Source organism: Dipodomys merriami, unplaced genomic scaffold, assembly GCF_024711535.1.
Source record: "Dipodomys merriami isolate MVZ:Mamm:240054 unplaced genomic scaffold, mDipMer1.0.p SCAF_12, whole genome shotgun sequence".
Classification (NCBI taxonomy): domain Eukaryota; kingdom Metazoa; phylum Chordata; class Mammalia; order Rodentia; family Heteromyidae; genus Dipodomys; species Dipodomys merriami.
Window position 1 is genome coordinate 27,961,963 of NW_027202493.1, and position 72,089 is coordinate 28,034,051.

The following is a 72,089-nucleotide window of genomic DNA, read 5'->3' on the forward strand; positions in this document are numbered from 1 at the left end:
AGATCTACATCTTCCTTTTATGACATTAGGATTATTACTTAATGACTTGGTTTCAGGAATATTGTCTATGAAATAAGAAAAATCGTATGAGTCTACATATTGAGACTATGTGTGATATATGAGCAAAAATACATATGATATATATGGAGATATATGAGCAAAAATGTGTATTTTCTTCCTATTTTAGAGGAGAAATTCTTATATTTTTGGGAAAGGCCCATCCTGGGGCTTAAACTCAGAGCCTTTTGCTCAAAGCTAGTGCTCTACCACTTGTCCAGGTTGACTTTGAACTTTCATCGTCTGATCTCAGCCTCCTGAGTAGGCCTGAGATTACAGGCCTGAACCACAGGAACTGGCTGAGAAATTTTTCTTAAAAGAGGAAAATTTAAGAGGGACAAATCTATAGCATGATATGTATCATCTTTCTTGAACAATTTGAGTGACTACAATGAGAAAGATAAATATGAGACATTCAAAATGGACAGGCCAATTGGATAATTAAAGGTCAATCATGACTTTTCAGTAGAATATATAGACAATGTTAATCTGAAAAACCTAATAGTGACCTAATTGAAGAAATAAAAAAAATGACCTAAATAAACCCAAGAGGGAGAAAGAAATTTTAGGGTCATTTACAAAAGAGATATAAAGCAAACAGAAAAAGTCAACAAAAGACTGCTGTACTAGCTATAGTAGTATTTGGTTACATCTTCCTTCTAATCAATACTATAGGGAACAATAGAGGTGCAAAACGTAACAAAAAGAGAAGTAAATAAAACTAGAAAGTTCATGGGAGAAAATAGACAGGTGATTTATCAGGCAATTTAGGGCTCTTGGTGAAAATTCAGGGAAACATAAGTTAAATTCTTGGATGAAGAAAATACATTGGCAGATTTGTGAGATGTGGAAAATAGAACTCAGCTGATAAAGTGTTTATGAACTGAAAATATTTCTCCTCAATAAATTACTACCACAAAATAATATAAGAAAAAATGCTTTAAGCTTTACTTAGCACTAACTAGACCCACTTTTCAATCAACATTCAAAATCTTTATCTCAAGCAAAGTATGAAATTAATTATTTAGGGTTGTTAAGATACATTATAAGAACCTGGTGTGGTGGCTCATACCTCCTAACCTAGCTACTCAGAAGGCTGAGATACAGATCACATTTTGGAGCTTACGTGGGGTAAAAATTTAGAGTCTCAACTTCCAAAATAAATAGAAAAGGCAGGGTTGGAAATATAGTTCAAGCCCCAGAAAGAGCAGCAGTGAAAGCAAGGTGAGTACAAGGTTTTGAGCTACAATCCTTGTTGTGACTCAAAAAGGTGCTATCTAAGGACATAAACTCCTAAGCACAGAGAATATAAATCTTGTATTTCTTATATAACAGAGTAGTGGTAAATTGTGAAATTTTATAAGCCAAAATAATTTAATTGACAAATTTCATTACTCTCAAAAAAGTTGTATATTTTATAAGGACTGAATTTCAAAAGCTATAAATAAACTTGTATACACAATACAGAGATTTGTGAGTAAGACTTGGGCCTTAAAATTAAGGCCCAAACACAGACATTTCTTGGACTGACGCTACTGGTTCCAATGCAGGTATGGTGATACTTGTCAAAATGTTTGAGTCTGTGTATATAGAACCTTGATCCCATTTATCATTTCTCCATTATCCATGTCAACTATTTCAAATAAAGGAAAGTTTGAATGATAGCATATTTTTCTCTTCTAAGTGAAAGGAAGTTCCTTGGTCATCTTGACAAACTTAAGGTGTAGAGTTCATCTTACAATTACTAGTATGGTCTGATTGTAAAATACTCAGTAACTATTTGTATGTATCTAAAAGTAAACTCTCAAGAGCATGTTAACTTTTGTTGCCATGGAAAGTATTTTTCCTTTGTTAGTAATGCCTGTTAGTCAATTTCTGACATTTTTATGCAGTAATGAATAGAAAAACTTGGATGCAATATTAGATGAAACAGGAACTCCAAATTCTTGGGATATACAGTGCTTATATATATCTGAAAATCACTATGTGTGTTAAAATAAAATTATCTGTCCACTATCAACAGACTAGTGTGACCTTTTCATTAGAGGCTGTGTCTGTCTCTAAAATGTTCCAGACTGTGTAAAATCCTGTGGATTCTTTCATAGTTTCATGGCTTCAGCTTCACAGCCTATAACTTAGAGCCAGGTCCAAAATTGAAGTTTAGCTGGTTAGTAGGTAGAGCTCAAAAAAAAAAAAGACACCTTCTGACTAATGTAAATAAAGAAATGTAGAACTGTAAAATTTTAAATCCTTAATAGTAGAGAGAACTGTTGACTTTTCCTTCCGGTAGGTGTCTGAATTTTCTGCTTCATTGAAAAAATGATTTAAGATGATAGCAGCAGCATATGAAGTACTTAAAAAAATTTAAAATATTAAAAACGTGTTACAAATTATATAGTTTATTTCAGGAGTTGAAAGAAAACCATGTGACTCACTGCTCACACTGTTGACTAGAGACAATATGTTGAAGGAGATAATTATTAATATTTCTTCCTTTGTTTCTCTCTCAGCTCTTGTTCTTAGAACATTATGGAGTATGTACCCTAGATTTTGCCTAAATCAAAACAGACTAGCAAACAACTCTTGTTTGTTTATTTTGCCAAGTTAAAAAAAATCACCTCCAAGGTGGCTTAGTGGTATAGCGCTTGCCTTGCATGCATGAGGCCCTGGGTTCGATTCCTCAGCACCACATAAGCAAAAAGAAAACAGCCGGAAGTGGTGCTGTAGCTCAAGTGGTAGAGAGATAGCCTTGAAATGAAGAACTGAGGGACAACACCCAGACCCAGAGTTCAGGCCCCACGACCAGACCCCCTCCCCAAACAAAAAAATCACCTCCTGAAATTCATGCTTTCCATGGATCCTGGGCACATAACCACTGTATCCGATTAAAAATGAGAATTTGAGGGCTGGGAAGATAGCTCAGTGGTAGAGTGCTTGCCTTGCATGTATGAGGTCCTGGGTTCAGTTCCTCACCACCACATAAGCAGAAAAAGCTGGAAGTGGTGCTGTGGCTCAAGTGGTAGAATGCTAGCCTTGAGCTGAAGAGCTGAGGGACAGGGCCCAGTTCCAGAGGTCAGGCCCATGACCCACAAAATAAAAATAATAATAATAGTAATAATGAGAATTTGATTCATTAATCAATTGAATGGGAAGCAGGAGTGGTAGATAGAGTGACACCTCAGATTTTAAAGCTTTTGGAGAAAGGATTGGCTTACTGCTCTAATAATGAGGACCAGACATCCCCAAAGGACAAGAGTAGATGAGTAAGGATAAATCTTTTCAACTGCTCTCTTAGCATGGCAAGAGCAATCAAGTTTGTATTGAAGCTCGTCTCTTCCATTGGCACATTACATGTTCATCCCTTATGAAGCAGGTTTGGTCTTTTCTAATAACAATTTAATGTTAGTTTAATTTTCCGTGTCCATATAGAACCTCCATTTTAGTCTTTATAATGACACCTTAAGACATACATATTATTAAGTTACTTTCATCAATGAAGAAACTGAACTAAAGTGGGGCACTAGTGGTTCTCTTCTGTCATGCTTGTTATCCAGAAGGCTGAGACTTCAGGATCATGGTTCAAAGCTAGCCCAAGCAAGAAAGTCTATGAGACTCTTATGTCCACTTAACTACCAGAAGAAGAAGAAGAAGAAGGAGGAGGAGGAGGAGGAGGAGGAGGAGGAGGAGGAGGAGGAGGAGGAGGAGGAGGAGGAGGAGAAAGAGAGGGAGAAGGAGGAGGGGGAAGAAGAGGAAGAGTGCAACTGTAGCAAAAGTGATAGAGCACTAGTCTTGAGCAAAAAGCTCAGAGACAGTGCTCATGCTGTGAATTCAAGCTTCCATCCCCCAAACAAAAGAAAAAAAAACAAACTAAAATAGTTCTTAGAGAAAGCCAGTAGTGACCATAAACTTTATATATATATATATATATATATATATATATATATATACTCTCATATATATACTCTCATATATTAATATGAAATTAATATATAATAAAATTAATAAAGATTATATGGAGAATGTTTTTCATATATATGAAAGAATGTATATATACACATTGTCTTATAAATCAACATTCATTTGTTTATTACTTATTTCTTATTGTTTGTACTAGGGTTTGATTTCAGGACCACATACTTGCTAGGAAGGATCGCTTGGACCGCACTTGCAACCCTAATTTTGAATTTTTCACATAAGCAGTCAGTCAAATTGGCTGTGTATGCAGAGTGGAGGTGCTTAGTCATATTTTTTCAGGAGCTTTATTTCATAAGCCATAATGTTATTTTTTTTCCTTATTATTGGCCAATACTTACTACTAAGTTAATGCTGTATGTTTTTATTACCTGTTTCCAAAAAGAGAAATTCATAAAATAACAAGATTTTGAAAATAAAAACCAGAAGCAATAGTATAGGTCTTATAGTCTTCACAGGAAGCAATTCTCTTGGTTTTTTCAAATAGTTACAATGAAAGACAAACTTAGAATAGGAGATCTTTGGTATCAGGGGGCAAAGGGAAAGAGAAGAAGAGGCAAGGCTATTAGGTAGCAATCTGAGAGGTTAGACGCCAGGGCTCTGGAGTCAGGATTAGCTGTCACTCATGCCAGAGAGTGCTAGAGGAAGCAGAACCCTAATACACCCCTTTCAATTGTTATCACTTGCTCTAGACAGTTCATTAATGTTTCCATTTAGATATATGTTTCTCTGTATCTATGAAGAACTAGCGGTCTTTTTCACACATTTCAAACAAAACTGTTTATAGAGACTTAGGACACAGGGCATCTGTTGTGTTCTTACAAAAAATAAAAACCTTAGGAAAAAGATAGTGGAAGAAAGTAAAAGTCTCACCTTTGATGGAGGAATGTCAAGTGAATGTCCACATTTAGAGTCTACATTTCAAAACATTATAACATATTCTACAATCATCTCTTCTCTAAGTTATTGCTAACGTTTCCAGTTTTATTCCTCATTCCCAGAGACTGTACCAGCCCATGAATGTGTCTCTCAGCTCAGATTTTCTGATATAACCCATACCCTATAGTATCCAACAGCTTGGCTCTGCCATATTCCAGAAGACTTTAATTGATAAGCTACAAAGTTCTTGTGAGTTTTATGGATTTATCTCTAGAAACATACTCAAGAGGCATTTCCTACTTGAATGCTAACAGAAATTCAATTAATCCTGGAAAGATTAGTTAAAACCTTGATGCTTCCATTTTTGTGGCTCAACTACTACAAATGCAAAGTATAAATAAAACTAGATAAAGAATATGCAATTAAAAATATAAAGTGGGGCTGGAAAGGTGGCCTTACATGCCTGAGGCTCTGGGTTCGATTCCTCAGCACCACATAAGCAAAAAGAAAAAAGCTGGAAAGTGGCGCTGTGGCTCAAGTGGTAGAGTGCTAGCCTTAAGCTGAAGAGCTGAGGGACAGCGCCCAGGCCCAGAGTTCAGGCCCCATGACTGGACCCAAAAATAAATAAATAAATAAATAAATAAAAATACAAAGTCATGCATAAAGTTAGATAAAGAAGATAGCATGCCTGGTTTCTTGCAAACCACAGTGGAGTTATACTTATGATGGTAATAACAGGCCATTCTGTACATGTTTCATCCAAAATGTGCATATGGAGCAAAGGTTCTAACATATCATAAAGTGGCTAGATTAGTACATCAGTGTAATTATAAACATTAAGGTCATTGTGATTCAAATATTCTAAGTAATATAATTCTTTATTCTCATGGAAATAATGTCAATTCATTATCAAATGTAAGTTGTTTTAAGACGCATTCTAAATTTTAAAAAACTACAAAAAAGGAGCAAAACACTTAGTAAAGCTCATTAATCTTTGTAATTATGTAATGCGATGCATTTGTAAGGATACCTATATGCAACACAACCAAGAACTTGTATTGTATTCACTGCTGGATATGTACTCTTAAGATTGAAAACAATAGATTTGTATAGAACAAATGATCATTAATCATTGATTTCAACTGATAGCAGGAATGATTTTTTTTTTGGGGTCAGTCGTGGGGCCTGAACTCTGGGCCTGGGCTCTGTCTCTCAGCTCTTCAGCTCAAGGCAAGCACTCTAAATATAGAACTTCCCATGACCCAGGCATCTACTCTGAGCAACAAGAACCAGGATACAAGGACACATGAACACCCATGTTCATTGCAGCACTGTTCACAATAGCCAAGATATGGAAACAACCCAGATGCCCCACTACTGATGAATGGATCCAAAAATTGTGGTACCTACATACAGTGGAATATTATGCATCCATTAGAAAGGACAAAATAATGACATTCACAGGGAAATGGATGGAACTAGAAAATATCATTTTGAGCAAGATAAGCCAAGAGCAGAGAGACAAATGGCACATGGTCTCACTGATCTGTGGATGTTGAATCCAAAATGCAAGGAGATCTGACAAAGTAAACAGGACTAGAAATAAAGGATCTCCACTCAATTCATCATATCATTTCTAAATGACTCCATGTTCTTGACCACATAGATGGTATATATATATATATATATATATATATATATATATATATATGTGTGTGTGTGTGTGTGTGTGTGTGTGTGTGTATGTATATGTGTGTGTGTGTGTATATATATGTGTGTGTGTATGTATATGTGTGTGTATGTATATGTGTGTGTGTGTGTGTGTGTGTGTGTGTGTGTGCACATCTGAGGAAAGCTAGGAAGAGGGCACAGAATCAGAGGAAAACTGGGGGAAAAGGACAACAGAGGATCCCATTGGACATTGATGAAAATGAACTCAGCAACTTAAGGGCAGTGATGGGAGGGAGGGAATGAGAGGGAAAGAGGGAATAGTTAACATTAAGCAAAAAGACAGAAATGTACGTATCACCCCATGTGGAAGAAATCATTGTAAAATCAACGCTCATAAAATTCACAAACATTATAGACCATGATAATGACAATTTGCCTTGTAAAGGTTAAAATGTGTTTGTGACTTTAGGTATCATTATCTCACAATATTGTGAAATTTGTGAAAGTTATGTAATTACTTAATCTCAATAAAATATTTTAAAAGTAAATAATTGGTTTATAATATAATAAAATAATAATTAATAATTAAATAATTAATATTTTAAAATAAAAAATTTATAATATTTTTCCTCAGGAATATATTTCTGAGATTCTCATTTTTGTAACTAATTAACTCTTTTAAAGCAGCTAGTATAGCTCATAAACAGGACTTTTATTAAGACATCTTTTCTTGCCCTAAACCTTTGTTTTAATTACAATAGAAACATTCATTGTTGAGCTGGGCGCTGGTGGCTCATGCCTGTAATCCTAGCTACTCAGGAGGCTGAGATCTGAGGATCACAGTTCAAAGCCAGCCCAGGCAGGGAAGTCCATGAGACTCTTATCTCCAATAAACCACTAGAAAACCAGAAGTGGTGCTGTGGCTCAAGTGGTAGAGCACTTGCCTTGAGCTGAAGAGCGCAGGGACAGCACTCAGGCCCAGAGTTCAAGCCCCACGGCCGACAAAAAAAAAAAAAAAAGAAAAGAAATATTCATTGTTTGCTAAGTTGTGCACTTCTTATAAATATTTAAATTCAAGTTGGATATAAGTAACCTTTGTGAAAAGGTTTTGAGTTTAGAAATTTTACTATCAGTGCTGGGTAAAATAAAACTTTGTTCATTGATCTTTACTTTTTAACATTTTACACTTATAGAATGCAAGTCAATCTGAAAATTACTTTCAGTACATTTTTGCTACTAGATAATAAAGTGAAGTCATTAGGAATCTACAAGATAGGTAAGAGAATAATTAAGAACCCAATTTTCTTTTGCTGAGATGGACTGAAATAATATCTTCGCTTAATCTTTGGAAGAGTAGGTTTTTGCTATTAATTAAATTTAGGATTTTTTGTTGTTGAAATCACCACACTAGTTTAGGTTTTATTTTTGCAAGACTATGAGAAATGTTATTGCTGTTTCAACACATATACTGCAATACATAACACATAAAAATGAATCTCATGCTTTGTGAACAGAAACAAAAAAATCTCAAGCATTAACAATTATATCAGTGGGAGTTTTTGCATTAAATTAAGCTTGGAGGAAGGAAGAAATGTAGGCCATAAACAAGAAAAATATTTCTCTTAAGACAGTTAAATGTTAACGAGGTGCATTAATCAAATTGTGATGTAGTGCTCTGCAAGTCAGCTATAAAAAGTGTTTTCCATTACTTTTCTACTTTCACATTAATTTTTTTTGCAGTAAAACTAACTGCCATATATAGCAAGAGGAAAAGCACCTAACTTGACATGCAATTTCCTTTGAACCAAAGAACCTATAAAATTTGTGTGGAAGAGAAATTAATTGTAACTTTACCTTTTATGGAAGAAGACCTTAGGACTTTAGATAACTGCTTGCTCTTTTTTAGGACTAAATATTTCTTGTTCCCTCCTTTTATTCTTTTGGTTAATTACTAGTGACAAATGAAGTACTTGAAATACTTTCACAGTTCATTTGTGGAAGAAAAAAAGGAAAGAAGAAAATAAAAACACAGAAAAAGAAAGATAAAAAGGAAAGGAAAGAATGAATTTGTGCCAATATAGCCAATTAGCAAATGGTACGGAAGCCAGTGAGAGAGAGAGAGAGAGAGAGAGAGAGAGAGAGAGAGAGAGAGAGAGAGAGAGAGAGAGAGAGAGAGAGAGAGAGGAAGAAGGGAGGGAGGGAGAGAGAAAGGCAGGCTCAGAGACAGATAGATCTTTCTGAGTACACACACACACACATGCATATTATATATTTGGAAATTTTCAGTAAATGAACTTTGAAATTCATAATATTCATTTATTTATCTATGAATTTCTGGTACTGGAGCTAAAACTCAAGAGCTAGGAATTGTCTGTTAGCTTTTCTGGGATCAAGGCCGGTGCTCCACACGTGATCCAAAGTTCTATTTCCATTTTTATTGCTTAATTGGAAATAAGACTCTCACAGACTTTCCTGCCCAGGCTGGCTTCGAACCATGATCCTCAGATCTCAACCTCCTGAAAAGCTAGGATTAGAGATGTGAGGCACTGGCAACAGGCTTGGCATTAACAATATTTAAAAATTAGAAGAAACAAATCATGAGGTGAAAAAAAAATATATATCAAGTTGCATTTTTTTACTAATTTGATAAATGCATTTTACCCAGTAGATGTCATTTCTAGTTTTAATCTTGGAAAAAAATACAAACTTGCCAGGCACAAGTGGCTCATGCCTGTAAGCCTAGCTACACAGGAGGCTGAGATCTGAGGATCTTTGTTCAAAGCCAGCCCAAGTGGGAAAGTCCATGAGACTCTTACCCCTACTAAACCACCAGAAAACCGGAAGTGGCGCTGTGGCACTAGCCTTGAGCTGCAGAGCTTAAGGGATAGTGCCCAGGACCAGAGTTCAAGCCCCATGAATGACACAAAAGAAAAAAAATATACAATCTCCACTCATTTAATTTTCCTAATTTGAAACAAGATGAAATGCATACTCTATATTTTAATATCACCCAAAATTATAATGTTCTTTGTAAAAGAGTCACAGAGATTTGTATTGAAATGACCATTGGTTTCTCCATGTTTTTATTGTTTGTGTCTTTGTTTCATTGAAATATGCACATAAATGAGCAGCAACAAAACAAAAATTCTCACAATGTCTTCCTCCTAATTCTTCCCTAGCCAGGAACTAGGTAGAGACAGCAGGACTGAACCTGGGCATGAAAAGTTCGCTCCCCACATCTAAAGGATGCTCCAGAAATGGGACTTCTATTTATAATGTTTAAAAGCACATTCTTTTTTGTATTTTATTTTTCTGTGAAGATGCTGTACACAGGGGTTACAGTTACATGAGGAAGGTAATGATTACATTTCTTTTCGAGCATTGTTACCTGCTCCTTTGTTTTTCTCCTACCATCCCTTCCCTCCCTTATCCCCTCCCCCTCCTCCACCAAGTTGTAAAGCTCATTTCCAACATAGTGTCTTGTGAGTATCATTGGTGCAATGGGTCATCCTGTGTCCCTGTTTCAACATTTTGTTATTTCTCTTCCCCTCCCCAAATTAGATAAATATATATACAAGATGCAAGATACCAAAATCAAATACAGTGACAACAGGGGATATACCATAGGGGGAAGAATATAGAAAAGAAACAAAAAAATCACATAGTACATTAAAAACAACAACAAAAAAGAAAAATCTCTTGTGTCCATATCTTTGGGATTCATTTTGCTTAGCATCATCTTATATGGTCATATGTCCATAGCTTTTGAGCTTTTCTGTTCATCTGATAAGATTATGCTAGATGTACACTAATTATTGTAACTAAGGTAAACAATGGGACCTATATTTCTTTGTGTCTTGCATACTTCACTTAATATGATTTTTCCAAGGTTTTCCATTTCCTAACAAATGGGGTGGTGTCATTCTTTCTGATGGAAGCATAGAATTTCATTTCATATATATGGAATGGAATTCTAAGCTTCCATATATATATAGATAGATAGATAGATATAGATATATCACATTTTCTTGATACATTCATCTACTGAGGGGCATCTGTTTTGGTTTTTAGAATTCAAAAAAATTAAATCCCCAAAACAAATCTTCAAAGACACAACCACCCCATTAATAAGTGGGCTAACAACTTAAAGAGAGACTTCTCTGAAGAGGAAATAAAAATGGCCAATAGATACATGAAGAAATGCACAACTTCTCTGGCCATAAAAGAAATGCAAATTAAAATAACATTGAGATTCCACTTCATTCTAGTTAGAATGGCTATAACCAAGAAATCTAATAACAACAGATGCTGGAGGGGATGTGGCCAAATGGGAATCCTAGTGTTAGTGGGAGGTAGAACTTTTTCAACCACTCTTGGAAGCAGTATGGAAGTTCCTCAAAAAACTACACATCTCTAGAGCTCCCCTATTACCCAGCAATCCCACTTCTGTGCATTTACTTAAATGATCACAAACAAGGCCGTAGTAAAGCTACAAGCACAACTAGGTTTATCGCAGCATTATTAATAAGTTCTTTTTAAGCAATGTGTAAAAAGTGTGAAACAAATTATTTTCTTTTAATGTAATCATATAACTTCTTAGGGGAAACCATTCATTCCTGGTTAATGTAAAGTAAGAGAGATTTTTGTTTAATTGACTTTTTCATTGGGGAAATAATGTATAAACACACCAGGACAGGAAAATTTTTTCAGAAGACATCAAGAAGAAGTTGCAGATAGGAGGAAATAAAGTTCAATTTTGCAGAAGTTCAATGTTAGTTCGTTATATGTAAGAGTTTAGAAGATGAAAAGAAATCCAAATTATTCTGAACTTCACTTTAAGATTTCTTGTGCTTGTACTCAGGGCTAAACATGTTCTTTATAATTGAAACTTACACTTGGCCTCATATCGCAGGGTCTTAGAAAATACAAATTAGCACACAGAAAACATCATAAAATTATTATACTGTATTTAATCTTAAAATGTAATTAAGTAAAAGTTTGGGTTTGTAATTCAGCTAGATATGAATTAAATGAAGTTCCAAAATTATGTTAAGGAACAATTTATTTGACTAATATTACAAATTGGATTAGTTTTCTGAAGACATCCCTCTTTTAGCACATAATTTATATTCAAAATAATCCTTTTAAAAGGGTTGATCTGCCAAAACACTAATAGAGGAAGCACATAGGAGGATATACTCTTGAGCTAAGATCCTTGAAGGAAGATTACATATATTCAAACTTTACATATGATGCACTAGTTCATCGGGTTCAGCAATATTCTCTAGGTTTGATTTGTGTAGGAACCTTTATATATGCTTTTCAATGATTGCTGTTGATGCAAACTTATCCTACCAACTTTCAAGCCAAAAATGAATTCCTAAACTGACATTTGGAAATGTCTAAATATCTTTAAAATGATCTTTTTTTGGAGAAAATTTGTCAAGTTATTTTCAGCTTGTTTCTGGACCATCTCATATGGAAGTAGGGTAACTCTTGAGAACAATAATTTGTCAAGTGCCCCAATCTGTACAATCAATGTAATTCCATCTTCTGACAGCCTGATATTGAAAGCATATGGTTTTCATGTCAGAATATTCAAACCCAAGTTGAATATACACCGGAACTTCCTGAAATTCTATTTGAGATACATGATATTGTAAAGAAATAAGCCAGGATCTGTCAGCTCTTTCCTTAGGGTTTTCTAATCTTAATCATCAGAATTCAATATACCTTTAATATTTTCCATAGTTTTACTTAACTTTGTTAAGTTAGCCATCCTGCAAAAATTAGCTAAGGGTTTTATAAAACATTTTATCTTGGGGAACATATTAATTCTTACATAAATTTCCCAAATTCCCTATTACATTTTTTACAGATCTAAGTAAAAGATAATGAGTTCTTTAACATCACAAATGTTATAACTAGCCAAATTCTAGTAAAAGATAAAATTGGAGATTAGCTATGAGTTGTCAGTGATGGTCTCTCCACTGATGAAATGAATCATTTTCTGTGTTGCATAGTCCCTTGGATATGCATTTTAGAAAATCAGACTTTCTATTGATCTTGCTAGCTATGTCCTTTGCCATGCAGAAGCTCTGCAATTTCATGCAATCCCATTTGTCCAGCCTTTCTTTGATTTGTTGTGTTTCTGGGTCTCTATTAAGAAAATTTCGGCCTGAGCCAAGGAGACCTCGGGTTTCTCCTATTCCATCCTGTAATGTTTTCAGAGTGTCTGCTTTGACTCCGAGGTCTTTGATCCATTTGGAGTTGATTCTGGTGCAGGGTGATATATAAGGATCTAACTTTAGTTTTCTACAAGTGATTAACCAATTTTGCCAGCACCATTTACTGAAGAGGCTGTCTTTCTTCCATTCTGTTTTTTTTAGCTCCCTTATCGAAGATTAGATGGCTATAGGTCTGTGGTTCATTTCTGGGTTTTCAATTCTATTCCATTGGTCCTAAGGTTTGTTCTTGTGCAATTACCAAGCTGTTTTGATTACTATGGCTTTGTAGTAGAGTTTGAAATATGGTATTGGTATTCCTCCAGCACTGTTCTTTCTGTTAAGGATTGCTTTTGCTATTTGGGTCTTTTAATGTTTCATATGAATTTTGGGATTGCGTCTTCTATTTCCTTGAAGAATGAGGTTGGAATATTAAACTGGCCAATAAATAAGTGGGCTAAAGACTTACAGAGAAACTTCTCTGAAGAGGAAAGAAAGATGGCCAATAGACACATGAAGAAATGCTAAACCTCCCTAGCCATAAAAGAAATGCAAATCAAAACAACATTGAGATACCACCTCACCCAAGTTAGAATGGCTAAAATCAAGAACTCTTAACAACAACAGATGCTGGAGGGGATGTGGACAGAAGGGAATCCTACTGCATTGTTGGTGGGAGTGTAAATTTGTTCAACTACTTTGGAAAGCAGTATGGAGGTTCCTCAAACGATTCCACATAGAGCTCCCCTATGACCCAGCAATCCCACTTTTGGGCATTTACCTGAAATATCACAAACAAGACCATACTAAAGCTACCAGCACAGCTATGTTTATTGCAGCATTATTTACCATAGCTAAGATATGGAACCAACCCAGATGCCCCTCAGTAGGTGAATGGATCAAGAAACTGTGGTATATATACACAATGGAATTCTATGCCTCCATCAGAAAGAATGACATTGCCCCATTTATTAGGAAATGGAAAGACTTGGAAAAAATAATAATAAGTGATGTAAGCCAGGCCTAAAGAAAGATAGGTCCCATGGTTTCCTTTATTTACAATAACTAGTATATGTCTGAGACAAGCAGAAAAGTTCAGATAAGTTGATGTTAGGCAAAATGAACCCCAAGTTAAGGACTCAAATGTTTTTTCTTTCTTGCTATTGTTTCTAATATTTATAAGATCTTTCTTTGTTGCTTTGTATGTCCCTACCCCATGGTATAACCCCTGTTTTCACTGTATTTGATGTTGTTATAATTTGTGGAGGGGAAGGTAGATCCATTGCAATGAGATGTACAAGATGTTCGAAAAACGAACTTTACAACTTTGGCCTGGCACGGGGGGGGGGGGGTGGGCAAGAAGAGGGGAGAAAGCTGGGAAGGGATGGTAGGGGAAACAAAGGAAGAGGTAACAATGCTTGATAAGAAATGTACTCATTACCTTGCTCATGTAATTGTAACCCCTCTGTACAGTATTTTCACAATAAAAAAAGAATATCAGGAAATCATACAAGGTAAAAAAAAAAAAGAAAATCAGACTGCTGGGGCTAACAATACTAGACTTTTCTCTTGATGGTTGTGGATCAATGAAGACCACGAGCCTTATAGGTTGACCAATGGTATATGATGGCCTTAGGAGACAAATGGAGAATAACTCCCTGCCCATTAGAGACAAAGATAATTGTTTTCCTTAACTGGGATTCTAACTTTGAAGCATAAATCACTGAAAATTAGTCTTTATTTTTTTTTTACCAGACATTGTACTAGCCTTAGCTAGTATCATTCTAGTTAAATAGAAAAGAATTTAAGTCGTTGTTTAGAAACATTTTCTGCTAAAACCTTGATTGAGGAATTTAACTAGAAAATGCACACTTATACAAAAGATAACTGCAAAGTGATCATCAAAACAAGAAGCAAAACATAAAGATCAGTGCCTGGCACTGATCTAACCCCACTATGCATAATGACTAAAAAAAAAAAAAACCTGTGATATGGCTGTATTATTTTCCAGATTTCCAGTCAGTCCTGTAGTCCTGGCTACTCTGAAAGCTGAGATCAGGAGACCAGTGATGTGAATGCAGCCCAAGCAGACAAGTCTGCAAGAGTATGACTCCCCAATAATCAACAAAACAGGCTGGGATTCTATATTACAGCCCAAGTGGCAGAGGAACAGCAAAATAAGCAAGAAAGAGATCCCGAATTCAAACCCCAGTACTGGCAAAAAAAGAAAAAGAAAAAGAAAAAGCACAAAGTTATTACCTTGCCTTATATTACACAATAATTAAATGGTGAAACTGGGATTCACACTTGGGTAGTGTGGGCTCTGAGCCTCATCAAAGTAGGATCTGAAGTATAATTGAGTCCTATAAACCACAGGACTGAGACTACTCATAGTGTTGAGAGAGGCAATGGTCTATAGTTCTGTGGGTCTCTCAATTTGCTCTTCAAGTTACAAGAAATAAAAGGCTCAGAGGATTGTCTATCTAGGATATCTTTCAGAGTTGAAATGGTAGTTAATAAATGACAAATAGAGCATTATGTATTTACTATAAACACTTATTCCACAACGCATTTCAAACCATGTTCCATAAGTGCTTGTGCATTATCCTTGTCTAAAATGGACACAGCTGGGATTTGGTATTGTGAGGTAAGAAACCAGAAGACCCTGACATGTAGTTCTGACTTTTTGCTATAGAGTCAGGAATTCAACCTTCTACTGAAGATTATGAAATAATAACTGCCTATTTTGTTTATTTACAAGCAGAGACAGAATCCCAGACCAAACAGTAGAGTCGAAAAGCATAGAGAGCTGGGCACTGGTGGTTCAGGCCTGCAATCCTAGCTACTCAGGAGGCTGAGATCTGAGGATCATGGTTCAAAGCCAACCCTGGACAGGAAAGGCTATGAGACTCTTATCTCCAATAAACCACTCAGAAAGCCGGAAGTGGTGCTGTGGCCCAAGCACTAGAGAGCTAACCTTGAGCTGAAGATCAGAGGGACAATGCCCAGGCCCAGAGTTCAAGATCCATGAATACCAAAAAAAAAAAAAGAGAGAGAGAGAAAGGAAGAAAGAAAGAAAGAAAGAAAGAAAGAAAGAAAGAAAGGAAGAAAGAAAGAAAGAAAGAAAGAAAGAAAGAAAGAAAGAAAGAAAGAAAGAAAGAAAGAAAGAAAGAAAGGCATAGAGAGAGGAAGATTGTTAAGCTCTCCTTCCCTATTCTCAATTTAATAGCTGGAGTGCGCATGTTCACATTTTTTAAGAATATTTTCAAAAGTTCAGAAGGTATGCACAGAAAACAACAAATGCAACTAAGTTGCTCTGAAAGGGCTCCATAGTTTATAAAGAAAAGAAAACAGATGAAAATGGTGACATTTATCAAGATGTATTGTATTCACGAACTGATACAATGAATTGGAACCACCTTGTACAATTTAAAGGTAATGTCAAGTATTTTGAAAAAAAGGAAAATAAGAACATGAGACATTTGTCTCCTTTTCTAGCAAAAGTCAATTTTATCTTGGTAATTTTCCTATTCTCTCCTGTGCTTTTATCTTTATTCTTTATCTATACCAATATTCTATAGCTATACCTTTGGTGCCAGTTCTGAGGATGTGGGTGCTGTCCCTGAGCATTTATTTTGCTCAAGGCTAGCATCTAACTCTTGAGCTACATCTCTATATCCTGCTTCTTCACGTTAATTAGAAATGAGTCTCATGAAAGAACTACCTGACTGGTTTCAAGCCTTAATCCTCAGATTTCTGTTTCCAGAGTAGCTAGGATTAGAGGTGTGAGCCACCAGTGCCCAGTTACACATAAGTTTCATCAGAAAATTCATGAAAGTACAATGATAAATTTCCTCTTGTCTTACACTATACAGAAACCTGGATAGCCTGGAATAAAATTAGATTTTCTAAATAAATTTATTTTTAATGTCAATATAGTTAAATAATATAGGTCAGATAATGTACTAACAGTTTGCCAATCCTCTTAAGTTGCAAATGCTGAGACATCTTTAATTTTTCTGTAACATCATTGGCATGAAGAACAGTCAAATCAAATAACCTCAGAATTCGTTTACTATATCCTTACTCTTTGCCATTCATGAAGTATCTACTTGTTATTTTCACTCTTTGGGTTGACTGGAAATATTTTCAAATGTTTTTGGACTTTACTCAAGCCACCAAGACTGGCAAAAATGTTACAAATGTCAACATTTTTTCTTTTAATAATATTTCATAAACACTTGAGTGAAGTTGATAAGCTTTCCAGGAAAAGGTACTTGGAGGCTATAAATTTTAATCTAGTAAAAACCATTGAAGTTAATTTTGTCCATAGATCATTATAATACATAGTTTTATTAACACAAGTTGAGATTATGCAAAGGGTAGAACTTTATTCTTGAAGGAATTATTCTAGTATAGTTGGAACTGGGCTTCTGTCATTTGTGTAATGAGTATTTTCTAAAGCCATTTACATTTTATCAGCTAAAATTTATCAGCTTTAGAAATATAGTTTAAGCAAGTTTAATTGGCCATACTTCATACTTCATTTGCCATACTTCCATATTACAGATAGAACATTTAAGTCAAAGTAATTTCTCATTCTAGAATCACAGATACATACAACCCAGGTTCAGTGATTGCCAAATCTACTTTTCTACAAATAGGGACACGTTAAAATTTTTAGTTACATTCAAAATGCCAAGTTACTCGATACTTATATTTATGCATATATTTCATATCTATCTACCTACAAAGGAATATAACTATACCTAGATATATGTAAATATAATATATATCACATTTTCTTACCAGTAGGAGAATCTATTCTTAGATTTAAAAATATTATGGTGTATTCAAATGACCTCAGATTGCATTAGCATCCTACTTCAGTTTGACATTATTCTTTGTTTTACTTACTGATTGATTGATGAGATATACATAGTTTACAGATTCAAAAACAAATCTTTGTATAAAGTTATATTGCATGGCAATATAACTTTTCTAGCTTATTGTCAAAGTTGCTGAAGCCTATATTTTATGATTCTGTAATTGTCTTTGTGTACATTTTTGTTTTGTTAGTAAAATAAATTAGTTGTTCAAGGATGTTTCAATTTGACATACCCATTAATAGATACAATGCATCTTGCTCAGAATCACCCTACCATCTGCCTCTCTTCTCCTCCTCCCCAAACTAGTCTCAACTTTTTTCATTCCATTTGTACACAGATTAATATGATTTTATTTGCTTTTCTTCTCCTTCTCTACTTGCCTTATCCCACTACTACCCATATTCCAGTCCAGACATGCTTCAACTTCCTAATATGTTGTTTGCTTTATTACCTATTGACTGTGTAAATGGATTTCACTATGGTGTATCCCACTGGCAAATATTATGCTGTAGTCAGGTTGATCATATATATATATATATATATATATATATATATATATATATATATACATATATATATATATACAGGATTCTGTGTATATTTACATATATTTGTATTTGTATCTACATCCACCTATGAGAAAAAGAAAAACGTGACATTATCCTTCTGACTCTGGCTTACTTCCCTCAATATGATGTTGTATAGATCCATCTATTCCCTTGCAAACAACATCATTTCATTCTTCTTTTTGCTGGAAATTATTGCATTGTATGTGTATACTATATAATTTCTTGATCCATTTTTCAGTTGTAGAGCATCTGGGTTGTTTCAATAATTTGGCTATTGTGAATAGGTCTGTAGTGAACACGACTGCTCAATTTCCTCTATTATATCTGGATTTACATCTCAAGGATGTAAATCCAAGATATCTAAGAATGGCATTGCTTGAACATAAGGTAAGTTCTGCATTTATAGTTTTGACAAAGCTGCAAACTGATGTCTGTAGTTGCACAAGTTTACATTCCCATTTTGTTTTTGAAAGATTAAAAAAACAATCCATTCATTGTATTTGTATCTATCAATCCATCCATTCTCTCATCATCCACTCATTGATTTATTGAAGGCTTTTTAGGTCATAGATATGTTTGCCAATAGCAAGAATAACTATAACTAGAATGAGGAACTCAGTCTCCCAGATTTCACACTACAGTAGTGAGACAGGTGTTACTAAAGTGATCACATCAATGAGTATAGAATTATGAATTGAAATAATTGTTCTGGAAGGTTCCTATTCCTCTTGAGGTTTAATAAAGCACATGATTTTAATTGAGTCAATTCAAAGGCAGGCAGAACACATATGGTCTTTCATATAATCTGAAAGATTTTGGTCTTTGCTCAACAAGCAATGGAAAAGAATGCAAAGAATTCCAGTTTCAGGGCAACATCATCAGATTTTAGTTGTAAAAAGATAGAGAAAACAGAGAAAAAATTGGAATAGGCCCAGGTGGAAAGAGATTTCTTGTTAGGCTTGTAAATATAATCACTATGGGGATATTGTTGAAAAAATTATTTACTACATTATGCAGCTCTCTGTGTATGAGGACTTAAGGGAAATGTGTCCCTTCTGACTTAGTGGTAGGAATAGTTTGCTTAATGCAAGTTACTGTTTATTTTTACTCTATAAACACTAGAAATAATGAAACTGATTATATTCTCATATTTTCATTGGATTCCAGAAAGACTGAAGCCAAGGTTTTGGCCTTTCTCTTATCTTTTTTGAGTATAGGACTCTACAGTATTTTATGTTGTACCTCCTTCATTCTTAGTTTCATTTTATTTCAATTCATTTTCCTTTGTTATCATTCTACAGAATTAAATGTTTAGGCATCATGAAAGTGATTAATACTGCTATATTAAAATATTAATATTTTCCTATTATGCTATAATTAAGTGTAACATTACCTTGTTGAAATATCAGAAAGATAAGAATATGTGCGGCCAGTAGGCCCAACATATAGAAGAAAGACAGGACCTTAACGACTGAATAGTCACTTAAGAAAACATTTCTTTGCATACTTAATTACCACTTGAAGAGTGGGACAGCTAATCTCATATGCTGTTATGAACCATATTGCTTCAAGATGTGTAAAACTGGCAGGGTTCTAAATTCCAGTCATCATTACCACTTGGCTTTTGAGCTTGCTCAAGATATCTAGTGTTGTGCAATGTTCCGTGGTATTCATGGAGGAATTTGAATGCTTCTAATGCAAGATATGCTTTAAAAAGTCATTATATTTAGCACAGTGATAGCACTGTGTTTCAGATAGAACCCAATTTGTTTGAGACACAATACTTTATTAAGTTGTACCATGGTGCCTTACAAATTGGAATTTGATACCATGGAAAATCAATGAGAAATAGATACTTAGAATCAGATTTCTAAACTTAAGAGTTCCTTCTCAGTAGGATATTTTTGCATTCCTATTCTTATTAATGAACCTCCTAAGGCCTAAAATCTTCTAACCATTCTTTTAGATGACCTATGATTAGGGAGAAAATAGTACCTATTCATTAAAGACTTAAAAATCAAAACATGATCTTAAAATTCCCAGCCTAGTTTCTCCAACGGGTTCTCCTCTTAATACTGGAGGATGTGTTACAGAAAGTCATTCAACAGGGGAAAGGGTACACATAGGCTCATCAAAGGCACCATTCTTTACCTCTACCAACAGCCCTCATATTTCACTGATTCTGGCCTTAATTGGCTCCATGTGGTCCACATTTATGACTTCTCCACCAGTAATCCAGGAAGGGTATTGAAAAGTAAGGCAGATGGAACTGCTCTGTTTCTTGTACAGATCTCTTGCAATACTAGTTTCCTCTGTACATTCTTCTCAATTTATTTTCCCCACACCTACTTACATTCTGAAGAAGGAATTTTATAATTTTGCCTCTGAATCCATGAACATGCTTTCCAGCTGTGGGTACACTTTAATAGCTGCAACCATCATTCTGTTTTTCAACTTGATAATGTCCAATGCCAAATGTAAATATCTAAAACAATCTGTTGAAATAAAGAGGAGAGTGGCAGATTGAAAGTTTTCCAAAGGAGATCCCAAATAAGAAAAATGAGATAGACCAACTCTTTATATGTCCTTGAACAACAAATTTTATATAGCTAGAAAAAAATTTATAATTATGTATATTGTACAACATCTGATAGATTTGCTATACATAAAACTACCCATCCCATATCATTGTCCATTATATGCAGAAGTAGAAGACTCAGGGGAGGTTCCGGTCCTGGGGCCTGAACTCTTGGCCTGGGTGCTATCCCAGCTCTTCAGCTCAAGGCTAGCGCTCTACCACTTGAGCCACAGTGCCACTTCCGGCTTTTTTTCTTTTTGCTGATGTGGTGCTGAGGAATCGAACCCAGGGCCTCAGGCATGCAAAGCAAGCACCACTGAGCCACCTTCCCAGCCCCAGACTCAGGGGTTTTTGCAGAGACTTCTCAGTTATCATGAGACATTCAATTGGAAGAATTAGAATACAAATCACAAAGTCCTATCTTTTCTTTGTACCCAGGTTAATTCAAAAGTCTCATTGCCAAAATGTCTGATAATATCTAATTCATGCTGATATCTTTAAAAACATATATAATTATTCTAGTATCCATTGGTTGCTCCAAGGATTCTTGACTAGTTTTGACTCTTCTTTTATGATATTGGCAACAATATATATTTCATTTTTTAACATCTTGATATTTATCCTTCATTTTTTATCTAATGAATTGCTTCTTTAATGAGATCTTCCCTTTGTTTCATATGATAGCCTAATAGTAGTACTAAGGGGAACATTATACAGTAGGCAATATATTTGTTGAGTGATTGAGTAAAAATTTTATGTTTCATAATTATTTGTCTGTTTTTCTATGAGAGCTCTCTCATGTGAGTCAATGTCCTCAGCTCGATGGATAGAGTGTAAACAAATAACAACTGAAATTTCTGTCCTTAGAAAATTTATCTTCTTGTGTTGAGAAACCAGTAGCTAATAACAAAATGATTAATTAATCTGATAGTGTTCATTGTGGAGGTTTTTTGTTTTGCTTTTTTTTTTTGTCGGGGGTGGGAGGGGGCTTGAACTCTAGGCCTGGGTGCTGTCCCTTAGCTCTTCAGCTCAAAGTGAGGGCTCTACCACTTGAGCCACAGCCGCCACTTTTGGTTTTCTGGTGGTTTATAGAAGATAAGAGTCTCACATCACAGATAATGTGATGTCAGGAAAACGAACCTTTAGATGTGTATTTTAATGTTTTTTTCTTTCATGCATGTGTTTCTAACGCATTTATATTATCTCTTTGTTGCTTTGTATGTCCCTCCCCCACAGTATAACCCCTGCTTTCACTATATTTGATGTCAGTATAACTTGTGGAGGAGATGGGGAAAAACCAGTTGTTTAAGGATACAGGTGGACCTGTTGCAACAATGAGAAGTACAAGTTGTCATGTCCAAAATGAGCTTTACAACGTCGGTGGGGGGGGGGGGCGGGGGAGAGGGGGGGAAGGAGAAGGATTGGGATTGGGGGGGGGGAGGGGGGAGGCTGGGAAGGGATGTGAAGGGTAAACAAAGGAGGAGGCTGCAATGCTTGGTAAGAAATGTACGCATTATCCTGCCCACGTAATTGTAACTCCTCTGTACAGTATGTTCACAAATAAAATAAAATTAAATTTAAAAAAAAAAGAGTCTCACATCATTCCTGCCTGGGCTGGCTTTGAACTGCAATTCTCAGATCTCAGCCTCCTGAGTAGCTAGGATTAAAGGCATGAGCCACTGGCACCAAGTTATAATAGAGTTTTAAAAGAAGTTAAATGGTTTAAAAAATTAAAAAAATAAAAGCAAAAACAAAAACCAAATCAGTGATGGAATTGAAGAGAACCAGAGGAATGTGATTTATATTTTTAAACAAATTATTAGCTGAGCCTTCATTGAATGATTTGGGGAAAGATTTGAAACAAAAAATAGTCTTATTTATCTAGGATATCTAGAGAAGGATTTCTCAGGCAAAAGATGTAAGGAGAACAAAAGTTGAAAGTGGGAAGTAAGCTTTGTGAAGTGTCTGAAAAACAATGAAGAATGGAGGTATATGGTCAACAAGAGGAGATAGGTAGAAGAGTCAGTCAAGGAGATGAAGGACAAATGGACAATGAAGGACTAATAGATCACTGTAGTTACTTTGGCTTTTACAGTGAGTTAGGGATTGCTTTCAGTAAAGCTCTACATGGATTAAGATGATCAGTCAAAATAAATTAAAGTTCTGTAATAGGACATAGATAGAAACAGGAAGACCCCATTGATGCATATTGATTTCAAGTTAAAGAAGATGGTGACTTTGAACATTATATACCAGTAGAGGTAGTGAAAAAATTTGAATTTTTGATATATTTTGAAGATAGAGCCAAAAGATCTTTGCTGATGTACTGGATGAAGGTTTATTAGAAATTAAGGATAAAAAGGTGATCCTGATTAACTGGAAGTATAGAAGTGCAATGAAATAGACAGGGAAGAGTTCAGATGAACCCATTTTGGTGGAGATGATGAGACCATATTAAATGGGATTGACCAGTGAAGAAGCAAAGTGAACAGTTGGATGTAGTCTGGAGAGTTACATTATGGGAAAGATGACTGTTGCTCCATAGGTGGTCTTAAAGCCATGAGGACAGGTGAGTTAGACAGAAAAAAAAGAACAAAGGTCTAGGATATTGGGCATTTCAGTGTTTAAAGGCCTGAAAAAAAACATTTTTCTTCTAGATCTAAATGCCCTGAATGGTTTTAGAGATGGTAGTTTTTCATTTTAATCATAGTCAGATTATTCTGAAGGGGTAATTTAAATTCCATAGAAAATTTCCACAGAAGTCTGCAAAAACCATATTTCATTGAGTTTATAAGTAACACAGGTCTATACTCCTTTGTCCAAAAATTGCTATTGTTTTTCACGGAATATGACTTTATCCATAATAGATTTCAAAAATTTCTTTAGGGAGATAATCATAGAATTATTATGATTTTGTATTTAGAGTACAGCCATGAATCAGGGGGGAAAACACATTATGTATCTCTTAGTCTTCTGAATGGGTAACATTGTGTTAGACATTAAAAGAGAAGAAATTGCAGAAAGGTTGTGTTTATTTTCAGATTCACGTTTGTTCCAAATAATTTTGAAGGTCAAACTTTGTTCTAGATAATTCATGGATTTGAAGGAATTGCAAGAAGCTGGGGAGGTTTCAGGGTTAACAAAGGAATTTAGTCCTTTGGGTTTAGTTCAGTTCATGACCCCAAAAAGCCACCACTAAATAACTCTGAATCCCTGGAGGTTGGTGAGATGGTCCAACTTTCAGTGCAGGTTCATCGAAGTTCAGAGCAATGCCTTGGAACCAAGTAAGTACCTGTGACATGGAAATCAATCAACTACTTTCTGCTCCTCTGTGGAAAACCTCAATGGGCTACTTAGGGAATGGTTTTCCCTCGGGACCTCTGGGGGTTTGCCATTTGTACTACACCACTTTTTTTTTTTCATACTGTGTACTTTTCCTGTGATTGTGTCAGATGAGATGTGGAACAAATGTTTAGCAAGGGATTCCAAACTCTTTGCAATACTTAAGCAATACTGAAAATATGTGGAATATAACCTCAATTTCTCAATTGCACACTTATTTCTAAATATAAAATCCTTCTAAGATATTTTTTTCTGGATGGTTTTATTCTGGTTCCTAAGAAATGGAATCAAAAATTGGAATAAAATTTAACAGAGTTGTCTAGAGCCAGGATTAGAATCATTGGACCAGATACTTAGTTGAGTGTAATAAAATACATGTTGTCTAGGAATATGGTAACATATTTGCTTCTTCATCTGTACACTATGGCTTATAATAATATCTCCTGGGTCAAGTTAAAAGCCTAAATATTTCTAACTTAGCAAAATGCGTAGTAAGTGCCTAAGAGCTCAGTGAATTCTAGTCATTTTTATATCTTAAGTACCAATAATTCTTAGTCTCCAGGTCTTTAATAAAATTTAGTAATTTCATCAGCTGTATAATCTGTCATCCTTGGGCAATGTACTTTTTCCTAAATCAAATATATTAATATATTGGTATCTTATTATATTTATATTATTATAATACATTATTATTTATATACCATAAAATGTGAGTGCCTTAATTTAGACTTCTATACAAAATGCCATAGAATAAGAGATGCATAAGATCTGTGAGAAACTTATATATCACAGACTACAGACTATATAGACATCTCATATCCTCATAAAGTGAGAAAAAGATGAGAGACTTTTTTCAGGTTTCTCTCTGGGCACGAATTGCACATGATCTCATGACTTCATTTACTTCTAATTGTTCTCTTAACCTTAATTCATAAGGGGTCACAATTTCAATACATGTATTTTCAAGTAAGTTATAAGCATTCAGTCCATAGCAGTGACTTACAACAAATTCATTCTGGTAGGTAACAACTACAGTAATCAAGATTTAAAACATTTGAGACTGTAAGGAAATTATCTGAGACTTTCAAATCATTTCCCCACTTTAAGCCTTTATTATTTCTATTTTGTTGAGTGAATATTTTAATTTTTCAGGTCACCTAGTGGCTAATTCTATATTTGTTGCTTGTACTTCTTTCCTGGTTTTACTGTTCCAGGTTTTTCTGCATTTGCTTGAGGTCCATTTTTTTTAAAATTAATCCTTATTCTCTATCTCATAGAAGTTCTGCTTTTGTAATTAAACTCAGACAAGTTTTATACAGAAATGAACATTAAGAAAACTTGCTTGATTCTTGAAAATAATTGAAGCTCTGTAAAATATAAAAACAACAATTTTGATGTATTTTAGAGAGAGAGAGAGAGAGAGAGAGAGAGAGAGAGAGAGAGAGTGTGTGTGTGTGTGTGTGTGTGTGTGTGTGTGTGTGTGTGTGTGTGTGTGTGTTGGTACAGACTTAAACTCAGATCTGCATGCTGTCATACATGGCTGACACTTGAGCCATGCTTCAAGTCCAACATTTCACTTGTTTATTAGAGATAGAGTCTCACAGATTTTTCTGCTCACTCTGGCTTTGAACCATAATCCTCCATATCTCAGCTTCACAGTAGCTAGAATTGCAGACATGAGCCACTGTCCCTAGCTTGATCCCACTTAAATTTTTGCTGCAGATTTTGTTTAATTATTGAGAGAAAGATTACTGTTGAATTCATTTAAAATTACTTCCAATTAAATACATTTTTACACATTTGTTATACACATGACAGAACTGTATATAAAACAGTGTGATGCTATCTTTAAAATACACACCTTTCAGGCAATTGAAGCTCTATATTTTTCTGGAGAGGTACAATTGCAATGTCTCCCACAATGTTAACATTGACTCTATAAAAGAGGTATACAGCATATATTTTTCTTCAGAGTCTTTTTTTTTTTTTTCAATGAAGTATGTCCATGCTTGGTCTATATCTTCAGAGTCTTTTATGCATCAGTTTGCTTCCATTTTGTTGATGTTGACAAAAGGAAGTAATTGTATTCAAATTTTCCTTTAATGTACCAATTTTTAAGAGGCAAACGTGCAGACTGCTGACAAAGCTTTTATAAAGACCTTCTCTGCAGGCCTCAAAAAATACATCATATCACACATTCCTTGGCTTTCTTGCAGTGTAGATATGCTGGTTCATAAAAACTTTTCTAGATTAAAGAAATTCACCCTATCACAAAAATGACAACTAACAAAGGAACCAATGTATCTTTAAAATTTGTCATTAAAATAATTAGCTTACCAACTTTCCCTCCACTTTCAGGTATAACAAGGTTCAGCATTATTTTCTTAGCTACAAGAATTTCTTAAAACTCTAAGACCACACTTAGTGTCCTGGAACCCACAATCCTTGATTCTAGAGAAATAATTTCCTATCATTGAATCCATTCAGTATTTTATTGTAGCAGCTCTAGTTGACTAATATAATTATGTATCCCCTTTCCTTAAATTTATTCTGAATTTAATATTGCCATATTTTGTTTATGTCAAATTGTACTTTAAAATGCATTTGATAAAGATATGAAATATAATTAAAATAATCTTAACTATAAAATAGGCTAACTTGTTTTCTCACAGGGAGATTTTGAAAGCTTTTTAAAAACATAGTTAAAACACAAATCATGTTAGTTTGTAGCACTGAGTATACACTTTGAAATAAATCTAAGAAGTAGATTGTTAGGCTTAATTAACTTTCTTCTGTTTACAACAATCCTTGATAAATTGCTGTCTCTTTAGACAGCAAACACATGTCATGTGATTAATATGTCTGGGAAAATTTAAGTGATAGTTTATTAATTGTGACTTGGAGGGTATTAAGTAAAACTTATTCAGGCAAAGTAAAGCCAATGCCTACGATATTGCTCAAGCCGGAAATAGTCATCTGTCTTCAATTAATTTATAATTTGATCAGTCAGGCAAATTATGTAGGAAATGAGGTATTTCTTATATCAGGCAGTAATAAAAAAGACTGGTGGAGATTTTTTTCAAGGAATCCGCTTAAATTTACATTTTAATTAATGTGTTCAATTTAAAAACCAACCTCAGTGTTTTTCAGAAAGCTTCTTGAAGCCTGGAGCCTGGTTTACGTCTGGTTTATGCCTGTAATCCTAGCTTCTCAGGAGGCTGACATCTAAGGATTGAGGTTCAAAGCCAGCCCAGGCCGAAAGGTCCCTGTGAGACTCTCCAATTAACCTCTCAAAAACTGGAAATAGAGCTGTGGCTGAAAGTAGCAGAGTGCTAGCCTTGAGCAAGAGCTCAGGGACAGCAGACAGCACCTAGGCCCTGAATTTACACTCTAGGAACCATCCCCCCCCCAATAAATAAAAAGAAACAGAAAAAGCTTCTTGTTTTCTGATAGCTAATTTATACAGTAGATATACTGACTAAATCTCAAGCAACAGCTTGTGAAATTTAGAAAGATAAAAGATGCCCAGTTGAAGATCATAGTGGTGAAAATGTGATTTTTCAATAATTTCTTTATACTATTCAAAGTTGTTTTTCTAAAAAAAAAAATCAAAATGTAGCCTTATGCTAGTGGCTTACCTCTGTAATCCTAGCAACTCAGGAGGCTGAGATCTGAGGATATCTGGCCAACCTGGGCCAGAAAACCCATGAGATTCTTATCTCCACTTAATGTCCAAAAGTCTGGAAGTGGAGCTGCAGCCCAAGTGGTAGGGTTTTAATTACTGAGATGTAACTAATTAATCCACTCATTTACCAAGAAATGTCTTTTGTTTCCAGGTTTTGACAACTCTATTGCTTCTATGAACATCAATATTTAGGTTTTGTGTAGACATTTCATTTTAATATCTCTAAGATTACAGCGATGCCCTTTCACCATTCCTGATGTAAATTTTATTTCTCTTCTTAAAAAAATTTTGCAAGAAATTTGCAATTTTTTTTTTTTTTTTTTTTTTTTTGTCAGTTGTGGGGCTTGAACTCTGGGCCTGGGCGCTGTCCCTCAGCTCTTACAACTCAAGGCGAGCGCTCTACCACTTGAGCTACAGCGCCACTTCCAGTTTTCTGGTGGTTTATTGGAGATAGGAGTCTCATGGTCTTTCCTGCCCGGGCTGGCTTTGAACAGCGATCCTCAGATCTCAGCCTCCTGAGTAGCTAGGATTACAGGCATGAGCCACCAGCGCCCGGCGGAATTTGCAAATTTTAATGGTCTTTACAAAAGAGCAGCTATTGACTTTGTCTCAATGGTACATCTGCTTTTTATTTCACCCTTTCATTCTTTGCAATACTTCCTCTCTTAGATATTCTTTAAGCTCAACTTGTGATTGTCTAGCTTCTCAACAAACATGCCTGGATCATTAACTTTCAGTCTTACTATTTTATTTGTTTTCATTATGGCATGTTACAAATACAATAAATTTGATAAATCTTCTATCCTAACCATTTTGTTAAACATGAATTTCAGTAGTATTACCATTCATGTGCAACACTGTGTATATTGACAAAACTTTTTCATTACATAAGGGAAACTAAGCCCACTACACTCTTGTTTTTTTCCCCTTCTCCCAAACCTTAGTCAAGCATCTTGCTATATTCTGGATTTTTAAAAATAACTTTGATTACTTTATGTATTTCCTATAAATACAATCACATAGGATTTTTCTTTGGGGAACTGCTTTATTTCATTTAGCATAAGAATCTTTCAAATATGTGGTATATCACAAAACTTTTTTTTCTTTTTTAAAGTTGATGATATTCAATTGTATGTTCATACCACATATTCTTTAATCATTTATCTGTTGATGGAATTTGAGATTCATCTAACTTTTTATTTTCTAGTTTTATTTTCAACTTCAGTTGTAAGGTAAGGGTGTTCATTGACAACTTTCTTGTTTTCAAGTGTTTTTGCTGTTATAATAGCTCTGTGAGTACTGGCTTCAATATATCCCATAGTTTGTGCATGTGTGTTCGTTTTCATTTGTTTCAAACTCTCTTATGATAGTTTTGTGTGTATTGTTTACTTTTTACATATTTTTGGATTTTTCTCTTCTTTCCCTTTGATTTCTAGCCTTATTCCACTATAGTCAAAAAGATACTTGATATGATTTATATCTTTTTAAACTTTGTTGAGATCAGTAGAAGGTGAATCTTGGAGAAATTACCATGTGTAATTGAGAAGAATGTTTATTGCTTACTGATTTGTTGTCTAACTGACTCATCATCCAGAGTAGAATGCTAGATTTTTAGTAGAACGCTAGATTTTTCTTCTTTTATTGTATTATTATGTATTGATCCTTTCAGAATTGTTAAGGTTTGCTTTAGGTGCTTTGATGTTAAGTATTTACATATTTACATTATACTTCATTTGAATTGATGATTTTATCATTATATAATTACCTCTCTGTTTCTTTTTAGTAGTTTTTAAAATAACAGTGTGGCTACCCTGTCTCTCTTTTGGTTATCATTTGCATGGAATGTCTTTTTTTATCTCTTTACTTTTAGCAAACAGTAATTATTCAGATTAATGTCCTAAATCTAAGGAAAGTCTATTATAGACAAAACATCCTATACAATGTTTCCTATGTCTTTCCTGTATCTTTTGATTTTAATGCAGTTACCTACTCTCATGTTATTTATTTGTTTGTTTGTTTTCAGTTTCTTTGTTCCTTTCACTTTCTCTTGTACTTCTTTGAGGTTAGCATAATTTTTTTTTTTTTTTGAACTCTGGGGTTGGGCGCTGTCCCTGTGCTCTTCAGCTCAAGGCCAGGGCTCTACCCCTTGAGCCACAGCGCCACTTCCAGTGTCCTCGTGGTTTATTGGAGATAAGTGTCTTCTGCCTGGGTTGGCTTTGAACTGTGATCCTCAGATCTCAGCCTCCTGAGTAGCTAGGATTACAGGTGTGAGCCACTGTCACCCTGCTAGGATAATTTTTTATTCAAGGGCCTTGAGTGTTTTCCTTTTCTCTTTTGTGTATCTATCACAGATTGTGCATGTGTGCACGTGTGTGCCAGAAACAGACAAAAAGAGATAAAGTTCACATTGAACAACTTATGGCTCTATTTGCTTGTTTAGCTAGTAACAGTTTAATTTTAATCACAAACAGCAAGTTTAATTTTAGAAAGATATTAACTCTATATTTTCACTAATGCTTTACATGGTTGCATTTATGAGATTTGTGCTTTCTATGTTTATGTTCATTTATACTTGAAGAAAGCCTTTCACAACTTGTTGCAAGGGAAGGGTAGGGGTCAATTTCCTGAGATTTGTGGCTGCTGCTATTTTGTTTTGGCTTTACTTATTAATTTAGTCCAATGAAGTCTTAATCTCTCTTTGATTCTTGATATATATGTGAAGAATTTTTGCAGAATTTAAAATATATCAATCAACTCCTTCCTGGCCTTAATGATTTCTATTAAGAATTCCACTGTCTTGTTTTTCTTGTAAGTGTATTTGATGTTTGTGATATGCTAGTGCTATTTTCCTCGAATTGCATTGAACAGCAAACCCACCAACAATTGATGACAACCTTGCAACTTCTATTTCATGATAGTTTTTCAAATATTAGTACAGATAGCATCTCTGGTGTATAGCTTGATGAAAATAATACTAGTGAATAGTTTTTTGTGTGTTTTCTTTACCAAAAGGCTTTAATACTGTACTAGTAGGGAACTTTTGTACTGGAGTACAAAAAAAAATTAAAGTACTCTTAGTGTAAAGGGATTTGCTGCATATAAGAAACAGAATTTATGGGAATTCACTCATTTTTAATTTTAATATTAAATGTGGTTTTTCCCTAAGACATTTTTAAAAAATACCTTAGTTCATGTTAACTAATTTTATTTTGGAGACTTCTCAACTTACCCAGTTCTTCTGTTTCTTTGCCCAAGTTAATCAAGAAATGCTATGGACTTTAGAATAAGTTAAGGAGATACTTACCATAATATTTTTTTCAGACCTGAGGCTGTCACCTGATAGAATCATTTTCTCTTCCCAGAAAACTATTACTTTAAAGTACACCTCAACTCATTATTGTTTATTTTATGAATATCTACTTCTGTGATGAACTGGGGACCTTTTTAAGTCATAGCTTTGTCAGATAAGTTTTTGTCAACTAGTGATTATTTAAAGATGTTTTTAGAATTAGAGAAAAGAAAGAATAGAGGCAGTGTGATCAATGAAGACATGAGCAAACAGAAAGGAAGATGTGAACTAATAGGGATGGCAGCCATAGCACTATTTTGAGAGAAATAAAAGAACTTAGAACCTTGAAATCAATGTGGACTGTGAAATGAAGAAGAAAAACATCCTATTTGATGTCTTCACTGCAGCTGAACCAAATGAAAAGCATGGGACAGAGAATATCAAGAGTTTGGTGCTTGTATGCCAAAGTGGATGGAACTGATTGTGTTTATGTATTGTGTTAGGATAGTTTCATGCTTCAAGAAACAGAAGTAAACATAGGTCAGTTTCACTAGTAGGATTTTATTCTAAAAATGTGATGAGAATTAAGGAAGTAGTAATGGGAAGACTTTTCTATATACGGTGCCATACTGGCAACCTGTATCTCATTGTCTCGGCATGAGCCTTTGTTCTTTCTTCCAATGCTGTTGTTCCTCTTTGATGAACACTGCTCAGGCCACTAGTACAATCCTTTACTTGTATCCATTGTTTTCGTGTAAATTTGTGGTTTATGAATGTTTGTGGCTTTGGCTCTTGGTTATAATCTCAAATTACCTTATGGTCTCCACTTTGTGGGTCTTTTGAGATGATTCTGGTCTCAGCTTTTGACTCACTCTTTGCCAGTATGATTTTCTAGCTTCCTTCTATTTCACAGCTATTAAATCTTAAGTCACCAGAAGACAAATTTTATACAAACCTAGTTCTTCCCGAGCAAGTTTTTGTTTTTCAGCAATACTTTTATATGAGCACACCTGATTGTTTGATATTTCAAACTTTGTACTTAAGGTTTTCCAGCATCATAAAATGGTTTCACTTGGTGGTGCATGCCCCTTTAACAAGTTCTTATTGAGAGCATGATATAAGCCAGTCTACAAAGCACTGAGATACAGGAAGCAGAAAATGGGAATTTATAATTTGTCAGGCAAGCCAGAAATGTAGTTATTCTACAGTAAGGAAAGTGCTAAAATCAATGTGAAAAATAACGACTCAGAAAGTACAGAAAGAAGAGTGATTATGGGCACATAGAGGAAAAGGGAGCAATTATAAACTTGGTGGTATTTGAACCTTGGAGAGTGAATAAGAGGAAACAGGACATCACAGGTGAAGACCGCATGTGTTCTTCTGCATTCTTAGCAATTCTCCTTTGATATCGCTTTAGCTCCTATAAATTGCTTCTTCTATAAGGGAGCAATTATCCTTTCATATGATATAAAAAAGAAAGCTTTTGTGGAGATAAATAATCTGAAAAATGACAGATAAATGTCATAACCTTTTATACCACTTTAAAATGCTCTTCCTATTTCGACGAGGCTAGAGTTATTTTAGGTGGCAAAATACAGTGTCTGTAAATGGGAATGTCATTTAAGTTTATCATTTTAACAACCTCACAAACAATAATTTAAGTCTCTTGACTATGTCCTAATTTTATATCAGCAAATAGAAAAAAATCTACTTTTTCACAACTGTTTCTATTGTAGAATCTGAATTTATGAATTTTAGAAGACTATTCATAAGTTTGAAAGTCTTCTGAAATTCTATTTTAATTTACAAGTTTATTATTTTGGAGTCAATATTCATAAAATTAAAGACTTGTGATTTACCTTGATATAATTTTTTACAATAGGAAAAAAAAGAAATACTCTTTTGAGCTTCTTTGTTTAATGCTGGTACTGGAGCTTGAACTCAGGACCTAGAAGTTGTCCTTTGGCTTTTTTGCTCATGGCTAGCTGTCTATCACTTGGGTCACAGCTCCACTTCTGATTTTTGATGATTAATTGGAGATAAGAGTCCCATGGACTTTGGAGTCTAGGTGCCTTTGAACTGCAATTCTCCGATCTCAGTCTCCTGAGTAGTTAGGATTACAGGCATGAGCAATTGATGCCAGGCTCCAGAGTTTCTTTATGTATTGCATTATGTATCATGATTGTAATAATTCGATAAGCAATTGTTTACTAAAAACCAATTATTTTAAGAAGGAATTTTTTTATTTTTTTATTGTAAAAATACTGTACATTTTCTTTTTTTAATTTTAATTTTTATTGTTTTATTGTGAAAATACTGTACAGAGGGGTTACAATTACATGGGCAAGATAGTGAGTACATTTCTTATCAAGCATTGTAGCTTCCTCCTTTCTTTACCCTTCCCATCCTCCCTCCCCCCCCACCCAAATCTCCCCCCACCAAGTTGTAAAGTTCGTTTTTGACATGACAACTTGTACTTCTCATTGTTGCAATAGGTCCACCTGTATCCTTATTTAAACGACTTGTTTTCCCCTTCCCCTCCATAAATTATACCGACATCAAATATAGTGAAAGCAGGGGTTATACTGTGGGGGAGGGACATACAAAGCAACAAAGAAATAATCTTATATTGCGTTAGAAACAAATGCATGAAAGAAAAAATAACATTTAAAATACATATCTTAGGGTTCATTTTCCTAACATCACATTATCTGACCTTTTCTGCTTGACTCATACATATACTAGATATTGCAAATAAGGGAAATCATGGGACCTATGTTTCTTTGGGCTTGGCTTACTTCACTTAATGTAATTTTTTCCAAGTCTTTCCATTTCCTAACAAATGGGGCAATGTCATTCTTTCTGATGGAGGCATAGAATTCCATTGTGTATATATACCACAGTTTCTTGATCCATTCATCTACTGAGGGGCAACTGGGTTGGTTCCAGATCTTAGCTATGGTAAATAATGCTACAATAAACATAGTTGTGCTGGTAGGTTTAGTGTGGTCTTGTTTGTAAACATTTGGGTAAATGCTCAAAAGTGGGATTGCTGGATCATAGGGGAGCTCTATGTGGAGTCTTTTGAGGAACCTCCATACTACTTTCCAAAGTGGTTGAACAAGTTTACACTCCCACCAACAATGAAGTAAGGTTCCCTTCTGTCCACATCCCCTCCAGCATCTGTTGTTATTAAAGTTCGTGATTTTTGCCATTCTAACTGGGGTGAGGTGGTATCTCAATGTTGTTTTGATTTGCATTTATTTTATGGCTATGGAGGTTGAGCATTTCTTCATGTGTCTATTGGCCAAAGAAGGGATTTTTGTAAGGCACAGAGAATCTTAAGTCCTATGACAGGAAGATGAAGAGTGCCAAAATGCCTCAGCCAACATCTTGTGTCACTTTTTCATCTTCTCGCCTCTTCTGAGGAAAGTTCTCAAACAATCCAGCTGTTCTCTTTTCTTATCAAATTGTCAGCTAAATTCTAGAAATGAGAGGAAACATGTTATCAACATTTATTAAAAGCTTTACTGTATGTGATCTCATTTCTCAAGGGAAAAATATCTAAATGAACATATATATATATATATAAATTGATCTCAGAATTCAGATGTCCATCTGGATTCTGCAAGTTTAAGCATACTAGAATTTTAGTGTCTGACTGTTTCCCACTTAATGTAATTGAAAGTCCACCAGGAATAAGAAACCTATTTTAGTTAATGATAATACTAGCTACCATAATACATGAACCACAAAGACTCAGTAATTTAACATATGTATACTTTGCATATACACAAATTCTAAGTAAGTATGCACTTTGACATGCAACTATCCCTAAGTACTGACTCTAGGACCCAAACTCCCTCTATTTTGTGACCGTTTTCAACATTGGTTAGAACATTGCTTTGGTTCCTATGCTTGCTGTTTCAATCCAGTGAAGAACAAGGGACATAGAGAGCCACAGATTAAGAGTCTGTAAGTAACTGGGTCTAAGCTAATACATATGAAGGGGAAGGACTTTTAGTAATATGGATATAATAACAGAAGAGGGAAGCTAAAGTCAATGATGGACAATTCACAAACATGAAAATAACATAAAATCTTGTCATTTGCAGCACCATGGATGAGCCTGGAAAGGATAATGTTAAGTGAAATAAGCCAGACACAAAAACAAATGCCACAAATTCCATGATCACATATGGAATGTAAACCAACCAAGCTCATAAAGTTGAAAGCAACATAGTGAAGCTGAGGAGGGTCATGGAGAGTAGAGGTCACGGAAAGATTGCTTAATTCGTACAAGAATCACGGCTAATTAGGAGGAATAAGATGGTATTCTATTACCAGCTAATTGTAGTTAACACTATTGTATCACATAGTTTAAAGTATCTAGAAAAGAGCATTTTGAGAGGATGCATAACCTAAGCTACCTGAATTCATCACCACACAAATATAAATGTTAGGAAGCTATAGTCTCTATCCTATTATGTAGTGCAATTATTATCTGTCAGGTTTAAAAGGTTTGAGGGGGAAAAGCTCAAGCGTTACATAGTAGCTGAAAAAATTATGAATGAAAGAGAGTGATGTTACTTAGCCATGCCATCTCTGTGCTCAGGATGTGTTATAAATAATAAACAAGGAGGGGCATGGCTTAGTATCTTCTTTAGATAACTGGGTATTCGATTTATAGGGAAAATGTCTGGTGTTTAAAATCTTTTGAATGTTCTTGTGAGGGTAAATGGGCAGAGCCTGAGCATCTGAAAGTTGATCTGCAATCTTTTTTTTTTTTATTTATTTTATTTGTGAACATACTGTACAGAGGAGTTACAATTACATGGGCAGGATAATGCGTACATTTCTTACCAAGCATTGAAGCCTCCTCCTGTGTTTACCCTTCACATCCCTTCCCAGCCTCCCCCTCCCCCCCATCCCAATCCTTCTCCTTCCTCCTCCCCCCCCCCACCGACGTTGTAAAGCTCGTTTTGGACATGACAACTTGTACTTCTCATTGTTGCAACAGGTCCACCTGTATCCTTAAACAACTGGTTTTTCCCCATCTCCTCCACAAGTTATACTGACATCAAATATAGTGAAAGCAGGGGTTATACAGTGGGGGAGGGACATACAAAGCAACAAAGAGATAATCTTATAAATGCGTTAGAAACACATGCATGAAAGAAAAAAACCTTAAAATACACATCTAAGGGTTCATTTTCCTGACATCACATTATCTGACCTTTTCTGCTTGACTCATACATATACTAGATATTACAAATAAGGGAAACCATGGGACCTATGTTTCTTTGGGCTTGGCTTACTTCACTTAATATAATTTTTTCCAAGATTTTTCATTTCCTAACAAATGGGGCAATGTCATTCTTTCTGATGGAGGCATAGAATTCCATTGTGTATATATACCACATTTTCTTGATCCATTCATCTACTGAGGGGCATCTGGGTTGGTTCCATATCTTAGCTATGGTAAATAATGCTGCAATAAACACAGTTGTGCTAGTAGCTTTAGTGTGGTCTTGTTTGTAAACATTTGGGTAAATGCCCAAGAGTGGGATTGCTGGGTCATAGGGGAGTTCTATGTGAAGTCTTTTGAGGAACCTCCATACTGCTTTCCAAAGTGGTTGAACAAGTTTACATTCCCACCAACAATGAAGTAAGGTTCCTTTCTGTCCACATCCCCTCCAGCATCTGTTGTTGTTAGAGTTCTTGATTTTTGCCGTTCTAACTGGAGTGAGGTGATATCTCAATGTTGTTTTGATTTGCATTTCTTTTATGGCTAGGGATGTTGAACATTTCTTCATGTGTCTATTAGCCATCCTTCTTTCTGCAATTTTTCATCCTGACCTAGACCCTAGGCCTCTGCACCTCGGCCGTGGAGGTGCTGGGTGGGTTCTGTCTGCTCTCCTGACTTTCCCTCCAGGGTGAACCCTCTTTAGAATGCTGTAGATCGGGCTGGGAAGGTGGTTCAGTGGTAGAGTGCTTGCTTTGCATGCATAAGGCTCTGGGCTCAATTCCTCAGCACTACATAAGCAGAAAAGCCAGAAGTGGTGCTGTGGCTCAAGTGGTAGAGCGCTAGCCTTGAGCTGGAATGCTGAGGGACAGTGCCTAGGCCCAGAATCCAAGACTGTAAGGTCTAAGTGCAGATATCGCTGCTACAATTGAACATGAAAATTTACCTTCTGATTCTTCCTTATAAATATGAAGGAAATAACCTCAGAAAGTCTCTTGATTCAAATTTGTTTCAGTGCTGCCCTTCCCAAATGTAAGTGGGAAGACAGAAAATCAAAGAGAACAAAGAGAGAAATGGAGAGTAATAATCAGAAACACGGAGAGATATACACACAGAGGGAAACACAGAGACACACGGAGATAGCAAAAACAGAGAGGGAAGGACACACACACACACACACACACACACACACACACACACACACACAGAGCAACAAAGAGAAACCAGGTGCTCATACTCATATCGCTACACCTACACTCCCATCTAGATCTCTATCTGATAGATCCAATCCTAAACAAACACAGTAAGGCTTGAACCTGAAAATTTCTAACTTAGACTCTTATTTTTAAAATGACAAGTGTGGCTTCGCTATGAAATCAAAGTAAAATTCTTTGTATATATGTATATAGGTATATGTGTTTATGTATGGGTGTGTATGTTGACCTTTACAATGTTTTCAATTTGAATAAACAAAGTTTTAACACTTAACTGCAGAATACATAGAAAAAAAAGTGTCTATAGGGTTTGGTGACACAATTCAATATATACAGAATTAATTTAGTGTGACTGGAGGTTTAAAGGGCAGGGAAGTTTCCTGTATTTCTTTTTAAATAGGATTTAGAAAGTTTTAGCAACAAATTCCTAATGAGCTTTGTCTTTTTAATATTTGTCTCAACCATGGCATACTATTTATGTGAATTCAACTTAGTTAATATTGTGCTGTATTGTAATGGAAAGTTTATAACAGGAAGACTTAGTCTTGTTATAAAGGACTACTTTTAATATCTTGTATGAGATGATTTTTCCTGTGTTTAATTTGCCCCATTGTCCTTGACAGAAGGCTATCCATTTTAATAGTGATGATTAGCCAAATACATTTCCATAAAATATAATGTGTCAATCTGTCCTCATTTATTTTTATTAGGATGGATTTGGTTTCTCATTCTTCTGTGTTTTTCCTTCCTGACCCTATCTGCTTTCATAAAGTCATTAACTCTTTTCTTATTGTTGAAAGATTTCCATCCATTCAGGTAAGATATATTTTCAATGTTTTTGTTTCTTGAATGTAATATTTCAAATTATCCAAATTACCCATGTGAGTATCAATATTAGGGGCAAAGAGATTACCAAAACAACCCAAGAGACAATATATCTTTCTAAAAATGTAAAATTAATGCTATTTATCTTTACTGACAGAGCACTTGTGGGAAAAGCCTAAAAAAGTAAATAATATTTTTAGAGGATTGTATTAGAAATCCCCTATCATTACGGAAGCTGTAGCCATTATGAGTAATGGGATCATCTGAAACAAAACTAACATTTTTTAGTGGAATTCAGACATTTAGAAGTTCCCATAATTTTAGTGGTATAATTTTTGTAGGAATTTGTCTTTATCTCTTTGGCAAAGACTGAAATACAGAACTAATTTGTAGAGTTGGTGTCCTTGAAATAAAATTTTGACATGTGAAAATTGTGAGTAATAACTGGGAAAAAATGAGAGAAAAGGTGATACTTTTCAAAAATAAATGTATTCATTACTTCACTTATGTAACTGTCCCCTCTATACATCCCCTTTACAATAAAACATTTTTAATTTTAAAAGTCTTAAAAAAAACTGTAGTACAAGTCGTTATGTCGAAAACGAACTTTACAACTTTGGGGGGAGGGATGGGAAGGGATAGGAGGGGGAAACAAAGGAGGAGGCTGCAATGCTTGATAAGAAATGTACTCATTATCTTGCCCATGTCATTGTAACCCCTCTGTACAGTATTTTCACAATAAAAAAAAACTGTAGTCAGTGATTTGTTTTGTTTCTTTTTATGTTCTTCCCCATGGTATAACCTCTGTTGGTACTGTATTTGATTTCGGTGCCCTGCATCTTGTATATACATTTTTCTAATTTAGGGAGGGGAAAGGAAATAAAAAAATACTGGAACAAGGATACGGGTTGACCCAATGTACAGACGCTATGTTGTAAATGAACTTTACAACTTTGCCTGTGGGGGTGGTGGAGGAGTTGGGGAGGTGAGGCAGGAAGGAATAATAGGGGAAAAACAAAGGAAGGGATAACAATGCTTGATAGGAGATGTAATCATTACTTTACTCATATAATTGTAACACTTCTGTATAGTATCTTTACAATAAAAAAAGAAAAGATTTTAAAATTTTATCTTACTTTCTTCTTTGGACTGTTGGCTTTACTATGTCTCAGATACTGGAACATTGTCTAACTTTTCAAATAAGCTAAACATGTAATAAACATAATTATTCTGATAACACTTTTGTATTACATTCCTTCCTTGTAAAGCACATTTCTTCTATAGAATTTGCACCAAGTATGTTTATATACACATTTGAATATATGATAGGCATGTTCAGACATTATGAGTGGTTAATTTACATGCATGAGGACAATATATGTGAAGAAATATTTTTGGCTTTTATAGAAGTTGGCTTTTACTTAAAAAAATTATCATTAAATAGTTGTACAAAGGAGCTGCCATATAACAAAGTAGTTTATGAATACAATGCATCTTGATCAATATCATCCCTTTTAACATTCTACCCAACCTTTCCCTCTCTACCCCTTCCTTGATTCTTCTTAATTTTGTAAGATATACATTAAATTCTTGACGATATTTTTCTACCTCTTATTATCTTCATTCTTCTACCTCTTTCTCCTTGACCCCAAACTACCCCCTTTCAAGTATCTACTTTCTGGTGTTTACTTGTTGAACTTTGACCTTGAATTCTCCTTTGAATATGATATATTTCAGTTAATACATTTACATACACTTTCATACCATCCAATGTATTAAACGTTTATAAGCTAAACCAAGCTTCCACATCCTTTGTCTCTCTGAGCCTAACTGACTTCACTTAGCATAATTTTTTCAAGGTCTTTCCATTTCTTTATTAGTGATAAAGTATTATTCTTTCTAATGGATGAGTAAAATTCTATTGTGTATATACACTACATTTTCTTCATCCATTCATCCACTGAAGGACATCTGGACAGATTTCATACTGTAGTTATGGTGAATAATGCTGCAGAGAACATAGTTGTGCTGGTGGCTTTACTGTATCCTAGTTCGGAATGTTAACTGTTGTGTTATTTAAATCTATTAATTGTTATGTTATTTAAATCTGTTGAAAAGGCAGAGCATCATTTTTCCCTTTATCTGTTGCCCTCTCTCCCTCTCTTTTTGGTGTGTATTTTTGAGGATCCAAACCAAGGACTTACATGCTAAGTAAACACTCAGCCACTAATCTACAGCCCTGCTCTACTGTAGAAGCTTTAAAATACTTTTATTAGGAAATAATGAAAGTTGGTTCTGTAAGTTGTTTTATACTAACACATCAAAAACAAATATGTTTTCTATGCTGGAAAATATAGACTAGATGAATGTTCTATCTTCTAAAAAACATTATAAGCTACAAAGGAAAAGAGCTTATGAAAGATACAGATATTAAGCACCAAAACAGGAAGTAAATTTTGCAGAGAAACATTCAAGAGAGAAATAAAATTACTGTGAAATATACTGAAGTATGTCACAAAGGAATACATACATGACAAACATGAGTGTTTATGAGTTGTTATTCTGAGATATAGTTTTACAGGAACTTATCACAGGGGCCATCTTTCTGTATTTGTTACGATTTTATCTTGAAATAGAGATTCACAAGAATTTGCAAGGTTTATATAAAGAAGCACCTGTGGGTGTTTTAGCTAGTTTTTCCCAATGGTTACATCTTCAGTAATTATACTACTATATAAAACCCAGAAAATTGATATTGGTACAATATGTGTATATAGGTTTATTCCATCTTATGTCAATAAAGAGACACAACTATTTCATCACAAGGTATTTCTATAAAACCCCTTCATGGTGACTTTTTTGTTTCTGTTCTCTGACTATCACTCATTGAGAATATAATTCAAATCAAATCATGTTTGATCATTTGAGAACAACATTTTTTTTCTCCACTCAGAATAATGCCCTTGCATTCACCTAAACTGTTGCATATATCTATGAAGTCTTTTCTTCTGCATAATTTTCTATGGTGTGCAAATAACAGCATGCATTTAATTGCTTATCTATTGTAGGACATTTTCATTATTTTAGTTTTGAATGACAAATAAAGCATCCATGATGGTTTCGAGACAATTACCTCTCTTTATATCCTTTTACCTTTCCCCAGTTTTAGTATAAATATCTTAAATATATTTTGCATATTTTTGAGATTCACATAAGGCAGGGATCTAATTTTGTTTCAATCATCAAACTGAGTTAAAAGCTCAAGAGGAAATAGACTGGATTTGTTCTGTAGTATAGCTAGATATTTATAGTTGGTAATAATTAATTGTGTATTTCAATTAGCTAGTCAAGAGAATTTTGAAAGTTTTTTTAATGTGTAGAAATGATAAATGCCTGAGGTGATAGGCAAGCTGATTACTCTAATATGATCATTACAAATAGTAGATATGTTTTTAAATGTACTATTTCCCATAAATATATATAAAAAACTGTGCTAATTAAAACTAAGAATATACTTTTAAAAGCAAAATTTGCTCTACTCATTTTTCTTCTAATGTTGTTTATTTCTGTGTCTGTTTCCTTCTCTTATCATTTACTTCTGTTTCAAGAAACTCCTTAATCATTCTTTTAGACTTGATATTCTGGTAACACAAACTGTTTGTCTTCCTTCATCTGAGAATATCTTGGTTTTCCCTTCATTCCTAAAGAATGTTTTTCTGTGTATAGAATTTTTTTAAAGATGATTGTTTTCCTTCAGGATTTGAAAAATGCCATAGTATTTTTCTTTGGCTTTTGTGGTTTCAAATGAGAAATCCAAGGTCACTGTATTTGTTTCTCTATTGTTTGCATACATATTTTAGGCTTGAAGCAAAAACAAGAAAGAATCTCAGATTAAAAACAGTTGGATATGGGGAGAGTGAAATGGAGAGGGAGGAATATCGACTCTAAGATATAATTTAAGTTGCTCATCTCTGGGAGATTCACTCTTGGCTTCCTGAAGTGCTGAACTCAGAACATAAAAGATGGATTCTTTGTCCCCTGATGTCTATCTCCCACTCATCATAAATGGAGTTGAGCTATTAGTTCATAAGTATCTCTCAGATATATACATATATGAGGACCAATATGTGGTAAAAAGCAGGGCAGAGAGCAGGTGATAACTAATGTGACCATACTTGAGTATAAGAAACTGTTGATCATAATGATAATTGAAATTAAGCACAAAGTTAGAAGACGTTTAGTTGGGTATACCTTAGCCTTTCTATTCCTATAGGAGAAGTTATGGCTTCTAGTCTCTTCCTGCTGACATGGCCCCTTAGGATTTCTCCAGAGATTCTAGCAAAGCCTTTTATAATTACTCATGGGAGATTTGTTTCAGGACAATCTACCAACTGTCCACCAATATCAAAGTATAAGTATGCACAAGCACATCCCTTGTATAAAATGGACATGGTATTTGAATATAACCTATGTACTCTCCTACACACTTTAAATCATTTTAGACTACTTATAGTGCCCAATACAGATTAAATGCTGTGTAAGTCACTTTATACTACATTGCCTTAGGAATAGTAATAAGAAAAATTCTATACATATTTGATACAGAAGCAATCATCTATGGGTGGTTGTTCTAATTCATGGATTAATAACCCACAACCAAAGTTATAGAGGGATGACTGCATTGTGGTCATAATTTCTCAGACCTCAGTTATTACTGTTCTCCTCTCTCTTCATTTTAGGATCATGGCCTGCCAGAGGGTAATTGAGGGCAAGCATTTTTTGATATTTCCATGATTTTTCTCTTCCCCTTCTTTCTGGATCAGGCTGCTTTCAATTACAAAGCAAAGAAGCCATTCCATTCTCTTCCTGGACAAATTCCAGTTCTTCCTATGAAGATTTTCTTCTGTGAAAGACTGAAGAGTCATCTTTGTATTCATTCAAAGTTTTAAGTAGTACTAAGCACAAATTCTAAATTAAAAACTCAGTGAGCTTGAAGAATTACTGAGGAATAATTACTCTGTTAGAATACTGAGCTAAAAGTTTAATTCAGAATCAATAAGACTTGATTTTTAAAATGTGGAGTTCATGCTACAAGAATGATACTTGTGATTATTTATTTGTTATGGATTTGGTTCTGTTATACCAGGAATGATCCAAATAATTTATTGGCATGTGATTTTCTTTTGGGACTATTCTCAGGGTCAGACAACTGGCTAAATTTGATGATGGATGAAATTATTAAATCATAGCTTGGGTGAGCATTAGATGATGCTGTTTTTAGATATCATTATCAGAGAGATAAAACTATAATTGAATTTTTTGTCAGACTTTTTTTCTTTTTTCATGGATTTATTTAGCCAAAAACCTCTTGCAATTCTCCTTTCAATTTATCATTAGTGATTTCCACATTTGTTTGTCAGAGATTGTCCTGGTGTACTTAGCTCTCAGTATAATATTTGATAGGTCTCCCTTTTACTCTTAATGTCCTACAAAGCTAAACAAATTACATGATCACTCAAATCACCATTCTAGAAGTTTGATTCTGAACTGCACTGCTATTTGAATTTTATGTGATGTGTATGTGTGTGTGTGTATGTGTATGTGTGTTCTAAGATGTGTCTAAAATGATGTATGTAAAATGTCTTTGAGAAAGTTTCTGAGTTCTATTTGCCAGCATTTTTTGGCTCCCTGAAAGTCTTTATCAAACCAGGAGTCCAGATGGTCAGTTCTTTGGTTGCCCAGAGACAAGGGAGTCAAAGCTTGTTTCTGCATGAATACAATCTGTTGAACCTTCAGCAGGACAGGAAGCTTTCCCTAAAGACTACACAAACCGAATGTTACCAACTCTCTAGTGCTGACATAGGAACTCAGAGAGAATCCTGTTCCAGTGAAATGGAATTTCCCATGTAATTTTGCCATCGCAGTTATGTTTGCTTTGGTAAATGGTGAGAAAATTTAAAGCTATCAACATCTATTCAGCCTAGGTTAAAATATTTTGTTCAAAGATAAAAAAATTTTTGTCTTTTATCTAATTAGGGATACTTGCTTCTTGCTTGATCACAGGAACAAGAATTTTCTTTGGATATTGATGTAATTTTAGTGCCCAAACATATCTTTTGGATAAACCTTACATAGATTGTATAAAAAGATTAAATGGGAACTTTATTAAATATGTCAACAGGAAGTGTTTGGTGTTTAAATAAATGGACTAAAGTTGTTTGCTTTGAAATATTTGAAGCCCATTTTTCCTTATGAAAATATTTTCGACATTTTCTTTCTTTTTTTTCTTAATAAATACCCTCATTTGTTCCTGTTTCAATCCAGGAAACCTTTGCTAAACTTTATGCAAGTCAAGGGAATTGTGTCGTTAATGGTATTTTTAATTAGGACTTCATTAGAAAGACTTTTTGAAATGTGAGCAATTTCTACAAATAACAAACTTTATTCTCAAAAGTGATCCAAATCTAAATTGCTTTAGTTTTTTTGGATGAAGGCAACACATTTGAGTTTATCACTGTATTCCCTTTGAACCTCTGTCTTCACAGAAAATATTATTTTGAGGAAATCTGACAAAGCAGTAACCTGAAATATAAAAGTTACAACCTCTCTAGTAGCTATAGCATATTTAGACTATTTATAAAGTGAAATATATAATTTAAATTTAAAATTAAATGCACAGAATGCTCACATAGGAACTAGAAAGCCCATTTACTCCTTCATTCCTTCCTTCTTTCCTTCCTTTTTCTGTCTCTCTGTCTTTGGCTTATATTAGGACATAAATTCTTTATATACCTTCACTGAAGGTATATGCATACATAAGGTGATGCAGCTAGAAGAGCAATTCGCTAAACACAGATAAAAATAAGCAGTATTTGTTCTCTGTAAGTCTCCTATTTGGGGGATATGAAGAGCTTCCAATTTGGGACAAATTCCGACATTGCTTCTGGTGTAGCAGTTGTTATTTTCAACTATCAGTTGTGACAGTGAGTATGATTGGAAGAGTACATTCATTTAGAAGAGACAGAGGGTAATTAATGGCCAGATTGAGAAAAAGAAAGGATTAGCTTCTGGTGTTATATCACCCGGCTCCACAACCCAGTCCTTCTTTGACTAGTACCTTCAGTTCAAATACTACCAGCTCAGACATTAGAATCTCTCTTGCTCTTCTGTCTGCCAGAGCAGTTCATTGCCACTGTGTCAAGGATTTCTCTTTCCTGACACTACAATAGAGCATGTAGGGATGATGAATTATTTTTCCTCCTTCCCAGTCTTCTTTGTTCCTATTGTTTGAAGGATTTTAAAAATGTACTTACTTTTGGAACTGCATGCCTCCTTTCCTCACTGTTTACCCTCTCCACATTTCATATAGACTCCCTATCTACCCAGAGATAATGATGTGTGAGCTAACAGCCATGACACAGAGCTATGGCTATCCATAGACTGTTTCTGGCTAACGTGATGAAGTCTTACTCCTTTCTTTAGAATGATGATAAATGACTAATATTTATTGATTCAGTAATTATTATGTGTGAAGAAAACTTTGAGCCATTTATGCTTTCTTTATTGTCTCCATTTTCTCAATGTAGAACTGATTGTTATCATTTATTTTCCAGATGATGAAATTAGGATAACAGTTAAGAACTTTTCCTAAAAACTTGGAAAAAATTATATTAAGTGAAGTAAGCCAGGCCCAAAGAAACATAGGTCCCATGGTTTCCCTTATTTGTAATATCTAGTATATGTATGAGTCAAGCGGAAAAGGTCAGATAATGTGATGTCAGGAAAATGAACCCTTAGATGTGTATTTTAAGGTTTTTTTCTTTCATGCATGTGTTTCTAACGCATTTATAAGATTATCTCTTTGTTGCTTTGTATGTCCCTCCCCCACAGTATAACCCCTGCTTTCACTATATTTGATGTCAGTATAACTTGTGGAGGAGATGGGGAAAAACCAGTTCTATAAGGATACAGGTGGACCTGTTGCAACAATGAGAAGTACAAGTTGTCATGTCCAAAACGAGCTTTACAACGTCGGTGCAGGGGGGGGGGGTGGGGAGGGGGGGGAAGGAATAGGATTGGGATGGGGGGGAGGGGGGAGGCTGGGAAGGGATGTGAAGGGTAAACAAAGGAGGAGGCTGCAATGCTTGGTAAGAAATATACGCATTATCCTGCCCATGTAAGTAACTCCTCTGTACAGTATGTTCACAAATAAAATTAAATTAAATTAAAAAAAAAGAACTTTTCCTAGGTCACACAGAGTTAGAGGCACAAGATATTCTCTTGAAAAAGCACTCAATTCTGTTTTGATTGATCTTCAGGATACCTATATAGCTTACAAACCTGTTATAATATTATTTAATGTCCCTGATCTCAAGCAAAGATTTTCTTTTAAGGTATATATGAGTTAGATAACAAGGGCAATGTTTTCAATTTGCCCCTAGAAATCTCCCAGTTGTTATCATACTTACTGTAATACACATAACATAGATTTTAGTAATATGTAATTGTTTATCAAACCACAGAATAATTAGTCTTTCTAAAGTTTAATTTCAGAACTGTGTCTCAATCTGACATTTGGAATGCCATAAATTATCTTTACTCAGAATGTTTGTGACAATCTGTTGATTTCATTAAAGTATTTCCAACATAAGCAGTTACAAATAATTTCAAGAATTTTATATAATTATTAAAATATCCCAAGAATGAGTTCATGTGGTTAATGAGTACTCATATCCTCTTGAAATCATCTGATGATTCCTGCTACAAGAAAGAAAGAATAATCTTGTTTCATATCACTGCAATTTCCCATAACCTCCTTAAAAAAGTACATATTTAATACTGACATTATTTTACACTTATTTGATGTTTAAAACACTTTAATTTCTGTATTTCAATTTCTATATTCTATACTTTAACTTCTATATTACAATCTATATAGATTGTGTTTCTCTATTTAGTCCCTTTCTACATTCTAATCATGTCCTCCTTACAACTTCTTTCTTCTTCCAACACTGCTTAGATTCTGTCAATTATTTCTTAATTTTTATATTATAAAGTTAATATGTATAGTCTAGCTACACTTTGTTCATTGTTTATATGTAGATTGCCACTGTATTTGATTTTGGTACCCTGGTATTGTTGATACATTTATCTGAATCAGGGAAGGGAAGGGGCACAACAGAATGGTGAGAAATGACAAGGGAAGAATCAATGCCACAGCGATATACCCAAGAAAATATGTTGAAAATGATCTGTACAAATTGGGGTGGGAAGTTGAGGGATGAAGGAGTAGGAGAATAATGAGGGAAGGGGTAAAAAGTTTGACAAGAAATGTACTTATTACCTTACTTATATAACTGTAACCCGTCTGTACATCACCTTGACAATAAAATAAAAACTAAAAAGTAAAAAAAATGAAATAAAAATAGAGAACCAATAAATCACTCGATCAACGTAATTCTTCCTTTTTACATTCATCCCCATTACCCTTCTTTAAATGATACTTTACTTAGATTCATATTTGTAGTGTGACTTTCTTATCAGGCTTTGATTTTTTTTCTGGAATTTAGATGCTGTCTTCCTTATATTATGGTACTATGTCTTATTATAAAAATATAATCTTCTGAGTTTCCCTTAACATCCCATTCTCTTTTTCACTCCTATGAGCTCCTGTTGCCAGACTGTGGGAGATGAAGATGCCTGCCACTCCATTTTACAAATGGCATCCTAGACTCCTGCATGTTCCCATCACTTAACATCTTTTTGTCTGTGGTTTTCTCATCATTTTGCTAAATATCTTAAATATTTTCAATGAAAATCAAACTTCATTGTTCTTTGAAAATGCCTTTATTTTGTCTATAGTTTTCCATGCCCAGATGATTATCCATTCATTGATGATTTTTGCTTTTGGTTTTTTTTAAATTCTTAAATGGAACCATAATTGTTGGTGTTTCTTGTCTATAGGAAAACCACAGTCCATTGACTCGATAGCTCCTGGAGAGTTGCCTGCTCCTTTTTCTGCTTTTGTGATAACTGCATCCATATTATGATTAATGATTAATTTGGACACTATTATTTCAGTATCCTGGCATCTCCTTTCTCATCTAGAACTCAGTTCTGTGGTAATGTCTCCTTGTGTCAGCTTCAGGCCACAGAAGACAGTCATCACTGAGCTGTATTCTGAACAATGTCAGAAACCTTTTCATTAGAACATTCCATACCGTTGGTCCCTGAGTCTTTCAGGTCCTATTAGGAAACAATGCAGACGACTAGCAAATGTTCTAGTCTTGTCTCACATAATAGCATGTCTCCTTGAGCCTTTTGACCTTTCAACCCGTCCTCCATGTCAATTTTGGCATTTCAATTTGACTTCCTCTGAACCATCCTAATAATGTGTTAGCATCATCTGACATCTGTCATAGAATTGAGTTCTATTCATAGGAGAGAGCTTCCATAACTAAAAAAGTCTCACTTTCTCCATTTCTCCATTATTCCTCTTTCATCAGTGACCTTCATGAATTTGTTCTGTGTATTATCTAACCTCTGCTGGTCCTATTTTGCTACTGGGAAAGATTGTTTTGTGATCCTTGGCATGAATTTGATTATTATATTGGAGCTGGACCTTAAGAAGAGAAATATTGGTCATGAGGCATCATATTTCATTTGATACAGCTGAATGAATTTACTTTCTTATGAGATGTGGGCTACTTTTGTGAATTATGGAATTAAGGGTGTCTTCAGTTCAAGATTTATACTATGCACTCTATTTTATATCCAGTCTCAGGGCACCATTCTTTCCGTATTAGGGATCTAACTTCAGCAAAAGTGATACACTAGCTAAGTACTTTTGAAAGATGGTTATTTCATGGGTAAGATTGCGATTGTTTCTCATCCCTAGTGACATCTGTGAGTATGGTATTGACTCTTGGCTAGATGAGGGTAGAGGGTTCCACATGCTACTTTGAATTTAGAACTACACTAAAAGAACTCAGGCTGATTTGCTTACTGTGGACCCTTACCTAGGACAACTGCTCTAACACCCTGAATTGCCTAAGATTTTGTTTTTATAAAAGGAGCAGAGAAGCCTGCTGGGAAGTTTCCAGAAGCTTTCTCCAAAGCAAGTTTAACTGAAAAAATCTTCAGAGACATAACTCTGGGCCTGGGCGCTGTCCATCAGCTCTTCAGCTCAAGGCTAGCGCTCTACCACTTGAGCCACAGCGCCACTTCCGGCTTTTTTCTTTTTGCTTATGTGGTGCTGAGGAGTTGAACCCAAGGCCTCATGCATGCAAGGCAAGCGCGCTACCACTGAGCCACCTTCCCAGCCCCCAGTACACACCTTTGTATGCATAAGAAAGACTGTAACTAGGTCGTGAGAGCATATTGAACAGAATGCATCTGCTTTATACAGCGCCATCCTGGCACCTCCACTCCACTTCCTTCCCACCATCCCTCACCTGCCTCCCTGGCAGGCACCTTCCCTATCCCATCATGTACATTTTGCTTCTTCCTTCCTGCTAGTTACTGCTTGCCTGGGGACAATAAGCTTCAGGACATAGCTTAGTTCCCATTTGCTTGGGATCCATAAATGTCAGAAAAAGTCTGGTTTCAAGCACTAATAAATTAGATAAGGAGCCACTTGCTAAATGCTGACTTCTGCTTCTGTTTTTTCCTGCGTGCTTGCTTGTAGCTGTAGATTAGGGAAATGGAACTTCCAAACTCTGGGTGAGGGGTATATTCAACTGAGTTGGTTGGAGGCAAGCTATCACCCTTGGGTAACTGACACCTGAGTGTCACTGGACAGCTGCTTTCCATTGGCTATATGTTTTGGATTAGTGGTGGCTTCTGGGAATTGATTCCCCATTTAAAGGTAGGCCTAAGAATCTCTTAGGCTTTCATGTTTATTTATATTCTTTATTTCCTACTGAACTGCATGCATTCTTCACTTTTTATTCTGACTCTTACAGAAGTATGCTCTGTGGTATCTTGTGTGTCTTTCGAATGATCAGACTCTGCTATAAAAATGGCACTGTTTAACATTCTCTGAATCTTTTCTACAATTACCATTTAATTTTGTCTGCTGTCTATTAGTAGATTAGAGATTCATCAATTGGTGCTGAAGAAGGTCTTGGTTTTAAAATATTGGCCCTGACTGGTTATTTACCACCATGAGCCTGTCATTGTTTCTCTTCACTGAATTGATGACACTCATCATAGGTTCCTATTTCATAATATATTCACTTCCTAAGTGCAGAAATACAGCAAGAGACAATAAACTCCCTTCCAACACAACTCCGTCTTTGTGAAGTAATGATGAATGCTTGACCAATTAAACTGGTCTAACTTGTATGTGCTACCCATAGTTGAGTGACAACCTGTGGAAAAGTTCTTTTAGGCAAGTTTTTATTGATTGATTCATGTCCAAAATGTCTTACTAGAATCAAAAGTCATAGTAGATATTTTCAAAGATTAGGGACGTGTAATTTGTCCATAAAAATGAAATATATAGGCTACCAGGTTTACCTTGTATTTGCTATATATCTTAATTACTTATACATTTTGTTTATTTTTTTGTCAGTTGTGGGGGCTGAACTCTGGGCCTGGGCATTGTCCCTCAATTCTACAGCTCAAGGCTAACACCCTACCACTTGAGCCACAGAGCCACTTCTGGCTTTTTCCTGCTTATGTGGTGCTGAGGAATTGAACCCAGGGCCTCATGTATGTGATGCAAGCACTCTACCACTAAGCCAATCTCCCAGCCCTACTTATATATTTTTAAAGGTATATTTTAGGAGTTAAGACTAATATATTTTTATTATATAGAAATGGAAACGATTTCCCTTTATTTAATGATGATTTATTAAACCAAATCATTATTCTACATTCTAATTAATTTTTCAATTTATGCATGGAAAGGAATATTTTACACAAAGAAGACAACTGCACAGTTTAGTCAAACACATTTTCATTTATTTAATTGAAAAATCAATATAACTCATGACCTGAAAAAAATGCTAAATAAATAATTCTATTTTCTGCTTCCAGAATGTGAAATTACTTTATCAAACATAAATAGATTAACAAAGGACTTAAAACTTTCCTGTGGAAAAGGATTTCTTTCTTTCTTTATGATCCAATTAAAAATTGTTCAAGCCAAGAGCTTGTGGCTCACACCTGTAATCCTAGCTATTCAGAGGGCTGAGATCTGAAGATCAAGGTTCAATGCAGCCAGAGAAGAAAACTCTGTGATGCTTTTATCTTGAATGAAGCATCAAAAAGCCAGAACTAGAGCTATGGCTCAAGAGGTAGAGTGCCAACCTTGACAACAAAAGCTAAGGGACAGTGCCTGTGCCCTGAGTTCATACACACACACACACACACACACACACACACACACACACACACACACACACACACACACACACATATTTCTATCTCTATTCCACATTCTTACTATGAATTAGAGTGATATCTCTAGGGATGGGGAACAGATATGGGGATGATCCTAGTAGAACAGGCCAACATGCAAGAGGTATCTCTGTGTTGATCAGGAAAACAACTGCTAAAATCTATGGCTCCTAAACTAACATATACTACAATAAAAAGAGACAGAAAATATGCAGTTTCAAAAAAGCACTTCTTGATATTATTAAACTGTTTATGGAGTTATTTTGGCTCTGCATTCTCATGAATATACATTTCACATCTGGATGGGAAAGGCTGAGTTCCAGTGAGCAAAATGTTCCTCCCATTTGGCATAAGAATCGTTAGAAGACCTAAGGAAAATGAACACTAAGGAAATACCTCAGAAGCTGTGATTTCTCAATTGAATGGTATCTGTTCTTTTCACTATCCTATTTCTGATCCTGTACTTGAAGGAAATATTGGTGATCACTGGCAATGGGGAAAGAAATCCTTTGTTCATTTGACTCCATGCCTGAACAGTTGAGTAAAACATAAACCAAATCTTCATTAGCAATACAGATCACTTCCTCTCTCCCTTTTATTATTGTTGTCTGGTTTATCATTTAAAAAGAAATGATTTAATTTCGTTCTTCATTTAGAAAGAATGATATTATATCACTTGTAAATAAATGAAAAGACCTAGAAAAAAGTATGTTAGGTGAATTAAGTCTGATGAATCTTTTCTCTTATATGTGGAAGACAGATTTAGATTATAAGTGTATATGTAAATGCATTAGCTGGTATACAAGTGTATACAAATGTATTTACTGAAATATGGTAGATTCAAAGAAGAACTAAAGTAGAGCAATTACTTAGAAAGATAATGCCAAAGTTCAAAATAAACACTAGGGAAAAGGGAAAAGGGAATGGTGAGGTCAAGGGGGAAAGGGTAGACAAATGAAGAGAAGAGAGGAGAATGCAGTCAAGAATGCAATGCATATCAGACAAAATTAAGAAGAGTGAGGGAAGAAGTGGGTCTTGGAGAGATGGATGAGAATGTTGAAAGGGGTAAGATGCATGTATTCATAAACTGCTTTGTTAATTTGTACACTTAAAGATAACTTAAAGATAAATAAGAAATGGCTAAGAATATTAAAAAGCAAGGAATGAAATGAGGTACATTTTCATATGCATGTAGGTAGGCATGTGTGTTTTCTGATAAACAATAGTTCATGGTCCTTTCTTCTTTATGTTTCAAGTTGTGTATGTGTGTGTGTGTGTGTGTGTGTGTGTGTGTGTGTGTGTGTGTGTGTGTATCTTTTGTCTTAGATTTTTCTGCTCTCGGCTGGCACTCTACTACATAAATCATACCTCCACTTGTAGCTTTTTGTTGGTTAATTGGCCAGTAGAGTCTCTCAGATTTCTGTGTCTGGGCTGGATCCAAATTTCAATTCTCAGAGGAAGCAAGTTACGGCTCACACCTATACTCGTAGTTATCTGAATATAGGCATGAATCACTAGAAACTGGCTTCCCGCTGTTATTAAGATTCATTAAAAGAAGCACTTTTACCCAATACAATGTAATTAATCCTGAGTGATTTTCTTCCCTAAATGGATGGTTTTATAGTTTACATAATTTACCTCAGAATTTTGCTGGGAGTAGGAATAACATATATTTATTTGATTCAGTGTGTCTGCCTAGTTTACTCAGGTGATTGTTCCAATAATGGACTGTTGACTACTAACTGACTATTGCTCTCTTGTCTCCAAATTGGAGATGGATAACTCAGCTAGAGTCAGCTCTACATTTACTGCCAGGAAGTTTACATTCCTGTGGTATCTGAGTCTATTTTAACTATTCAGGACTTGATTCTATATCTCAGCAAAAATTGATTTTTCTTTTTAGTCCATAAGAAATGGAGCTATCAGTGTTGAAGACTTTCTTGTAGTTTATTTTGAAAGTAAAACAAACTAATTAAATCTATTTCATTGCCCTGAGCTTCAGAAAAAGAGCTACAAAAGGCCAGGCCTGACATTGTTGATTTATTTTTAAACTCTAGGAAAGGATTGCTTTGTTTTCCAAAGAGATATCCTAGAGAAAAATGAACTCAGACTATCCATTTACAAATATCTTGGGCTTGACATGAAGTTATCTTAGAAAAATGAGTAGATTCCTTCATGGATGCTATTCTCCTCTGAATAAAAAGCATTGAATGTTACAGAATTTTTATGGAAAACAAAGTATGATTTCAGAGAGTTTAAGGCCATTGGCTAACCCCACCATACCTTAAATAATTTTTTTCAACTTCATGATCATAGACTATAGATCAGACAGCCATGTCAAAAAGATATATATATATATATATATATATATATATATATTATATGTAGTAGATTACACTATTTATGGTAATTATACAATGTGGTATTTCATTGTTTGCTTTCCACATGTGTTTGCAATGTCTTCCAATCCATCTCATCTCCTCTTCCATATATTATCTATTATGAGTATTGCTTCATTAAGAAGGTGAAACTAGATGCCTTTTTAAAATGCTAATCTTATGTGTTTAACACAATGTAATAAAAGAATTCAATAATAGGATTATTGGCTCATATGGTAGTTTTGCTTCTAGCTTTTCATGTGTCGTAGTTGGATTTAGTCTCTTGGCCTCATGCTTGCTAGATAGGAACTCTGCTACTTGGGCCACACAAGTTGTCTTTGGGGCTTGAGTTATTTTTTAGATAAGATCTAATGTTTCTCCCCGGATCTGGACTCCAGACAGCAGTCCACATACTAATGTCTCCTTATATCTGAGGTTAATGACATGAACAATCATTTCCTGGCTTATTGGTTGAAATGGAGTCTTGCTGTCATTTTTCCAGGGTTGTCATTGTATTGCAATTCTCTGAGTCTCTTCCTTCAGAGGTTACAGGTATAGATTACCTGTAGATACCTGCCTGTATCTAGCCTTATGAAGAACTTCCAAACTACTTTTCATGATGACTGTACAATTTTATGTTCCCACAAACATATGAGAGAGTGCCCTTCTTAAATTCTTGTTGGGATACATTTGGGTTACGTTTTTGATAGTAATTATTCTAAATTGAGTGAGATGATATTGTGATTTTAATTTGTAATTCTCTGATGATTAGTAGGTTAATTTTTGTATACTTACTGACCGTTACATAATCAGGTCATTTGCCTATCTTCTAATCAGATTATTTATTCAAACTAATGTCAACTCTATCCCTTCACTTACTGGGTCTAGCTGGAGTAGTTTCTTTCCTTTTCCACATAGGCCAAGCTCATTCTTACCTCCAAGCCATCATTCTTGCATCCCTTTAGGCATGAGGTTTTTACTCTGTTTTGTTTTGTACTACCATCCAAGGTACTAGTCAAATCTCTATCTGCCTAGAGATGCCTTGCAAAAGTATGGGAATCTACTCTCTACTGTGTCATTTTCTGCCATATCACCCTGAGGCATTATAATTACTGTAGTATTTAGTTGTTTTCTGTCTGGTTTCTATTATGGATAATATAATCCATAGTAGATGGGATTTCTGTGTATCTTTTTTGTGGTGGTTTCGTATCTGGAATGTATGCTCAATAATCTGGATAAATTAATGGATGGATTAGAATGGGATGGAACTAGAACTCAAAGCTCAAAATTGTCCAAACTGTGGACAAAGTAATGCCAAACACACAATTAATATGCTGGAGAATTATACATTTCATATCAAGCATGCCTGTAATTCTATAATAAAACTATGTCCAGGGCCAGTGTCACAGTCATACAAACCAATTTCAATAATAGACTTATTGTACACAGGTTCCTTAAAGAGAAAATAGACAGTAGGCAGCTAATACTTTTTGTCTTTGACACAGAAGCATGCATTTCTATGACCAATCATATTTCCTTCAAACTCTAAAATTAGTTCTATAGTTATAACTTGATTAGAAAAGCCACTTGCAATGACTTCTGAAATAGTTATACTTTTGTTTTTCTCAGCAGATCATATTTTTATGTTTTAAACATTAGCAATACTAAACTGGCCTATTTTCACTGGAATTTTACAAGGAACTTGTGATGATACTTCAAGTTCTCTCAAACCAATGTCAATTGGCATTATACAAATCAAAAACAAAATTAAACAAAAAAATAGTCCTCTTAATGTGGATGGAAAGAGATACCAAAACATACCTCACTAAAAGCTTTGAATAATAGGTGGGTAGTAAAGTGAGAGGAAGCAACAGGGTTAAATGATTAAAATACTTGAAATACTGCGATGAAACCCCTTTGAAAATATTAGTATACACTGAGGAAAGTGAATGACACACATGTAAAACAGTGCTCTCCAGTGGAGTGTGAAAAGGTGAATACGGTTAAAATACTTTATGCACTTGTGTGAAAAGAAAACAAGGAAGCTTGTTGAAAATTATTTGAAGATTGGGAGAGGGAAGTGCATCAGAGGGAAAGAGGGAGTCAATATCAACAATGTATGTTGTTTACATTTCATGTGTATAGGATCATGTCTATAAAACCTCCTGGTTCAACTAATTAATGCATGTAAATATCATAGGAAGAAAACACAACTATGAACTAATGAAATTTTAACTTTTTGGATTTTAATGGAATTTGTCATCAGTTAATTTTCAAATGTATTTTCAAATTCATTTGAGAGGAGCTAAGTGGTCTAAAGGAGCTAAAAGTTACATCACGAACATTATGTGCCTATTGTACCCTCCACAAATGATGTTTAAAATAATCAGAGTGCCTTGGAGTAAAATGAAGAAAAATACATTTTAGGAAAACAATTCTTTTCTTAAACCAATGAGTAACTTCAAAGGGAGTTGAGATATGTCCACTGTATTGCATTTGTTTGCAGATATGCTTTTATATTTTGTGGCATTCTCTTCTACATGAAATGCCAAGGGCAATAAGGCAGCTCTTCAGTGATGACTGGGTTACAAATTTTCCAAACAAGAATCATTCAATCTAGATTAGTTACAAAGAACAGAATACAATCCCTCAAAAGCACTCTAGGTAGTCTGGAAGCAAATCCAAACTCTGGAGTAAAATCACCGGGAAGGTGGTTGTAAGATTCCCTGGCTTCTGAAGAGAAGAAGGATGTTGTTTATTTTGAATCACAGACTGGAAACTCACTAAGAATAGCTTGTGGGCAGCTGGATGAGCATAGAATGTTCTTGCTGCCACAAATGCCCACTTGAATAAGATGTGACACAGTTGGAACCCACCATCTCTCAGCTTTCAACTAGAAAAATAAAGGCCACCCACAAGGATCAGCCAAAGACAGGGAAAGGGGAGAAACCCCCAGATTGTCTTTTTTTTTTTTTTTTTTAATAATAAGACCATGTCTGATGCTCTGGCTTTGCCTCTCTATCTCAGGATGTCTGCCAACAGTTCTCATTCAGCCAAAGGTGCTGCGAAACTCAATGCAAACATTAATTTATCCCGCAACACAGGGTCAGATTGCTTAGCTTTGGAGTTGTTCCACGGAAACACGTGAGAAGACTTGTGGTCATAGTTTTTTGTTTATTTGTTTTTAACTTCATGTATTTTTATTGTAAAGGTGGTGTACACAGGGGTTACAGTTACGTAAGTCAGGTGATGAATACCTTTCTTTTTAAACAGTGTCACCTCTCAATTTCTTCTAGGTATTTTTTTCCTTCCTGACGCCCCCTCCCCTACACATTGTATAGCTGATTTTCAACATGGTGTATAGTGAATCTTACCTCTGTATTTTTTTCACCCTTTTTCCCACCATTTCTGTGGTCATAATTTTAGGCCTTTGATGTGATTCAAAGAAAAAAACTTATGAGACCCACTGAATTGATTTGTATTAGGAATCTATATAATATGCGGAATTCAGATTCACGTGACTTGAAACAGGTTGGTAGTACCATCAGACAAGATCCCTCTAGAAATGAGAAACTATGTCCTTGTTGCAGATAGCCTCATTACCTTTGCTTTGACTTTGAAAAATAAACAAACAAAAAATGGAATCACCAGAGCACTTCTGTGTACCTACAAGCCAAGTAAGTGAGGAGCATATGGAAGAAATAAGAGCCATATTCATCTCATTCATTTTGAGCCCCTCCCTCCCCGACCCAGTGAAGATTTTGTCACCAACTGTGTTTTAACTACTTTGACTATCAGCTCTGGAGAGAAAAACTTCTCTGTAGTTCAATGGTTTCAACCATTGAACATGCTCTACACATGAATTTGCAAGGCAGAAATGTGCCTAAAGAAATAACATCAAATGTTTGATGATCATTCTTACTTCTTCCACCCCTGAAGAATAGACAAAATCTTCTCTGTGATAACTCATTTATTTTGATACCAGTACCCAAAATGCAGGCACATCTGGAATGAGATTTTTTTTTTACCTTAAAATATTGTTCTGACATAAAGTACAAATAGTATAGAAATTTCATAATGTATAAGGAGAGAAATTTTTGATCAGTCAATAAAGTTCTGAGCATTCTTCAATAATCTGCTAACAAAATCTATATGCATATATATATTTATATATGTATATGTACACATATATACACATATGCACACATATTTCAATATATATTAAATATGCTAGTTGCCTCAAGAAAGAAAACGGGAAAATATTAATATATTGTTACAGCTACACAGTTTTACTATATGTGAAAACTAACCCAACTTTGTCATGAAATTCCATAAGGGAAGTTTAGGTATATTTAAAGGAGCAGGGTAGGTGATCCCAAGTTCTTCACCATCTTTCAGTCTCACTAAAAATTGTTGCTCTTTGTCATACAATAGTAGCTATGCAATTGCTTATTGGTTCAGTAACAATCATGCTGAGGTTGAGAATCAGAGCATGGGTATTGAGTGTGTGTGTTCATGGCATGAGAAAAGCTCTGCTGGCATAAGGTACAAACCTATGCTGGTCATCCTGTGCACAAGGGCATTGGCCTTTGGTGAGGAACAGGAACTGAATCAGCAATGTTTCTCTTCCGGAAGCCATGGCCCTCACATGCTCTATGATTTCCACAGGTTAAGGTGATTTGTTCCAATACAGCAAGTACATTTTGGGTAGTGGTAGTCTTCTGTTTAGGTTGTGATGTTAGAATCATTGTTAAGAAATGTTGGTGTAAGATTATCTAAACTTTTCAGATAATTATAATGGTTTTGAAGACATCTTAGATTATGAAAATAATTTCTTTCACCATTGATAATATTGATCATTGATCAAATTCTCGATAAAAACATTCCCATAAGAATTTTTTTCACTTTATTCTTATAGATCTTATGACATAGTCCATAATATATTTAGAAATTTACATTGAGATTTGCCAGTTTTAATGTTCACCTAATTCTATAAATACTGAAGACCATGTAGCTCTTTATTCTTTCAGTAGATTAACTCTTGTTTTTAGACTTAAGATATTAGAACTGTATATATATATATGTGTGTGTATATATATATATATATATATATAAAACAATATATAGCTATATATGTGTAATCCATCTTCTTTCCTTCTTTTGAAGTCCTGGGAAGTGCACCTAGGGGTTTGTGCATACTAGACAAATGCTCTAATTTCAGCAATAACCCCTAGTTATTACTAAAAAACATAACTAATCAAATTACACAACTTTTGGGAAGTAGTTTTTAAATGGTTTTTGAATTACAGCAGCTAAATTAAATTTAAGAAAACAATAACTATTCTCTTACTGATTAGCTTTAAACTTTTTATAATTTTACTCATATTTATTTTGGAGTTACTGCTGAGTATTTGCAATAGCGCTTTTGTTATAGCATAGGACTGTTGTTAGACCTTAAATAAGATATAAATCCAGCCATGAGAAAAATAGAAAAACCACATTTTGAGAGGTCAAATTTTAGAGCCTTTATTGGAGTGCTAGTGGTCCGCAGAAGATGAAAAAAATGACAGATCTTTACAAAATATCTAACAAGTCTTCATTATTTGGACTTAAAAAAGAAAGATAAAACTATTTGTATATAAATATATACACATATATACACAAAATAAAGATAAATTTATATAATTTGAATTGAAATTGGTTTCAGAAAATTATATATATATATATATATATATATATATATATATATATATATATATATATATATATCTAAACTTCCTGATTATGAAAGCAACGTGAAAGTAGTTTTCAAGTGTCAGATTGTCATCTAGACTGTAAGAGAATCATTCTAAAGTCATCACTGGAGATTTAAAAAATAAGTGGAAGATATTTTTGTATCAAAATAATCATTTTAGCCTGGGTTAGCCTGGGCATGTAGCTTAGTGGTACCGGCCTTAGAATGCTTGCATCCCTGGGATTGGTTTCTGGTAAAAAGAAACAAAAAACACAAAAAGAAACAAAAAACAAAAAGAAACAAAATATTCATGTCATAAAGCTTAACAGCCAGATAAACCTTGGCAAGGCTGACTGTCCAATGGCACAGAAGGGAAATTGAACTGACACCACAAATATGTTTGCAGAGTATTGTTTTGTTCCAGCGTTATGTAAATTCTACAAATCGAAAACAGAAAGTTTATGTAAGGGATGCCAAGTCAATCTCAGAATGTACTTCAGTCCTTGTTACTTGGGAAATGATGTACTTTCTGCTTAATGGTGCTGAAAATCACTCCAAAGACACAAAGCCAAATATGCAGGGGACCCATTGCTTGGTGTAATTTGCAAACCGATGGTTATTTCTGTCATGTGGCATGAACTTTGTTTAAAGGGCCAGTACTACAGAGCATGAAGTTTAGAGTACATTCTTAACATTTTAAACACAAGACTATAGGTTTCATCAATCTCAGCATGAATACAAACATAATAACTTGGAGTTGGATAGTTGCTAAAATGAGTATGATGATATCCTTGATACAAGAGGTGGTAATCCTGTGTTATGCCTTTGGCAAAATAGAATTAATGTGATGATTTAGGATAACAAAGAAGCAGTGACTTTTTAAAACCTTTGTGCTCAATTCCATATATGAAACTAATTTGTCAACTAATATACAGTAGTAATTTAGGATTCTTTCACATTAAGAATATAGTCCTCACTTCAGGATTCTCAATGCAGTCCTGAAATCATAACCAACAATATAATTTTAGCTGAGAACCAAGATGATTTAGAGATTTTAGACATCTCAACAATCATCATGCATTATCAAAACATTAGAAATATCTAGGCCGTTACACCAAAATACACAAGCAACAAACAAACAAACAAAAACAACAAACAAACAAAAAACCAAAAAGGATATAAAAATGAAAATTATACAATAGTCCTTTCAGAAATCAGAGTAATCAACTTTTCTTTTTTTATTAATAAGTTTTTTTTATTGTGAAAATACCATACAGAAGGGTTACAATTACATGAGCAAGGTAATGAGTACATTTATTATCAATCATTGTTGCCTCTTGCTTTGTTTCCCCTTACCATCCCTACCCTCCAATCTGCCCCCCTCACCCCCTCCCCGCGCAAAGTTATAAAGTTTGTTTTTCCACATAACGTCTTGTACATCTCATTGTTGCAATGGGTCCACCTGTATCCCTATTTAAACAATTTGTTTTTTTCTCCTCCCCTCCACAGATTATACCAACATCAAATATAGTGAAAACAGGGATTGAATATATTGTGGGGGAGGGACAAACAAAGCAACAAAGAAATCATCTTATAAATATGTTAGAAACAATAACAAGAAAAAAACCATTTGAGTCCTTATCTTGGGGTTCATTTCGCCTAACATCAACTTATCTGACTGTTTCTGCTTGTCTCAGACATACACTAGTCATTACAAATGTATTAGTTAGCTTGGTAGCAGGATATTTATATTTTTGTCCTTAATGTCTTTTAAGAAGGTGGAAAAAGCTTTGCCATGAACTGTAAGAACACTGAATTTAATCTTTGTGATTTCTACAGTGACAATAGAATATTTGATGGTCTTGATAAATGCAAAGTATCTGTCTTTCATCTTTGACAGTGCAGGATAGTGAAAACACATAATAGTGATTGCCTAATTTTAGATATTTGGAAGCCAAAGGGATTTTTTTTCTGTAGGAAAATGAGAAATTCCTGAAGAATATATGTAATGAATATATGTTTAGGTCTCCATTAATTACTTTGCTAAGGTATTCTATGAGTGCCTTTCTTTTTTTTCTAGTTTTCACATCTTGCATATTATGACTGATGCCATTTCTATATTTACCAATGTTGGAATAATCTACAGTATTTTCTGAGGCGAGTACCAACTTTGTAGGTATTCAAGTTGATAAACTTTGCAGAGAATTAGAAGAGCAATTTGTTTAGAATAAAGTCAACTTGCATTTTAAATTAAAAATAAACTAATGTCTTTTTAAATCTTGTCATGTGTCATGTTCTCCCTGAAGAACAATAGATTTGTTCTTATAAGACCCATAAAATATTTGAACTCCTTAGTTACTTGATGGAGAATATAACCCTAAATGTCTGCTACTTAAACTTTAGCAGAACTTGGATAATATTTATGAAGTATTGCTTGCAAGATATGTAACCCATTCTATAGAACACTTCAAAAGTATAAACTTTATAACTCGATTACACTTGTTCACATGAAATCCATACATCCAAGTTCTTAGACTGCATTGTGTTGGCCCCCATAGAATATTTTTTCTTTTTTAATATATATTTTTTATTGTAAAGATACTGTACAGAGGAGTTACAGTTACATGAGTATTTCCTATCGAGCATTGTTACCCCCTCCTTTGTTTTTCCCCTACCATACCTTTCCTCCCACCTCTCTAACTCCTCCCTCCCCACCCCACAAAGTTGTAAAATTTGTTTTCAACATACTGTCTTTACATCTCATTATTACAATGGGTCATCCTGTATCTTTATTTCAGCATCTTGTTATTTCCCTTCCCCTCCACAGATTAGAAAAATGTATATACAAGGTGTAGGACACTGGAATCAAGAGTTTTTACTTTGTTGCTGCTCTTTTTAAGTTACTTATAATATACTACGTGATTTTCTTTTATTGTACCCCCATGACACAACCTGGTGTCACTGTATTTGATTCTGGTGACCATAGCATATTTTTTTCTTAGGGAAATTAACTTTCACATTATGCTATACCAAACTATTAGACGTTATTTGGTGGCTGTTTTGAGGACATTGATCTTTAAGTGACATCTTTGGTCTTATTAAGATCCATGGGAAAAATTTCTCTTTGGACATAGCACCACAAGAACCTAGTTTTAATCATATGAAAAATGACCCCATTTTATAACCTTTTAATTATTTCTCTTGGTTGTTTGAAAGTTCAAGCTCTAATTTCATACTAACTCTGCATATATTATTATAAATATAATCGACATATTAATTTTACCTCTATCTTACACTTTTCTATCTTAATTTTATTCATGCCATGATTACTTCTATTTGTTTTCCATATGTATGTATGTATGTACACATATATGCATATATAGATATATATGGACATATATGTGCATAGATATATGCATATTCTATAGACCCTTTTACTTTTCTTTGTGGAATAGTGAGCACTTTTCAAGGGTAATTCATTGTTTTTGAATGTCAAAGGCTGATAGGGTCAAGCTAGAATTTTAGAAAAATTATTGTGCTAACAAGAATAGATTCGAGATGAAGACATTGAAAGAAAAAAACTTGATAGAAAATGATGGCAAAGACTATTGAAAAGGAAATTAAAACACTAAATGGTAGTAGGAAGTGGAAATAGAGAGTAGAAGAAAGAAATCATTGTGTAAATCACTGGTTGTAAATAATTGGTTGCCAATTAGATGCCCTTATTTAGGACTTAAAAAACAAGAGAAGTGAACTCAAGTTTTTGCCATGAAAGTTTGATGTACAGAATGAAAAGTAATGGGAAGCATATCCTGGAGATTCAAAAAGGAATAAATGTAGAAATACTGTTACAGGATTAAGAGTTGAAATTAGAAAATAGAATAAGACTGTCCAGAGGAATAAATAGAATCAGAATTAATGGTGGGCTATGCCTTAGGGCAAGTTGATATTTAGGCTAGTAGTGGACAACATAGATTTTACAATGAAAATGTAAAAATAATCCCCCCAAAGGAATGAGAGCCAAGTGAAAAAGCCGATCAAGAGAGCGAGGTCATGTTCAAGGTGGGCTGGAAATAGAGTTTAAATGGTAAGGCCAACTGAGTCAAGCTGAAAAAGCATAAAGCCCTCGAGTTCAATCCCTAGTTCTGAGGGGGAAAGTCAACACAGAATATCCTTTCCACTATGTTCTATCAAGTTCTTTGTTTTAAAACTCACTAAGACACTATTAGATACAAAAATAGTGAAATAAAGAAGGAAAGAAAAGAAGAAAAGAAAGGAAAAGAAAAGAAGGAGGAAGGAAGGAAAGAAGGAAGGAAGGAAGGAAGGAAGGAAATTGAGTTGGCTTTGTGAAATTCTTCTCCTTTCTCATACAAACTTTCACTGACTTCCAGAGGTTAATGTATAAACAAATAATATATATGAATATATAGAATAAGGATTTTTGCTAGTTTTATCAATTAGTATTTACAAGTAAAGGTGGATATGCAATTTTCTGGACAAATATTGGAACTAGATTTATATGTAGTAAAGTAATGCTTTTAAAGTTTGTATTGCTATTTAGAAAGTGAAATCAACATGTCATTTAGTGAAGGAGAGCCAGCCAAAGGAAGACTTAGACATTGTTTCAATTTTGTGACTTGAAGTCCAATTGGCATTGCTCTAAAATTCTGTCACGGTCAATTTAAAACCTATATAAAAGTCACATCACGGATACAATGGCCTTTGCCTTTTGAATGCAGTGCAGTTTTGCTGACTTAAGTAAAAGAGAATATGAGAAAAAATGAAATGAACATCTTGAGCCCCTATGTCTAGGACTATTTTAATAAAGTATATGCTTTAAAGGCTTCCTTTTATTTTTTGCACCACTCATGTTTTTCTTTTTGTAAGTTATCCTGAAGGTCCATGACGTGAGGATTTGGACAGACATGCCTACCCTGGATGTCAGGCATTTCTGCTGCACAAGGGCGAGACAGCAGGTGCTAACTGGTCTGGTACTAGTTAGCATGCTGTGTGCCTAGGGTTATGCCTATGTGAGCTCTGTGTCAGAATGCACTAGGCACAACTTATGTGACTAGGCAAGTTCCTTAAATACTCAGTGTCTCAGTTTCCTTATTTAGACCACAGTAATAGGATCTCATACTAAGCACTGATAAATTATACACTCCAAATAATGTGCACAGTAGAAGTTCGGATCTTTTAATAATGATCTAAAAATTTGAATTTGTGGTTACTAATCCAGTATTGGTCTGTCATTCTTTTTGTTGATGTTGTTGGTCATGGGGCCTGAACTCTTGGCCTGGGCACTGTCCCTCAGCTCTTCAGCTCCAGGCTAACACTCTACCATTTGAGCCACAGCACCACTTCAGCTTTTTCTGCTTATGTGGTGCTGAGGAGTCAAACCCAGGATCTCATGCATACAAGACCAGCACTCTACTGTCTGGTCTTTCATTCTTATCAGCTTTCAGTAAATCCTGGTTTAAAGAACAACTTAAGGTTAACTACTGAGACTAACTGATTGTGCTGATGTGATCCAACCAGTCATTCAGAAGGTCCGCAGAGTTTAGCATTCTATGACAGCAGATTATATAAGGTAGACTTTGTATCTGAAACCTATATTTGAATTCATAACCATAACCTTTTACCACATTAACATGAGAGTCATCATCTCTATCATCAGTTCCTTTTTAGTTATCTAATAGAATTTTGATACTTGCAGGATCTTCTGTATGTTTACACACAGCACTTTTAAATCCTAACCTTAAAATTATTCCATTGTTGAAAAATAGATCCTAGGTATATAAGTTGAATGTATTTGCAATCTTTTGTGTGACTTGTTTAAAGGAGACTGAATGATTTTTATATTCTTCAATACAACATCAGCTATTTGATTCATAAAGCATTGGAAAATTGCAAACATTATGACATTTCATATTTAAATACTTCAGTGTTCTATAAATAAGGGACTTTCTCCTGAATCACCACAGTAGTCTCTCACCTATTAGATATCAATTCTAAATTTTTATTTAATATACAGTTCATTTTTAAACTTTTCATCTTGCCTCTCCCCTTCTTCATGATTCCAAATATCATCACATATTACACTGCATCATTCCTTGTATCTCTTTAACTTATTACTGTCTCCCCATTTTTGCTTATTAATGACACTAGCATTTTTAAAAGAGTCAGTATGAATTGTTTTGAATACAAATTCACACCGTCTTGTTTTTTGTTTTGTTTTCTGGTGTTTTTACCTAGTGTTTATATTTTGTTTATTTTTCTCTCACATTTATTTCTATTTTTGTCTTAATGTTTTTGAGCTTAATTTTTCCAGGTTTTTTGAGAATCTAATATATTCCGATTCTTTTTTTTCTCATACACTTAAGGCCTGATTTAAACTCTAATTGCTAACCAGTTCTATCCATCAGACACTAAAATGTGAAATTTTAATTATGAACATTTCTTAAAGATCAGTTATTATTTTTATATCCTCTGTAATACAAGAGTCTAAAATTATTTAAAGGAAAATATACATTATTTATACATAGGATATGAAAGTTTGTTATTGATTCACAATTGCTTCATGATTAGAAAGTATGGTCTGTCTTTCTTTCTTAAAAAAGTAATTAAGGCACCGGGTGCAGGTAGCTCACATCTGTAATCTTAGCTACTCAGGAGGCTGAGATCTGAGGATCGTGGTTCAAAGCCAGCCCAGGCAGGAAACTCCATGAGACTCTTGTCACCAATTAACCACCAGAAAACTGGAAGTGGCAGCTGTGGCTCAAGTGGTAGAGCACTAGCCTTGAGCTGAAGAGTGCAGGGACAGAGCCCAGATCAGTTCAAGCCCCACGACCAACAATAAAAGAATAAAAATTAAGGCATTTTTTGGTTAAAATATTATGATATATGCCTTGAAAATGGCATATCCTTGATAATATTTCCTTTCAATCTGTATCATATTGCTAAAACTATTCCCCCAAAATTTGAATCCTTATAATTTATCCTTTTATTTGAGATCTGAGAAAAATCTCTGGTAAAGAGATAACTGAGAGACATAAATGAGGAGATCAAGTGGGCAGCAGTAATAGAATATTCCAGAAGAAAGGAAAAAAAGTATGAGGATTATGATTCAAGAACAGGAACCAAAGAAGGCCATAGAGTCTGGGGTTGAATAGAAAAGATGAATGTGCAGTCAGTGGGAAATTAAATTAAAATGGAAAGCAAAGACTAAAGGGAGGTCCAGACCATGATATGGAATCTGACTTCTATGTACCGCATCGATAGAATGGAAAGATTTTAAATGACAAAAGAGGGGTAATATAGCTTTATGTCCTGAAAAATGAATCAAAAGTGGAATCAGACTACAACTAGTAAGCTAGTAAGCTACTGGCAAGGTAAAGGAAAAGGAGATTAGAGAAGATTATTTGATATATACAAAATAATAGAATGGAGGAACAAATTTTGTTATTCTTTTGCAGAGCAGATTGACACAAGTAGCAATATTATATTGCATATTTCAAAATTAGATGATTTTTGACTGATTTTTACCACAAATAGCTGATAAATAAGGCAAAATGCATGATGAATGAAGCAATGTGCTCATTGCCCAATGTATACAAGAACTGAAATATCACACTGTACCCCATAAAATGCACAATTATTATTCCTCAAACAATATAAAGGAAAAGGTGCTAGTGATCTGTAATGTGATATTAGTATATTTTGGAGTCAGAGTAAAGAACACTCTTTGATGAATTGGATTTCCTGAGTCAGAAAAAATTGAAATCTGGTTCTCCTCTAGACTTTTGAGTTGAGAAACTATGTAAATACAAATAGATATGATAGCAACAAATTTTTTCCCATTTTGGCCATGTAAAGTTTGAAAATGTAATCACATATATATAAGTGACATTAAGCAAAGAAAACATTTTTTGAAAATATTTTATGCATATAGAAAAAGGAATTGTTTGGGAAAATGTATTTTAAATAAAAATTTAATATGTACACTAAACCAAATGTTTTTGCTATTTGTACCTGTTGAGTACTAGCACCTATGGGATGAAATACATTTGTAATAATTGCTAGTTATTTTATGATTGCTCTTACAAATCATGTTGAATCATGCACATTTTTTATTACATACCTGGAGAGCAGGAAAATAAAACATATGTCAAATACATTAGAATTCTTATTTGATGAAAAAGTGAGTACTTCTACAAGGAAAAATTAAAAAAATATTAGTCTTCAAGGAACAACTAGAGAGATTTGGGGAGACTATCTGAAAATGAATGGTTGACGTGCTTTTTCTAAAATTTTTAATTTTCTTTTTTAAAATATTTTGAATTTTCAATTATCTTTAAGCAGTTGTACAAAGTAGCTGCCATTCAACAAGGCAGTTAATGAATATGATATATCTTGATCAATGCCACCTTGTTCAACATTTTCCGCATCCCTCCCAAACCCACCTCAACCCTCAGTTTCTTAATTTTATAGACATGCATTGAATTTTATAACTGCATTCTCCCCCATTTCTCTCTTCATTCATCTGTCCCTCTCCATTTACCCACCTCCCATGTTGTTTGTGTACCCATTTCCTGCTGTTTATTTTGTTAGACCGTGCTTTTGCCTTTGTGAGGAATTGTACCATTTGAATTCTTCCCTGAATCTTCCATATTTCAGTTAATACATTTATGTATACCCGGGTAATACCCTGAAGTATTTACTTATGTATTTATCAATAAATTTTAGATTCCATGTATGAGAGAAAACATACATTCTTTGTCTCTTTGGTTCTGACTTACTTTACTTAACATCATTTTTAATGGTAAAGGAATAACAAAATTAAGGCCCCTTAAATCAGGAAAATGATATATGTCTATATATATATATATATATATATATATACATACATACACATAACACAATGAAATTTTAATCATCCATTAGAAAGAATGTTATTCTACCATTTGTAAAGAAAGAGCTGAAAAACATAATTAAGTAAGTTGGGCCCAGAAAGACAAATGGTGTATGGTTTTCTTCCTATATTGAATCTAGAATTAGCATACAAGCTAATGAGTAAACACATAGATAGTGTGCAATTGCATACAAATGTATTAACTGAAATATGGTAGAATCAAGGATGAACTCAGAGAGTATGCCTTAGAAAATCAAGGTTAAAATTCACAAAATGAACTTGATTGAGTACTTGATTGAGGGGTCATAGGTAGACAAATAAAGAGGAGAAAGAGGAGAGAAGGCATAGAATTCGATGTATATCCTATACAATTAAGAAAAGTGTGGGAAAGGGTATGTTGAGAGGAATGGGTGAGAATGTTGAAAGAGATGGTATTTATCAAGATGCTTTGTATTCATATACTGCTTTGTAAAATGGCAACTCCTCTGTAGAACTTTGCACAACTCCTTTGTACATCTTTGTATTTAAAGATAATAAAAATACTTTTTAAAACTCTCAAAGTTTGAAATGAATGCATTAAAGGCCTGTTTATATAAGAACATGTACCCTAATCATAAAGATATATTCCTTGCAAAGTTGATTCCATGCAATTAGACTTTAAATTTCTTTAAACAACAGAGTGAAATATAAGAAATTGCTAACTTGTTTTCCACTCTGTCCTTTTAGAGTGTCATTTCTTTTTTTTAAAAAATTCAATGTTCTATTCACAGGACACCAATCAATGAACATAGAATTGCTATATAATCTATTTTCACTGTATCTCAGTGCATTCTATAGCAGTGTTATGAACAGGTTTAGCTTTTACCAATTACATGAAGAATCATTTATTTTCTGTTTCACCTGGCAGACATAGAATGAGAATAAAAATAATGGAAGGTATGGTAAGTCATTAATGTTATAGTAGAATAGCCCTTAATGAGTGAAAAGTCAATATTCTAATTTTGTTTTGCTTGTTGCTCTACAAAAGCATCAACTCTTAGTTTTAGAAAGCACTTAATGTCAAAAAGCAATAATTCCACTACTATTTAAACCAGTCTCATACTTTTTGGTTTTCACGTATCTTTTTGAACTTAAACTTTTATTGAGGAGCTTCAGAGCATTATTCCTTTGTTTTATGCTATTTGTCAATTGAATGACAAAACGCAAAATATTAAAAAAATTAAACAATTATTTTGAAGTCATTTCTTACTTCTTTGAATACATACATTTTTCAAAATGAAATGCATAGTGAAGGATATGTTGTTTTCCATCTTGCAAGCTTCTCTGGCTAAATAGAAGAGAGCTGGATTTCTATATTGCTTCTATAGTTAACCTGATGCAATTTCACACCTCAAAAAACTTGTGAAAGGTCTCTGTATTTTCATTTAAAATAAAAATGAAAGCATGAAGTGATGGTTTTGAGCTGTTGTGAACATAATTTTGAATTTTCAGATCATTAAAATCTTTCTAAGGACAGCCAGAAGTTCACAGAACAAGCTTTGAACTGATCTTTGAGCTAATCTTCAATATTGAGCACCTACAATGTGTCTGATAGTTGTCCTTTTCCCTGAATTATCTTATTTAAACATCAAGGTAGAAGAAAAAAATGAAAGATCTTGGTGAGATCTAAGTTCATGAAGATGTCTCTGTATTATATCCCCTCAGGGGAAAATTCTTTCTTCCTAATCAGGTATAAGTTTTTCAGAGAGGTGTGTTTTTGTTTTTGTTTTTTAAATTGCTGTCCCTACTTCTTACATGTTATTCCCTTTGGTACACATTGTGCTATAAATTCTATCTTCTAAGTGAAGCAAATATATTAATTCATTAAAATCTTACAAAATCACCATGCTGTAGCTAGTATTTTCATGTACATGTTAAAAATGAGAGGGATTGTGATAAAAATGAGAAGCACTTCTATTAATGATTGGCGAAGTGCATGTTAAGGAAACATCTTTGAGAGGCGGTACTGTTCTGAACAACAAACTTGGAGTTTTATTAGGATACATAACTCTGCAATCACTGTGCAGAAACATTATCACTTCCGGTTATGAACAATAAAACTTACCTGCTTCCAGCCTTTGGATTTTAGAGGCAGTATGCTTTTCTTCCTTCACTATTGCGTTGTGTTCTAGCTCTTCAGAAATTTTCTCAGGTTTCTTTTTGTCTTAGCATCAGTCAATGTTCTGTAAGCTTACTGTTTTCGCTCATGCCATAAAAGACTAAATTTTAGACTAATTGTTATATTTCCAGTCTTCACAGCTAAGCAAATATTCTAGAACTGTCATAATGTAATCAAAGGGACAATGAACTTTGTGATGTGTAATATGGGACTATGATTTTGCAGGGTTAAATTAAGTATTTTTAGTTAGTCTGGGATATGACTAAAATGAAAAGTGATTGTAACACTTAACTCATGAAAGAAAAAATTAACATGAAAATGGAAAAACAGCCATCATCATTATAATGACAATCCAGTATGGTTTATTACAACAGGATGGCATACCTTATCTCATTCTTAATTGTTTTCTTATACTTGAGAACTTTGTCTGATTAAACTTCTAATCAAGGAATCTATAATGAGTTTAGAAGTATAACATGATTCTCCCCAACACCCCCCCCAGCACATAACAGCTTCTGAGATAACCTAATGAAAACATTGTGGAGTCAAAATTTGAAACTTGTACTAAGATTGCATTATCATCATATGTGTAAGAGAATGTTATGCATATTTGAAGGTCATAAAACCTGTCTGCAAGAATGTTGAGATGGAACCAAATCTATTACTCTAACCCAATAAATATTTCTCTTTCAATGGCTATTTTTGGTAACATTCCTATCTCTATTGCATTCATTGTTGGAATTGCTGTACATTCATTCACACTTAAACAGAGGCAATATCCTTCCACACACACACATACATTTGCTCTATCATTATGGGATGTTTACTAGAAGGAACTTTTCCTTGTTAGAAAATAATGTTTTGCCTTTCTAGGCTTATATGGTATGGAACAAATTCACAAAGATGTAATTTTCTTATCATATAAATGCAGTTTTAGTATCCCACACATTCTAAGTACTATCTGAATTAAAAGCAACTTTGTAAGACTTGCAAATTTTGGAAATGTCATTTATTTGTTAATTTGCCTTGCATTTATTTTCTGACTCAATACACAGAAATCTTAGA